The 72,089-nt window shown below is 39.2% G+C and overlaps 2 protein-coding genes across 3 annotated transcripts; both read left to right on the forward strand.

Annotated features, from left to right (window-relative positions):
* Positions 1-13,624: 13,624 nt before the first annotated feature.
* On the forward strand, positions 13,625-37,993 carry LOC308434791 (uncharacterized protein). 2 transcript variants are annotated; one of them, XM_080935198.1, is made up of 6 exons: positions 13,625-13,738; positions 16,428-16,554; positions 18,386-18,478; positions 23,395-23,487; positions 33,768-33,862; positions 34,384-37,993. In XM_080935198.1, exons 1-6 carry the CDS (start codon positions 13,718-13,720, stop codon positions 35,962-35,964), a joined length of 2,010 nt encoding a protein of 669 aa, XP_080791324.1. In that variant the 5' UTR covers positions 13,625-13,717; the 3' UTR covers positions 35,965-37,993. The 2 variants fall into 2 exon arrangements, with proteins under 2 accessions (XP_080791324.1, XP_080791325.1); XM_080935199.1 differs by lacking the exon at positions 23,395-23,487.
* Positions 37,994-69,169: 31,176 nt separating this feature from the next.
* On the forward strand, positions 69,170-70,108 carry LOC308435254 (olfactory receptor 1073; the record flags this gene model as incomplete). Its single annotated transcript, XM_080935934.1, has 1 exon — positions 69,170-70,108. The coding sequence occupies one exon, from the start codon at positions 69,170-69,172 to the stop codon at positions 70,106-70,108; it is 939 nt and encodes a 312-aa protein (XP_080792060.1).
* Between the last annotated feature and the right edge of the window lie 1,981 nt (positions 70,109-72,089).

Below are 72,089 nucleotides of genomic sequence, written 5' to 3' on the forward strand. Positions count from 1 at the left end.
TATCTATCTATCTATCTACCTATCTTTGTATCTATCTATCTCTGTATCTATCTATGTATCTATGTTTGTATGTATGTATGTATGTATTGATCTATCTCTGTATCTATCTATAGATCTATGTTTGTATGTATGTACGTATCTATTTATCATGTATGTATGTATGTATGTATGTATGTATGTATGTATGTATGTATGTATGTATCTATCTATCTATCTATCTATCTATCTATCTATCTATCTATCTATCTATTTATCTAACAGCTTAGCCGATCATGAGTCAGCAAGTGAGTCAGCAAGCAGAGCAGCAGAGCCCCAGCAGGGTTTCTGCTTAAGTTCCTGCCCTGACTTCTTTCTCTTAGTTGCGATTTGAAAATATTTATTTAAGCTAAGTAAACTCTTTCCTCCCCTAAGTTGCTTTTGGTCAGAGTGTTTTATCACAGCCAAAGAAAAACAAGGAGAACAGTTGGTCTTACCTCACGGGATTACTGACTGAGTGGGTTGAAACCAGTGTGCAGTACAAATGAAGGAATAATGTCTATCTCAGTAACAATGCTTGTGTTTTATTAGCTTTGTTTGTTCTTTTCATAACCTAAGACTAGAAGTGATCTATCATCCCCAGCCGTATGCATCAACTTACTTATAAGGCCTTTTGAAGCACAGTCTTAACTTTTTTTTTTTAAACCACTTTATTTTACAAAACAAAGATAAATGTACAGATTTTAAACATTTTTTGCTTAAAATTATACATTTTTGTCAGTACTGTTTTTTCAGACATTGAAATAATTTTTACATAAAACCATGTGAATATATTTTTTTCATCAGAACTTGATTTTTTTCAAGGGCTTGACAGTATGCATTAAAAACCTAATAGTTACAATAAGCGTAAAGTACATGCAAAACAAAACGGAACATGGAAATAGTCAAAGTCTTCTTGTTTTGTAAATATATGTATATATTTTTTGTTTTCTTTATTTCTTGGACTTTATACAGTCTGTGAGTTGTTTCTGGGGGAGTGCAAGCCTCTGGGGTTAGCATCCCACTATCAGTGACTGCATATTATGTCTGTTCTTTTGTGACTGGGTTATCTCACTCAGGATGATATTCTCTAGATGCAGCCATTTTCTTAAGAATTTGGTTAAGTCATTGTTTCTGGTGGCTGAGTAGTATTTCATTGTGTATATGTACCACAATTTTTGTATCCATTCATCTTCTGAAAGACATCTGGGTTCCTTCCAGCTTCTGGCTATTATAAATAGAGCGGCTACGAACATTGTGGTGCAAATATCTTTGTTGTATATTGAAGTGTCTCTGGGGTATATGCCCAGAAGTGGAATAGCTGGGTCTTCAGGTAGTACTATATCCAATTTTCTGAGGTATCGCCAGACAGATTTCCAGAGTGGTTGTATTAGCTTGCAACCCCACCAACAGTGGAGAAGTGTTCCTCTTTCTCCACAGCCTCGCCAGCATCTGCTGTCATCTGAGTTTTGGATCTTGTCCAATCTGACTGGTGTGAGGTGGTATCTCAGGGTTGTTTTGATTTGCATTTCTCTGATGGCTAAGGATGTGGAGCACTTCCTCAGATGTTTCTCGGCCATTCGGTGTTCCTCAACTGAAAACGTTTTGTTTAGCTCTGTACCCCATTTTTTAATAGGGTTATTTGATTCTCTGGTGTCTAGCTTTTTGAGTTCCTTGTACACCTTGGATATTAGGCCTCTATCTGATGTGGTGTTGGTAAAGATCTTTTCCCATTCTGTTGGTTGCCATTTTGTTTTCTTGATGATGACTTTAGCCTTACAGAAACTTTGCAATCTCATTAAGTCCCATTTGTTAATCTTTGATCTTAGAGCTTGAGCCATTGGTGTTTTGTTCAGGAAATTTTCTCCTGTACCTATGTGTTCTAAGGTTTTCCCTACTTTCTCATCTAATAGTTTCAGTGTATCTGGTTTAATGTGGAGATCTTTGATCCACTTACACTTGAGCTTTGTACAAAGATAAGAACGGGTCTATTTTCATTCTTTTGCATGCTGAGTGCCAGTTGGACCAGCACCATTTGTTGAATAGGCTGTCCTTTTTCCATTGAATGTTTACTGCTCCTTTGTCAAAAATCAGGTGACCATATACATGAGGGCTCATTTCTGAATCTTCTATTCTATTCCATTGATCCACATGCCTATTTCTGTACCAGTACCATGCAGTTTTCAGCACAATTGCCTTGTAATATAGCTTGAGGTCAGGGATAGTGATTCCCGCAGATGTTTTTTTGTTGTTGAGGATGGATTTCGCTATTCTAGGTCTTTTGTTATTCCATATGAAATTGCACATTGATCTTTCCAATTCCATGAAGAACTGGGTTGGAATTTTGATGGGGATTGCATTGAATCTGTAGATTGCTTTTGGTAGGATGGCCATTTTTAAGATGTTGATTTTTCCAATCCATGAGCATGGGAGATCTTTCCATTTTCTGAGATCCTCCTCAATTTCTTTCTTTAGAGGTTTGAAGTTCTTGTCATACAGGTCCTTCACTTGCTTAGTTAGAGTCACACCAAGGTATTTCATAGTTTTTGTAACGATTGTGAAGGGTACGTTTTCCCTAATTTCTTTCTCCACATGTTTGTCCTTTGAGTACAGGAAGGCTACTGCTTTGTTTGAGTTAATTTTGTATCCATCCACTTTGCTAAACTTGTTTATCAGCTGTAGGAGTTCTCTGGTGGAATTTTTGGGGTCACTCAAGTACACTATCATGTCATCAGCAAAGAGTGATGTTTTTATCTGTTCCTTTCCGATTTGTATCCCCTTGATCTCCTTTTGCTGTCTAATTGCTCCAGCCAGGACTTCCAGTACTATGTTGAATAGGTAGGGGGAGAGTGGGCAGCCTTGTCGAGTCCCTGATTTTAGTGGGATTGCTTCAAGTTTCTCACCATTAAGTTTGATGTTGGTGGCTGGTTTGCTGTATATTGCTTTTATTATGTTTAAGTATGGTCCATAGATTCCTGTTCTTTCCAGGACTTTTAACATGAAGGGGTGTTGGATTTTGTCGAATGCTTTCTCAGCGTCTAGTGAGATGACCATGTGATTTTGATCTTTTAGCTTGTTTATATGGTGGATTACATTGATGGATTTCCTTATGTTAAACCATCCTTGCATCCCAGGGATGAAGCCTACTTGGTCATGATGAATGATTGTTTTGATGTGTTCTTGGATTTGGTTTGCAAGGATTTGGTTGAGTATTTTTGCATCAATGTTCATAAGTAAGATTGGTCTGAAGTTCTCTATTCTTGTAGGGTCTTTGTGTGGTTTAGGTACGAGGGTTATTGTAGCCTCAAAAAATGAGTTGGGTAATATTCCATCTGATTCTATCTTTTGGAATAGTTTGGCGAGTATTGGTGTTATATCCTCAATAAAAGTCTGATAAAATTCTGCACTGAACCCGTCTGGACCTGGGCTTTTTTTGGTTGGGAGGCTTTTGATGACTTCTTCTATTTCTTTAGGTGTTATAGGGTTATTTAGATGGTTTACTTGGTCTTGGTTTAACTTTGGGACCTTGTATCTGTCTAGGAATTCATCCATTTCCTCCAGATTTTCCAATTTTGCAGAGTATAAGTTTTTGTAGTAGGATCTGATGATTTCTTGAATTTCCTCAGTTTCAGTTGTTATGTCCCCACTTTCCTTTCTGATTTTGTTATATTGGATACTCTCTCTTTGCCCTCTAGTTAGTCTGGCTAGGGGTTTATCAATCTTGTTGATTTTCTCAAAGAACCAACTCTTGGTTTTGTTGATTTTTTCAATGGTTCTTTTTGTTTCTATTTGGTCTATTTCTGCCCTAATTTTGATTATTTCTTGCTGTCTACTCTTTGGGTATATCTGCTTCCTTTTGTTCTAGGGCTTTTAGCTGTGCTGTCAGGTTGCTGATGTGAGCTCTCTCCAGTTTCTTTTTGGAAGCACTTAGGGCAATGAGTTTTCCTCTCAGTACTGCTTTCATTGCATCCCATAGGTTTGGGTTTGTTGTGTTATCATTTTCGTTGAATTCTAGAAAGTCCTTAATTTCTTTCTTTATTTCTTCTTTGACCCTGCTATCCTTTAACAGAGCATTGTTTAGTTTCCATGTGTATGTGGGCTTTTTGTTGTCTTTGTTGTTGTTAAAGACCAGCCGTAGCCCATGGTGATCTGGAGGATGCATGGGAGTATTTCAATCTTCTTATATCGATGGAGGCTCGTTCGGTGTCTAATTATGTGGTCAATTTTCGAGAAGGTGCCATGGGGTGGGGAGAAGAAGGTGTATTCTTTTACTTTGGGATAGTATGTTCTGTATATATCTATTAATTCTAGTTGGTTCAAAGTCTCTGCTAGATTTGCAGTGTCCTTGTTCAGTTTCTGTTTCCCTGATCTGTCCATTGGTGAGAGTGGGGTATTAAAGTCTCCCACTATTATTGTGTGGGGTGAAATGTATTTTTTGAGCTTTAGTAGGGTTTCTTTTATGAATGTGGGTGATTTTTTTTTTTTGGAGCATATAAGTTGAGGATTGAGAGTTCCTCCTGACACATTTCCCTGGTAATGAGTAAAAAGTGTCCTTCCTTATCTTTTTTGATAACTTTTGGTTGGAAATTTACTTTATTCGATATTAGAATAGCCACTCCAGCTTGCTTCTTGGAGCTGTTTTCTTGGAAGTTTTTTTCCCACCCTTTTACTCTGAGATAGTGTCTGTCTTTGTCTCTGAGATGAGTTTCCTGTATGCAGCAAAAGGGTGGATTTTGTTTATGTATCCAGTCTGATAGTCTATGTTTCTTTATTGGGGAGTTGAGACCATTTATGTTAATAGATATCAAGGAATAGTTGTTTCTGTTTCGTGCCATTATTGCTTTTTTGGGTTGAGTTGTGTCTGTGTTTTTTTCTTCTTTTAGTTTTCTTGTTTAGGAGTTTTCTTGTTCTTACTAGGCTGTATTTTCCCTCATTGTATTGGGTTTTCCACCTATAATTCGTTGTAGTGCTGGGTTTGTGGTCAGATATTGTGTGAATTTTGATTTGTCTTGAAATATCTTCGTCTTTCCATCGATGGTGATTGATAGTTTTGCTGGGTATAGCAGCTTGGGCTGGCACTTGTGCTCTCTTAAGGAGTGCATGATGTCTGTCCAGACTCTTCTAGCTTTCATAGTCTCTGATGAGAAATCGGGTGTGAGTCTGATTGGTCTGCCTTTATATGTTACCTGACCTTTTTCCCTTACTGCTTTTAGTATTCTTTCTTTACTTTGGGCGCTTGATGTTTTTACTATAATGTGTCGGGAGGTATTTCTTTTCTGGTCCAACCTATTTGGAGTTCTGAAGGCTTTTTTTATGCTCGTGGTCATCTCATTCTTGAGGGTAGGGAAGTTTTCTTCTATGATTTTGTTGAAGATATTTACTGTGCCCCTTAGTTGATACTCTTCTCTCTCTTCTATTCCTATTATCCTTAGGTTCTGTCTTCTCATTGTGTCTTGGATTTCCTGGACATTTTGGGTTAGGAGCTTTTTGTTTTTTGCATCTTCTATGGCTGTTTTGTCTATGTTTGCAATGTTGTCTTCTGCCCCCGAGATTCTCTCTTTGATCTCTTGTAACCTATTGGAAATGCTTGCTTCTGTGACTCCTGATTTCTTTTTTTGGTGTTCTGACTCTAGAGTTATCTCTTTTAGTGTTTTCTTTATTGTGTCAATCTCTGTTTTAATTTCCCTCTTCCATTCCTTTATTTCTTTGGTTCTGTTTTCCTCTCGTTCTTTGAGTTCTTTGAGTGTTTTTCTTGTTTCTTCTTTAAAAGCTTCTGAATCTTTTTGCTTTTCCTCTCTTTCTTGTTTAAGTAACTCTATCAGCGTCTTGAGGCATGATTTCAGGTCTGTGTCTTCTTTTTCTGTAGTGTTTGGAGTTCCGATGTTTGCTGTTATGGGAGAGCTGGGCTCTGGTGTTGCTAGATTGTTTTGGTTCCCTTGGGATATACTCTTTCTCTTTCCTCTTGCCATTTTGTTGTCAGTGATATGTTCTTACCTTTCCCTTGTATCTGGTCTGTGACCCTGGTTCTCCACTGGTTGAGGTGTCAGATGGGTCGAGCCCTGTTTTATGCCTCAGAGTCGTAGGGTGTGAGCAGATGTTCCAACGTTTTGTTTCTGTTTGATGGATCAGGCACGGCAGGGCAGGGCAAGGCAGGGGGTGCACTTTCCTTGTGTACTCCACAGAGATCTTTCTGCTGCCCTGCAGCCCAGGTCTCCCACCCACCAGTTGCTCAGCCTTTATGAGCCGCTGATCCGGATGGCAGGTAGGCCAGGCTCCGCTCTGCGTCCGGAAGTCGCCTCCGGGTGGGAAACAGAAGTTCTAATTTTCTGCTCCCAATTGCAGTTGCTCAGCCTCTATGAGCCACCGATCTGGGTGGCAGGTAGGCCAGGCTCTGCTCTGCATCTGGCAGTTGCCTCCGGGCGGAAACAGAAGTTCTAATTTTCTGTTCCCAATCACAGTTGCTCAGCCTCTATGAGCCACCGATCTGGGTGGCAGGTAGGCCAGGCTCTGCTCTGCATCTGGCAGTTGCCTCCGGGCTGAAACAGAAGTTCTAATTTTCTGTTCCCAATCGCAGTTGCTCAGCCTCTATGAGCCGCCGTTCAGCCTGGCAGGTAGGCCAGGCTCTGCTCTGCGTCCAGAAGTCCCAGTCTTAACTTATACCTAGGCAGGCCTCAGACTTATGGCAATTCTGCCACAGTCTCCAACATACTGGGTTACAGTCATGCGTTACTATGGCCCTGTAAACCGCTCGTCTGAACCACGGCTCTTATTATCAGGCTAGCGTTCATTGTCTAGTAAGAACTAGAACTTAGTCACTCACAGATCAAGTTATTGGCTCAAAAAGAGCCAGTGTATTATACAAACAGAGATGCAGATGAGAAGGACCTTGCTCAAAATCAGGAAGCAACTTGGTTTGTGGCTGTCTTTCGAATTTTCATTCCGTCCTGGTTCTAAGTTGAGGCTGCCTAGCAAGAGTGAATTCCAAAGAGCTTTCTGGACCAATGTCTGCAGATCCAGTTCCTCCAGCACTGGAGCCTTGGCAGTGTGCAAATTCCTGTCATCACGCAGATAGAGTCTGTCAGTACAAGCACATCTGGGACAGGAACTGGCTGTCTTTCTTCTGGGGTTAGAACTGCACATTGGAGCTGAAGTATGCTATTGTAACATCACTGATCCTTTGCAGTCCTGGGAAACTGATACTTTGTTCCCCTCCCCTAACTTCCTTGGTCAGATAGTGGGAACTAAGCAGGAATGTGGGGTATTGCATTTCTTCTCAGTAGGAACTGGGGGAGGGGGAGTTCTCAGGAGACATGGGTCCTAGAAATGGAAGGCTCTCAAACTGTTTGGCTTGAGCCAAGCTTGGTAGCAAACCTGGAATGCCAGGAATGTTAAAGCCAAAAGGCAGTAAGATCTTGAGTTTGAGGCTGTTTGAACATGACTTTAAGTGGCAACTTCTGCCTGTGAGATCATAGGTAACTGGTTTGTCCTGTCTCCCTGAGCTGTAGTTTCTGCACTTGGAAGATGGTAAAGAATGTTTGTCTCATAACATAGTGGTGATTTTCAAAATTAGACAGCATCTGTCCCCAGACTGAGCACAGTGTAAGCACTGAGTACAAAGCTGGTCACAGTGGCACTTCTCCAAAATCACAGTATCATGAAGCAGAGACAAATAAGCAACACAAGGAGACCCTCCCTCCCTCCCCCACCCCCCCTCATACACACACACACACACTCACACAAACTTTGTGTAAAGTTCACTTGTGGCACGCTTACCTAGCAAGGATCAGGCCCTGTATTCACCCCACATCCCAACAAAATAAAAGGCAAGTAAGCAAATGATGTCTACAAAAAAACCAAAGACAACTGAGATGGTTCTGAGGATAGGAGTGTTTCTCTAAGTACAGGGACCTGAGTTTGTATCCCCAGCACCAGTTCAATAGCCAGGGATGGCAGTGTATACCCGCAATACCAGAATTCAGTCAGAGAACCAAAAATGTTTTATTAGGTGGATGGTGTTTTTAATTAAAATCTTTATTTTTTTTAGAAATATGGGTGTTTAAATTTTATTTTGTGTTGTGTTGGTGGATTCACCTGTAGAGTTCAGAAAATAGATCATAGCGGCCACTTCTATCTTGTGAGTCCTAGGGATTGAACTCAAGTCATCAGGCTTGCTGTCAGAAGCTATCTTGCCTGTCTGGAAGATGTTATTTAAATGAATATATATTGGAGCAATGACGTGGTTGCTACATAAAGCATTGTTCAACTCTACCTTTAGGAAAGGTATCGTGGCCTAGTTGGTAGGCATGCACATTGATAACTGCCCCCAGTAGTGGCTAGACACAGAATGGACATCTAGGGATAGGAGGCTGTGGCTGTTTTCATCCCCATGAGTCTTATCTGGAGAATGTTTCTCTGAGCCATTGGTCTTCTGTCCAATGGGGTCCCCTGTTTTTTCTCAGATGCTGTATTGAGTCTCATAGCATGTAAGTGCTTGATTTCCAGAGATGAAAACCTTCTAACCTGCTTAGAAGTCTCAGCTCTGCCTCTTACATCTCTATCTCATTCATCTAAGTTTCACCCATTGGGCTGTCATCATACAATGACTGAGAATTAAAATATAAAAGCACCCTGTTTGTGCTGATGATATAGAATATGTTGCTGCCACATAATCCCATTGCCATGGAAATGTCTACCATCATATCTTCCTCTACTATATTTGTCTATATTTCAAACCATGAATCAAAATAAAAGACCTTATACCTTTAAAAACAAAAACAAAATAAAACAAAATATAAAAGCAGGGATTTAATGGGTCAGTACTCAAGTTTCAGAACCATTCAGCATCTTCACCCTCCTCTCTAAAGATGTAGGCTCTGGTGTCAGATAGATGTGGGAGTACCCTCTACTCTGCCCTGTGATGCAAGAGTCTCTGAAAGCAACTCTTCTTTCCTAAGAAAGGCTGGGTTGGGTGTGGGAAGCTCTGAGAAGTCTGGCATTTTCCTTCCTTGGGACACTCAGTAGGCAGCTGGTATCACGATACGATACCCCTGGAGTGATAGATGAGCAAGGAAAGCAAGTCTGGCCCTCAGGTTCCCACCTGTGCTGGAAGTCCCAAACTATGAACTCTGGTGAGCTTCCATAAGTTCAGAGCTGATGAAAGGGGACGCTTGACCATCCCGTCAGCTAGGAAGGAGGAGAAAGGAACAATGGAGAAGGTTCCGGCCAGGCAAGATGATACATAGCTTTTATCCCAACACATCGACGTTCAAGACAAGATGGTTGCCATGAGTTCCAGGCTATATCAGCTCAAAAACAAAAAACAAAACAACAATAAAAATACAAATACACAACAGGATTTACTCTTAGAAAATAACATAAAAGTCTGTGGTGAAGAGACAGGGACAGCTCCACACTGTCACACTTCCTGAAGAATTCCTCTAACGTTCTAGAGATGTCAGTTTATAATAGAATGTACAGCTTTGGCAGATAAAAGAACTTCAATTCTAGTCAGTATATAGGGCAGAGATTATGTAGTTTAATAATGTTATTTTAACATAGGCCTGACCTCAGGAGACAGACAGATATGGGCATATGTGAATGGGCATATCAAAGAAGAATCACAAAGAATAAGACATACCCACCTGTGGGTACAAGTACCTTAAAGGAGGACATTCAACTGTCCTAATCTTATCTATGTGGACAATTTTGGTGGCTCTCAAGTTACATTTGAAAAGTTGCTAGGAAACCTTCCTCCTCTTCCTCCTCTTCCTTCTCTTCCTCCTTTTTCTCCTCCTCTCCCCATCCTCCTCTTCTTTCTCCTTCTCTTCTTCTCCTCTACACTTTTTCCTTCTCTCCTCCTTCTGCTCCTCTTCTTCCTCTTTTTCTTAACATGTGACTTTATAGAGTATGTCTCAAGATCCCTTGTGTAGAATTATAATCAGATGAGGTAAGTCCTTGCTGTGAATATAGTATAGATCCCTGAGCTAAGCCAGTTTGGGAACTCTCTTCTAAGCACCCCTGGGGAAAGTGTACATTTCATATACCATATAGGAGAAGGAAGCAGAGAGTTGTAAACATCAGGAAAGTTCAAGTATTCATCATCTTACTGAAGAGAAGACATAGTGAGTATACAAAGAATCCCAACTCTCTCATGTGCTAGGCTTATAAGGACTCGGGGTCTCCAAGAACTGTCACTCCTCAGTCCAGTATGGGGAACAGGCTGGTCTAGAGTCACTTAGCAGAAAAGAGACTGAACTGAAGGGATGAGAAGCATATTGCAAAACGAGGCAGCCCAGAACTGAGAGGGGACAGAGTGCCATCAGCTTCTGACTAGGGGCTTGGTCTGGGAGCCCAGGGGATACAGCAGGTTCCAAGATGCTGTACCCCTAGTCAGTGCCTCTGACTCTGTCCCAGGCACAATTCCTGTTTGAGGGCTGTCACATTGTCCTCCACAGGACTGTGTGTGTCACAACCAGATATATACAGTTACAAAGATCCTAGATTAGAAAGTGGGAAAAACTCAAAATGCTAAATGTGAGAACACACATGTGTGGTTCTCTGTTCCCTTATAGATGTTACAGTGTTTAAAATAAAAAGGTACCTAGCCCCGGCCAGGCTGGAACATCAGGCTCTGATGTCCTCCATGGATGATCATAAGGCCTTTACCTCTTTTGGACTTTTATGGTTTACAAACGCTGGCATTTAAAGATGACTTCATCCTGTCGTCACAGTCTGTCTTCCTTTTGTCTTGAGACAAGTTTGACCACAACAGCCTTACCCTGGTTACAAAGATGACCTGTGACCCAGAGAAACCTGTGTGACATATAAAGCTCTCAGGTATGTGTTTTCATTTTCCCTTTACCCTACCTGCTCCTGTGCTTCTCTTCTTCATACTTCCTTCTTTCCTTCCCTTCTCTCCTTTTCTCTTCCTCATCGCCACTATCTCCTTCTTACCACCTCCCTTATATTTATCCCTTGGTCACCTCCTCCCTCCCCCCCACTTCGGGAACTGTGCACAGGGTTCTGCCACTGATATATGCTCCCAGCCAGAACCCCAAGGAAATTTATTGTTGGTAATTTCTAAAATAATTTTAGAAATATACATCAGCAAACAGATTCCCCTTTTAAAGGTGTAAAAAATGCAGCAGGAGCTGCAGAAATGGCTCAGTGGTTAAGAATACTTCCTCCCATGTAGAATACCAGAGTTCAGCTCTCAGCACCCATAACCACAGAAGATCCAAAAATCTTTTCTGGTATTCTCAGGCACACATGTGCGTACAAACAGACACAAAATGGTAGCAAAAGAAATATTTTTTATGTAAAATGAAACTATGAATGGAACCTGCTTGTTGAAACTCTGTGCAGACAGCTTCTACGGTTCTCATTAATCCTGCACAAGACTGGGGTGGCTCTAATGAGTTCTTGTGTTTGCAGTGATAGCGACAGTTGATTTTAGCACATTGACATCACTGAAATCAGGGGAACACACTTCCATCATTAGCCTTGATTTCACTGTCTTCCTGTGTCCTCATTCTAGACCCTAGGCAAACACTAATCCAATTTTCCTGTGCATAGACATTTCTTTTCTGAAGTTCCTAGAAAACAGATCCTAGACTGTTTGGGGTCTAGTTTCAGTTTACATCCAAAAAGAGCAGGGTATTCTCTGGGGGTGTCTGTGTTGTAACAGGGATCAATATTTCATTATCTTTCATAATGGCATGCCACACATTTTGCCTAGTTGCCAATTAATTCATGGGTTTAGTATCCTCCTTTGGGTATTGCGAATTAAAATTCAGAATCTGTCTTAATCAAAAGAGGAGGAAGCTCGTATTAACCAGCTTGAGTCACTTGGACTGTATGGATTCCAAGTCTGGAAAGGATCTTGAGGGACCATCCTAGAGAAAATATCAAATACTTCTCTTCCTCAGCAGTGCAGTAGAAAAAGCCTTCTAGTCTCAGATATGGCGTATGTCTGGTGTTGCACTGTCTTCAGAATTTAGGATAGTGCTGGAAATACTGTGAGTTCAAGTTCAGTCTTGGCTGTGATATGGACCTTTAGCTCAGCCTAAGCTGTTTATAGTGAGAGCCCACAAAAAGAAAGGAAAGAGTAAATAAAGTGCAAGGACTTAAGTTTTTTCCTTATAGTTAACTTTTATCCCTACAGATTTTAATATGTTGGGTCAATTATTAACATTATAACACCGCAGGGGTCCCCTATATATGTCAATATTTGCTCTTATTTGGTAAATGGCATGTTCTTTTCTTCTTACTTTTTAAGCAAAATGTTCACTCCTTAAATATACCCACTATGCTAGGATGCCTGGCACAGTTCCATGCAAACATAGCAGACATTTGTAAAATTGTTTTTAATCAGTGACTGAGTTTAGCAAATGACAGTAATTGTTTAGTGGGCAAAAGTGAAAGGCCACAGATCGTCACACGTTTTCATACTCAGTCTAAGGAAACACTTGCAACTAGCTTGCTCAGTGGTTTGGAACAGCCTCACACAATATCCACCTGGAGAGTTCCAAACAATGTCTGGGAGCGCGTGCGTGCGGTGCGGTGGTGTGTGTGTGTGTGTGTGTGTGTGTGTTCCAGGGGGTCACAATGTGTAGCCAACATTTAGGTGCACGCGTCCCAGCATCTTGGGTGAGTTAGCTGTTCGCGATATCCATGTGTGTGCTACGTGACTTTGCCCACCACACACGCCATTCTCGGGTATCCAAAACTGCTTTGTCCAGCTGAAATCTAATTCTGCAAAGCAAAATGCATTCTCATTGGTTGGCACATCTCTCTTATTGTCATTTGCCTTTCTCTAAGATTTTTTTTACAGCAGTTTGGAATTTGGTCATAAAGAGCACGCAAACATAAGGGAATGGGAATAATTTGCGTGCACGTGGGGACTCATTGTACACGTTCAATTTTTTCTCCTATAAAGAGAAATAAACTATACCGTTGTTTTTACAGTCAATTTAACCAGTTTAGATTTTTTTTTTTAAAGCTGATACTTCTCAGAATACATGTTTGTCTAAGGAGAGAAATGGGAGAGAATAGAATAGGGAATGACGAGAACAAACTGTAGCGACACCCTTCAGAAGAGGTCATGATGCATACTAACCTAAATAATTAACGGATTTTTCAGTTCTGCCTACCATGTTGCTTGTATCGGACATTGCTGCCTTACAGGAATGCTTCTCATTTTAGAGCTAAGAGTTCGGAAAACACAGTATGTAACTGTCACGATATGAATAAGATAAATGCACATATATTCAGCCGTAAGTCCGTAAATCCTTTCGCTCTAGCTCTAGTGAGATTGTTCAGTACTGGGCTCAGTTCTCTCACGAGGTGGGGGTTGGGGACAGTCCTGCCTGACAACGTCTGTGAGCAAGAACTTGCTATTTATTTATTTATTTATTCATTTATTTATTTTTATTTTTGCTTGATGCACGCACGAATTGGTTCTGTTTGCTGTCACTCGTAGCCAAGCCCGATGTGCTATCCAATCGGATGCACTCGGCTGAGAATTGCCCAATCAGACACAGAGACCGAGCATGGAGGGCGGGCCTTCGCGGCTCCGCTGTGGCCTTTGTCTGTCCCCGGCCATCTTAGATCTGTAGCCTCTTCTGGTTCAGGGGAATTGGAGACTACTGCGGCCCCTGTCTCCCGTGACAGTCGCAGTGGGGAGGCCCGCGGAGGACGCGGGATGTCGGCAAAGCCTGCCATGGTGAGTGCGGGCTTCCTGCTGCAGGGAAGCTGTCTCTGCACCCTCCGCCGCGGTCCTCGGCCGTCCCTCCTGCGCCTGCGCCGATGTCAGGTCCTTGGGGGCTGGGCTGGAGGGTGGGGGTTGTTACAGTCCACAGCTTGCACGCGAGGACTTTGAGGAAGGTGGGTTTCTCTTTCAAGAGAGGAGCTGGGTCCGTGGAGTCTGCAGTCCCTTATGTGTAGAGGAATAGCAGCCCAGCTCGGAGACCAGTAGGCAAAGGAGAGAGCCCCCTTCAGGGACACCCCACTGCTTTGACCGCAGTTGCCTAAAAGAAACAAAATCAATTTACTACAGTGTCATCTTGTTGCTTTCTCAGTAAAGGTTCCCTGCAACTTGACGTCACTTAGCCCCAACGTTCAGTGCTTAAGTAAAAACTTGAAAATTAAGGTAAATGGTGCGTGAGTTGATTTAGCTAATTCTCTTGTCTGTAGAAAACACTAGTCTCACCTCAAAAGGATTAGAGAGAGTTTATTCTGGGACAGATATGAGTCACCCTGTTCAGTAACATGTATTTAAGTTGTCCTAAATGACATGTTCCAACATGGATGTTGTTACTTGAACTTTTATAGTGAAGAACAAAATCAAGACATTCATCAAAGACACTTGTGAACACATCAGGTTAGGTAGGTTACAGCCATGCGGAGGAAGCTGCTGCAGATGTGAGATACTGTCTGACGACAGCCTTAGCTTTGGGCTTGGCGGAAGGTGGTGGTCTGCTCCGTGGATGCATTCCCAAGTTTTTAGCTGATAGTCGACCTTAGGCCACATCGAGAGGATGAATACTACTGAATGGATATCAAGGGAACCCACGATCACAGAGAATTCTAACTGCATTTGCAGTGTTCCAGCTCCACAGAATCATGAAGCTTTGATCAGCCAAGAAACCTTAAAAGGTCTTTAGAACGCATTTGGAATTATTTTCGGAGAAAAGGGGAGACTTTAAGTTTCTACTCCCTAAGAATTCCCTGGCAAGGAAGATGGTTCTGATAGCAAAGGCATCAAGTGTGGCGGTGTGAATAGCATTCCGGGAACGCACATGGGTGGGAAGAACTCATTCCAACAAGCTGAGGAATGACGGTAGGAAACTAGCCGCAGTCTGTCTTAAGTAAGCCATCATGCTTCTATAGGAGCGGACAACCGTGGTAAAACCACCGTGTTAGTCTCTAGTCAGAACTACGGTGTTGCTGTTGGAGCGGCAGGAAGAGATGGCATACGCAGTGCCACGTGCCTGTGCGAGCAGAAGGAAGGTGACAGAGGAGGGGCCACATGTCGCTTAAGTGACTGTGGCCAGAAACACCTGGATATGTTTGCTTTGCATTTGATTTTGATTTATTTTGAATTATAAGTCATTGGGTATTATTGTTGCCCATTAATTTCCGACTCGTGTATTCAGTGACTCTATGAGGCAAAGGATGTGTTCGGTATTCTGTGTTTTCTGGGAATTGGACCCGTGGCCTTGCTCCAGCCAGACCTGGTACAAACCACTGCACTGCACCGCCAGCCATGGCATCTTTTTTTCCCATGCTTGGCTGTTCCTCACAGATTCACGTCACCTTTATGGGACTGAGTTTCTCTGTGGTTTTTCTCTTGCTATTAACACAAACCTTGCACACACGTGTATTCTATGTATCGAAACACTTTTCGGAAGCGTCTCTCAACTGCAAAGATACCGAAAGGTTTTGTGGACTTGGCAGCCAAGCTGATCGTGTACCTCGAGAAAATTTAAGACAACTACTTCACCTGCTGTTCTGCTGTGTGCTCTCAGAGCCTGTTGAAGTTTAATGTGCCTTTAGGAGAGCAATGTAAGCAATCTTACTATGTCTTGGAATTCCCACTTCATACCTAAAAGAAAAGCGTGGCTTTAATCTGTGCCCCTGACGCAGAGTATTATATGTATATGCTGTGTTAGTTATTTGCTGAACTTACCCAAGCGGTTGAAAGCAACAAATATTCACCAAAAATGTTGGAAGTAACATGTGGATGGGGTTTGATAACATTTGATAATATTTGCAATTCTGGGTCAGTAGGGAGGAGTAAATTAACTTCTTCCCTTGCAAAACTATGTTAGATTTCTTTTTATTTTTAAAGATTTATTTATTTTATGTATGTAAGTACACTGTAGCTATCTTCAGACACACCAGAAGAGAGCATCAGATCTCATTACAGATGGTTGTGAGCCACCATGTGGTTGCCAGAATTTGAACTTAGGACCTCTGAAAGAACAGTCAGTGCTCATAACCACTGAGCCATCTTTCCAGCCCTTAAAATTTTCTGTAAGAATCCCTCTTTCCTTTTCCACAAAGACACGGCGAAGCTCTTTGTTGGGGACAGAAGGAAAATACAGAGTAAAAAAATGAAAAGTTTAAATTGCGGTCTCTCATGGTCAGTTTAATACAAGAGGGAACCGTATTTTCATTCCTTAATGTGTTATCAATGCGCTGTAGACTTTGTTTTATCGTCTTACTGTGAATCCACATTAACAAAGAGGGATGATACTTGTGTTGACAGTGCTTTCTTTGATGATAAAGAATTCACACCAAGCTGTAGCTTATGTAAGGCATTTGCAAGTCACTCCGACACGGAAAAGAATAAATCCAGTTTTATTCCCAGGTCTGAGGACTTGGGTTGGTAAGAAGTGATGTTGTTCCAGGGGTCGCTGTCATTTGAGGACATTGCTGTGTACTTCACCTGGGAGGAGTGGCAGGGCCTGGACACGGCTCAGAAGTTGCTCTACAGGGATGTGATGTTGGAGAACTACAGTAGCCTGATGTCCTTGGGTAAGTGACTCCCTGTGGTTCTCAGGAGCAGTTGTTGTCTGTTGATAAGCAGTGGGACTTTCAACCTGAATGCTACACTGTAACTTTTAGCTGATGTATGATAATGGCATGTGCTTCTGGTGTACAGTGTGGCTTTGCAACACACTTACACAAAGCAGATGATATTGTGCAATCAGATGATCAGATAATCAGAACAATGGCCAGAGGCTGGTAAGTCCTCACTTCATCGCATTCTACTTGTTTATAATGGGAGAGTTTAAAATCATTCAGCTATTTTGAAATATTCAATTAGTTGTTGCCCATTATATATTTACTTTATATTAGAGAACCATGTTATTAATTTCTACCCACATCTACCCCAGTAAATATTCGTCCTGTCCTCCCAATCCCCGTACCTTTCCCACACCGTAACAGCCACTGTTTATTCCCCATTATTTCTTTGAAACAGCCTTTAACTTTTGAGTGTTAGAAAATATAGCATTTTTATTTTTCAAACATTGTTCACTTTTGTGTTGTGGCTTTCCTAGGGAGATGCAAAAGACCTGTTCACGACAAATACAAAGGGATCAGTGACCAAAGAAGTATCCTATAACTTCCAGCTTTTCAAAGAAATGAGTTTAGGGGTGATAAAGGACGCAGCCGGGGCCAGACATTGGTAATGCACACCTTAAACCCAATCAGAGGCAGGTGGATCACTGCCAGTTCAAGGCCAGCCTGGTCTACTGTAAAAGTTAGGCATTTTCCTCCCACTTCTTATTCCCAGAAATAAGACTCAGACTCAAAACATATTTACAAGTACCTTGGCCGTATAGCTGAGCTCTTCTCTGACCAGCTCATAACTTAAAATAACCAATGTATTCTAATCTGCATTCTGCCACATGGCTGGTTACCTGTGCTCAGGTGCCACGCATCTGCCTCATCACATCTTCCAGGGTGCACATCCTGTGCCTGGCACTACCCCAGAATCCTTTCTGCCCTCTGGATGTTTCACCTTCTATTTTTTTGCCTAAGCCATATATAATAATAATATATTTATTATCGACAGGTACCACATCCACACAGACATAAGATATTCGCTTTAAAGCCGTCATCTGCAGAGCAAGTTCTAGGACAGTCAATGCTACACAGAGGAACCCTGTCCCCGCCCTCCCCCACCCCCCCCAAAAAAAAGGCTTGATGGTTTGTTGAAAACTCTGTTGTCAGTGTGAGAACCTGAGTTCATTCTTTACACCATGTGTGTTGGTTATTTCTGTTGTTATTGTCATTAAAATGCCCCAGCCAAACAGCTTAAGGAAGGGAGTAATTGGTTTTGGCTCACAGTTCCAGCGTACAGTCCTGTGGCACAGAAGTCATGACCCCAGGAGCCTGAGGCCTGCCTGGCGACACGGTCTCCTCGATAATGGCACCCACACGCCCACCGGAGTGATGAATGCTCCTTATACGCTAGCTTCCTTGTGCAGGGACCACGTCAAGTTTTCCTCCATTGCACCTTCTCCCCAGCCTCAGCGTTCTCCTGCTAACCGTGTTTCTAGCTCTTTCTTTTTCATCACTTCCTGCTCTTTTCTGACTTATTCTTAAACAATCATGCATTGTTTTTCCAGTTTCGTGTGTTTGCCTTCACACTCTCCGTGTGTGTGCGTATGTGCATACTCGTGCTGTTCGGGGTTCTGTATCGTGTAGGTTAATGCCACACAAGGGTAATAGTGAAGCCTGTGAAGGAGGTGATCGTGGGCACCTTCTAACAAAAGTAGTTCCTCCCATGGAAGGGGATCTGTCATCAGGGGAGCTGACTGCGCATTGGCAGAAACCGTTCAAGATTTCTCATTTACAGGCTGCTGCGTGATCAAACCTGAGTTGATCCTCATGCTGGAACGTGAATTTGGGCCATGGAGGGTAGCAGATACCTCAGTCTGGAACCTTCCAGGTCAGTCAGTGCATAATGGATGGTGGGAATGTCATCAGATGCCTGTCATGGTGAGCTGGTTTTGCCAAGTTTTATCCAGAGCCAGACGTAAATGTCGTTGGCTTTAGGGATCAGACAGGGCCTGAATACACTTCATTACTTAAACTGTCTCCCTGTTTTGTTGCTCAAGTATATTTTACAGAGACTTAGTCTCTTGATTTTATATTGTTTTCCCTGACATTTTTTCATGTTTCAGCATGTTCTTAGGGAGTTGAAGAGAAGTATCTAATTGCTCTGTCTTACTTACAGTTTCTATTGCTGTGATAAAACACATGTGCAAAAACAAATTCTAAGGGAAAGTATTTAATTGAGTTTATGGTTTTAAAGGGTTACAGTACCTACGATAAGTAGGTGGAGGAGAGGCACACAGAGAATGACAGTCGTCTTTGAAACACAAGTGACACACTTATTCTGACAAGGCCACGCCTCCCAGTCCTTCCAAAACAGTTGTACCAACTTTAGACCAAACATTCAGAAATGAGCATATGTAGACCATTCCTAGTCACCAAATGTGCAGTGCCTTGCTAGCCTGAAGAAAGTTCCATTCATTCCATTTGATAAAGAAGTGAGCTTTTTAATGTCCCTTGGATTACAAAGGTGGCTTTGAGACAGTTCTGTCACCCCAGATCTCAACCCTAGTTAGTTCTTACCTCTTTCTGTCACATGCAGTTGAACAGAGAAGGTCCTCACTGAAATCTCAGAGAGCTGCTCCACTGGGAAACTCATGGTAGCATGGGGTAGGGAGGGTACATGGGCGCCATCTCCAAGCTACTGACAATTATGGCTGTTGAGGAAGTTCAGTCAGTTTTCTTTAGGGCTGTGTCTCCTAATAGGTTGACCATGCTGTACTGATGGCCCCACAGACACCCGTGGGCATATAGGCAGCACACATTACAGGCACTGGGTTAGAGGGGAGGTGGAGAGGAGAGGAAATGAAATTAGAGCTGAGTCGGGTGGATGGAGAGAAGTTAGGGGGAGAGGTAGGGATGAATATCGCTATAATGAATTGTATGAAATTCTCAAAGAATGAATGCAAATATATATAAATAATAAAAAATCTCATTTGAAGGCTTTATGTCAACTTTATGAGGAAATGTAAAAGCCAAATTACTGTTACTGTGGACCTAGATATCTGTGATACATTTTTCTTTATTGTCATGACTGAAGGCCATGGTGTCCTGCAAGCCACCACAGCTATTTTGTTCTGAGATGGTGATGCATATTTCAAACACGGGAATTAGCTGTGTTACTCTTAATGTGATGCCTGTGGCTCCTGCCCATGTCACTGGAAGTAACGTTTTATTTTAATAGATGGATATTCAAGTGTTGGTCCTTTTCTTCGCCTGTCCCCGTGTCAATGGACACCTGAACTGAGCATGTGGTTAACTGCTGCAGTAAGGAGGAGGGAAACTTTCTTGGCATAAGACTGATTTTATTTCCTCTTTTCTCTGCATGGCCAGCCGTGGGATCATGGTATAATGTGCTGGTTCTGCTCATAGCTTTTGGAGCAGAGTCATCATGTCTCATAGTAGGTTGTGAGACTTCAGTACTTGTCACTTTGTGTCACAGATATGGACATAGACACTGTAACTGCTGTGCAGGGGAATCTGCCTTGTCGTGTTGATGGGCACCTCCCTCATGGTTGGGGGAGCACACATGTTCATTTGTTATACTGCATGTTGGAGATGGATCTCATTTAGGCTGTTTTCCCAGATTGCATCAGGCCACTTTTCTGCTGTTGGCTGTTTCTGAATTTACACACATTCTGAATTTCATGTTGCTCTTCTTTTCTCATTCCTAACGCTGAGTCTTCATCCTGTTGATTCCTTGCTTTTCTGTAGAGTCAATTTTCTGTTTCATGAAATTCCATTTGTTCTTTTGTTTTTGTTTGTTGTTGACTGTGTTTTGGCATATTTAAAAATATTCTGTCTTCATTGTCCCAAATGTCCCTGTGCGGTTTCTGTAAAGTGAACATTTTGTAACTAAGATGATTCACAAATGGCCACTGCAATCAGTTTATGTGCCTTTCTACATTTCTATTTTTGATGAGAATTTTTAAACTCACGTTCATCAGAAATATTAGTAGTTGTGTACTTTGTTGTGTCCATGTCTGGATTAAAAATCATTCCAATACTAGTTTATGAAGCAGATAAGAACTTGGCTATTCCTGCGTCCCCACCCCTCCCATGCCCATGTGTGTGTGTGGGGGGGGCTGCTTTCCTACTCTGTTTTCTGAGAATTTCAATGTATTTTGATCATATCAGCATTGTGCTGCTCCAAGCTCTCGTTTATATCCCCTTCTGAACTTAGTGTCCCCTTTCCATAGCCCACCAAATCCAGTCATTCCCATGCCTATGCGAATGTGTAGGGCACAGACTAGAGCATAGAAACCCCACCAGGGGCTACTTCACTGGGGAACACAGGCTTCTGCTGTTGAAGCTCCTCAGATAAGAATGGGAATTTATTTATTTATTTATTTATTTATTTATTTATTTACTTATAATTTTATTTAAAAAAGAGATACATGTACAGATTTTTAAAAGCATTTGGCATAGCACTATATGAATATTTTTGTCAGTACTTAATTCTTTTAGAGGTTTGATAGCATGCATTGAAATTCTACTAGTTACCATAAGCATAAAGTACATGTAGAACAGAATGTAACATGGAAACAGAGTTTTCTTGGTGTGTATAGATTACACATAATGATCTTTGAATACCAAAAATTGCTACATGGCTATATTCCTAGCTCTTGGATTATTAGTGATTTAAGGTCCAGGTGTACCACACTTTGAGAGGGTGCTTATTTTTTTTTTCCTAAGGACTGAGGCTTTCGCTTTTGGCCTTTGTTTTTCTTGAGCTTCATATGACCTGTGAGTTGTTTCTGGGGTATTCAGAGCTTTCTGGGGCTAGTATCTAATTATCAGTAAGTGCATATTATGTCTGTTCTTTTGTGACTAGGTTACTCTCACTCAGGGTGATATTCTCTAGATGTATCCATTTTCTTAGGAATTTCATAAAGTCATTGTTTCTGATAGCTGAGTAGTACTCCACTGTAAATATACCACAATTTTTGTATCCATTCATCTATTGAAGGACATCTGGGTTCTTTCTAGCTTCTGGCTATTATAAATAGGCTGTTATGAACATGGTGGAGCATGTGTCCTTATTGTATGTTGGAGCATATCTGGGGTATATGCCCAGAAGTGGAATACCTGAGTCTTTAGGTAGGACTATGTCCAATTTTCTGAGGAACCACCAGACTGATTTCCAGAGTGGTTGTCGAGTTTACAACCCCACCAGCAGTGGAGGAGTGTTCCTCTTTCTCCTCATATCCACTAGAATCTGCTGTCATCTGAGTTTTTTGATCTTAGCCATTCTGACTGGTGTGAGGTGGAATCTCAGGGTTGTTTTGATTTGCATCTCCCTGATGGCTAATGATGTCGAGCACTTCCTTAGATGCTTCTCAGCCATTCGATATTCCTCAATTGAGAACTTTTGGTTTAGCTCTGTACCCCATTTTTTAATAGGGTTGTTTGATTCTCAGGTGTCTAGCTTCTTGAGTTCTTTGTATACCTTGGATAATAGGCCTCTATCTGATGTGGGGTTGGTAAAGATCTTTTCCCAATCTGTTGGATGCTGTTTGTTTTCTTGACAGTGTCCTTAGCCTTACGAAAACTTTGCAATCTCATTAAATCCCATTTGTCCATCCTTGGTCTTAGACCACAAGCCATTGGTGTTCTGTTCAGGAAATTTTCTCCTGTGCCTATGTGTTCTAAGGTTTTCCCTACTTTCTCTTCTAATAGTTTCAGTGTACCTGATTGAATGTGGAGATCTTTGATCCACTTGCACTTGAGCTTTGTACAAGGAGATAAGAAAGGGTCTATTTTCATTCTTCTGAGGAATGGGGATTTATGAGACCCTCCCCATTCATGCTGGAGCTTTTGCTTCTCTGACCCTGTGTAAATCTGTGTAGATAATCCCAGCTGCTATGAAGTCATGAGTCTACTTAGTGCTGTTAGAAAATGCCTGTATGAAGGACTATCTCCCTGGCGTAGGAGCCTCTTCTCTAAAGGAGAGAGACTCTCCCTCTTCTAGCAGGCATTCATTGCCAGTCACCACTCAGCAATGGAACTTTGTGACCACCTCCCCCATTTAAGATGGGACTTTGGCTTGACATTGGCCCACTGCTGTGCATGCTGACAGGATCTCTGTGAGTTCTTTTTTTTTTTTTTTTTTTTCTTCTTTGGTTTCTTAACCAAACAAAATTCATACATCAGTGCTTATGAAGCAAAGCATTCATTATTTTTTATTTGAATGGATATTTAATTGCATGTATTTTTGTGAATAGGGCATGTTTTTGCTATCCTCCAACCCAGTTTTTCCATGTTTCCGGCTCATCTTAAAATAGCCACATTTTTTTTTTTTTTCTCTCTGTACCTGGTTCATTTTCTAAGAGGTCTTTATGTGTTTTACTTCAGTAGTTGAGCTACTTCCCTTGCAAATTTTCTGGGTGGTTGTTTTGATTTTTTTTATTTGTGTTTGTTATTTTTGGTTTTGCTTTTTTTTTTGTTGTTTTGATGACTTCATTTTACTCAGTGGCCTTAAATATGTGTTTTTAAAAATTTTATTGTGTTATCTTTTATTTTTCTATTCTGTTTACTTAAGTTTAAGAAAGTCATTATTTTATGCTCTCGTGCAGCTTAATGTGATTTGAAAATAATATTCCATTCAGTAAAGAATGTGAATAGAAATCTTGTCTCCAAAGAACTTCAAAACCACCCATCTTAGCAGAGTTCCTGAGGTAGACCTGCTGTCTGTTATCACCGGGCCTGACTTGGCACATTTGGATGAACTACCTCATTTCCTTTTCCCAGGGCACTATATGACCAGACCAGAACTGAACAGGAAGTTACAGCATGGATTTGAGCTGTGGCGTGGCTCAGATGCCTCACTCGGGAGCCTCCCAGGTCAGTTAGTACACATTGTCCTGGGGAGGGCAGAGAGGGAGAGCTCAGCACTTATTGGTTATGCGGATAGGTCTCCTGGCACCAACTTTCACCAGACCTAGCTCAGCAGAGAGCTGGTCTCATGGATAAATGCTACACAATGTCCTAAATAATTTTCTATGACTTTCCTATCAGATTTTAAAGGAAGTACTAATTCTAGTACTCCAAGCTATTCAACATAATAGAAAATGAAGGAACATTTCTAAATTCCTTTCACAGAGCCACTGTTACATTCACACCAGAAGACCCAACCAAAAAAGTCAATCATAAACTAATGTCTCTTATAAAGATAGATATGAACATTCTCAAAAGTCAAACCAAAGTGAAGAATACACATCAAAAAGATTATGTGGCATAATCAAGTCAGCTTCACCCCAGAGATTCAGGACTGGGTCAGCATTATAAATCAATAAACATAATTCACATAAACAGACTAAAGGGCTGCAAGCACATAATTATTTCATTAGATGCAGAAAAGGCCTTCAACAAAACGCAAATCTCTTCATGGTAAAGTCCTGGAGAGACTGTGGATACAAGGGACTTACCTCAGCATAGTAATGGAAATTTACACCATGTCTGTGTAACCTGTATCAACCTAAATAGAGGAACTTAAACATTTCTCCTAAAATCAGGAACAAGGCGTGGCTGTCCACTCCCTGCAGCTGGTCAGTGTGTCACCTGATGAGTTAGCTAGAGTAATAGGGTACAGAGAGAAGGAAGTCGGTGGCTTTATTTGTAGATGACATGATCTTATCCATCATCTATCTGTTCTATACTGAGGAATGCTTTTTTAAGATGATTTTTCCAATACACATATAGGTCTTTTGAGACTTTTTTTTTGGTTAGCTACTTTACCTAAGTGATTATTTGGTTTTCATTTTAAACCGTAGTAGGGTTTCTTTGTTGGTTAGGTCTGCTGTCACACTCTTTTCCCATTTTCTCTTTGTTTGCTCTGTAGATAGTTCACTTTGTTTTATGGAGGAACCAATATACTGACAAACAGTTTCTCTAAAGAATTTCCACCCATTGAGAGAAAACTGAAGGATGGTAATGATGTATTCTGGTGAGATAAGAACTACAAAGAACGTTTACCTGGTGGAAAGGAAGAAACAGATGCTTTTGTTTCTTATGTTTTGTCTTGTTTCTAATACCAGAGAAGATACTAATGTCACCTAAAATGTTAAGGTATTATTCATTGCTTTTAGCTGAATTTTAAGATGACAATTTTTTAAATTGGAAATAGTTTTTTTCCTCACATAATATATTCTGTTACTGTCTCCCCTCCTTGACTCCCCCCAGGTTCTCACCACTTCCTCTCCCATCCAGACCTGCTCCTTTTCTGTCTCTCATGAGAAAACAAACAGGCTTCTAAGGCATAATTAAAATCAGATAAAACAAAAACTGACACCTTGGAGTTGGACAAGTCAAAGACACAGAAGGAAAACACAAGAGAAGGCACAAGAACCGGAGACCCACTCATTCACGCACTCCAGTGGAACAGTAAATATTAGAAAATGGGCTAATTGTTTCAGGCACCATGCCATGCTACCCAGCCCCTCTCTCCCCACCCCACCCCTGATACTCTCTGTCCCCAGCAGTGGCAGCCCTATTAGCTAGTTTCTGTCCCCGGCGGCCTCTCTGCTGCAGACCCTGCTCACATTCCCAGTAACACAGTAAAATGAATACTCTTGAGGCTTGTAATTTATCAATCAGACTTATATCAGTAAATTCCCACTCCGCAAATGTCCACACAATAAACTTACTTCCACAAGCTTTGTGCCACCCTTGCCTTGTAGATCAAAGGATTTGTGGCTAACTTAGAGTTAACTATTCCCTTTGGCGATGTAGTTAGTATACAGACTACCTTGCTGAACCAAAGGCACTAAACAAAGGGATAAAGTCTTTATAGGTACCAACTAAACTTCTCCATGTTTGAGTGGTTTCATAGGTATTGTCTTTAGAAATAGGGCCTTGCTTTCAGTTTGTGAAGAGCAACCTGTAGTCTTGACAACAGCCTGGGTAGTTTGGGCATTTCCTAATCAGATGTGACCCAATCTTAGTACCCGGGGCTTCATTTTGTCACAAGAGGTGACCATTTGGGACTCTATTTTTCCTGATTATTTAGGGAATTTCCTCAAGATCACCTTTATATATGCACCTATTTTAGAAGCTTCTACTATATTAGCTTTCCACACTATCAAGTGGCTGTTAACTTTAGTTGGCACTCCTGTATTCCATCCCTCCTCCCTTTCACCCCTTCCTGTTCCCACTTAGTCACCCCATTTCTATCCCCCCATCTATTCATAACTATCAGTTCTGTTTCTCTTTCCTAAGAAGATGGATCTGACTCCCTTAATCTCTTACATTATACCTCATCTGGTCCTATAGATTGCAGTTTGGTTATTGATTTAACAGCTAATATCTACATAGAAGTGAAAGCATACCACATTTGTCTTTCTAGATCTGGGATAACTTCAGATATAGTTCATCTATTTACCTGCAAATTTTGTGATGTGTTTTAAAAATAGCTAAGTGATTCTCCATTGTATAAATGTACCACATTTGATTTATCCATTCTTCTGTTGAAGGACATCTAGATTGTTTACAGTTTTTGGTTATTATGAATAGAGTAGCAATGAATGTGGTTGATTAGGTTTCTCAGTGAGAGGATAAAGTGTCTTTTGGGTGTCTGCCCAAGAGTGATGTAGCTGATTCTTATGGTGGACGAATTCCCATCTTCCTGTGACCCACTGTGCTGTTATCTATTGTACCTGTACAAGTTTCACTCTCATTAGTAATGGAGAAGTGTTTCCCTTGCTCCACATCCTCACCAGCACGAGCTATCACTTGTGTGATATCTTAGCCATTGTGACAGGTGTGAGATAAATTCTCAAAGTAGTTTTGATTTTCATTTGCCTGAAAACTAAGGATATCTAGTAGTTATCTACGTGTTTCCCAGCCATTTGAGTCTCTCCTATTGAGAGTTCTTAGTTTAGATCTGTACCGTTTTTCTAATTCAGTTATTTAGTTCCTTGATCTCTAGTTTTTTTTTTTTTTTTAAGATTTTTACACATTTTGGCTACTAGCCCTTTATCTCATATGTAGTTGGCGAAAATCTTTTTCCATTTTGTAGGCTACCACTTTTCCCAAATGACAGTGTCTTTTGTCATGCCAAAGGTTCTCACTTCCATGAGATCCCATTAGCTATTGATCTTACAGCCTCTTTAGAAACTCTTCTTGTGTCAGTGGGTTCGAGGCTCTTCCCCACTTTCTCTTATATCAGGGTCAGTGTATCTGGTCTTATGTTGAAGTCTTTGATCTACAGGGTAATAAGTATTGATTTATTTGGATTCTTGTACATGTAGCCATCCAGTTTGACGAGTACCATTTGTTGAAGATATTTACTTTTTTCTCTTTTGTATTTCTGGCCTCTTTATTAAAAAGCAGGTATCAATAGATACAGGAATTTCTAGCTGAGTCTTCAATTTGATTCCACTGATCAATGTTTCTGTTTATGCGCAAATTAAATGCAGGTTTTATTACCATATATCTGTAGTGAATCTTGAAAGTGACAATGGTGATACCTCCTGCATTTCTCTTATTATTCAAGATTGTTTTATATCCTTGTTTTTTCTTTTTCTTTTTTAATGTGTGTCTCCATAAGAAGCTGAAAATTGTCCCTTCAACATCTATGAAGAATTGTGTTGGGATTTTCAGGGGAATTGCATTGAATTTATAGATTTATTTTAATACTGTGGCCATTTTTACTACACTAAAAAAATACTGTTTTTATTTTATGTAGAGGGTGGACAACCTTGTCTTATTTCTGATTTTAGTGGAATTGCTTTCATTTTCTCTTTTCATTTGAAGTTGGCCAGATGTTTGCTGCTGTAAACTCTTATGTGAAATTATGTCCTTTGTATCGTTAATCTCTTCCAGGACCTTATCATGATGGGTTGTTTACATTTTGTCAAAGGCTTTTTCTGCCTCTTTTGCTTTTTATCTTTCAGTCTATATATGTTGTAAATTACATTGATTGATTTATATATGTTGATTCCTGTATCTCTGGGATGAAGCCTACTTGATCAGTGTAGATGAACTTTTTGATGTGTTTTTGGATTTATATTTTTTAAGTATTTTATTGAGAATTTTTTATTTATGTTTATAAGAGAAATTCATCTTTTGGGGGACTTTGTGTGATTTCGGTGGCAGGATAACTGGCTCTGTAAAAGAAGAGGGGAAACTGAGTTCCTCCTGTTTCAATGTTGTGAAATAATTTGAGGACTGTTGACATTAAGTCTTTGAAAGTTTTGTAGAATTCTGTGTTAAAACTCAGACCCCAGGCTTTTGAGTCTTTTGTTTTTGTTTATTTGTTTGGCTTTGTTTTTTTTTCTTCCCATTGGCAGACTTTTAATAACTCTTTCGATTTCATTAGGGGTTATAGATCTGTTTAAATTGCTTATCTGATCTTGATTTAACTTTGGAAAGTGATATATATTAAGAAAAATTTCAATTTCTTTTTTATTTTACATTTTGGTAGAGTACTGGTTTTTAAAATACATCCTTATGATTCTTGGATTTTCTTGGTGTCTGTTGTTATGTTCTTATGATTTTTACCAATTTATTATTTTTGTTTCATTGAATCTTTGTATTGTTTTCTTTTCTCTTTGTTTTTATTTTATTGATTTCTGTTCTGAGTGTGATTGTTTTTTCTCTTGTTCTAGAGTTTTTTTTTGGTCTGCTCTTAAGTTACCAGTAGAAGAGCTCCTCAATTTTTTTCTTAAATATAGTTTTTAGGGTATGAACTTGTCTCTTAGAATCACCTTCATTATGTTCTATAAGTTTTGGTAAGTTGTGTTTTCATTTTCATTCAATTCTAGAAGATCTTTGGTTTTTGTCTTGACCCACATTTTATTAAGCAGTGAGTTGTTCAATTTCCACGAGTTTGTAAACTTCCTGTTTCTTTCTGTTGTTGTTGATATCTTGTTAGAGTCCATAGTAGTCAGAATGCAGGGTGTTTTCAGTTTTCTATTATCTCTTGAGACTTGCTTTGTGTCAGAGTATTTGTCTAATTTTGTAGAAAGTTCTGTGAGGTTCTAAGAAGAAGGGTTGTGTGTGTGTGTGTGTGTGTGTGTGTGTGTGTGTGTGTGTGTGTGATGTACGTACATGTATGTATGTTTTCTTCTTTTGACTTTGCTGATCTGAAACTATTTATTCCCTGTGTTTTCTTGTATGTAGTTTATCTCTTCTAATCAGACTTTCTCTACTAGCACCTTCTGTGAGGCTGGATTTGCAGATAGTTACCGTTTAAATTTGGCTTTATCATAAAATGTTTTATCTTCTCCATCTGTGGTGATGGAAAGTTTTGCTGAGTATAGTGGTCTGTGCTGGCATCTGTGGTCCCTCAGAGTCTGTAACACATCTGCCCAGGCCCTGTGGCTTTTACAGTCCCCATGGGAAAGTCAGGTGTAGTTCTAATAGTTTCGATATGCTGCTTCCTATATATGCAATTTCCATTGTTTTCCTTCGCAGCTTTAATATTCTTTCTTTGTTCTGTATGTTTATTGCTTTGATTATTATTTGCCAAGGGCACTTCTTTTCTGGTCCAGTTCTGCTTCTTGCACTTGGTCAGCATCCCCTTCATTAGGTTGGGGAAATAGCTTTTGTAATTTAGTTGTAAATATTCTCTGTGTCTTTGACCTGTGATTCTTCTCCCTCTCTTCTGATTGTTCTTAAATGTGGTCTTGTTTATAGTGCCCCAAAATTGCCTAGATGTTTTGTACCTGAAGTTTTTGTTGTTGTTGTTGTTGTTTGTTTTGTTTTGTTGTTTAATAGATTTAACACTTTCTTTTTTTTTGATTTAACACTTTCTTTACTAGCATATCCATTCTTTCTGTCATTTATTCAATGCCTGAAATTCTCTTCCATCTTTTACATTCTGTTAATGATGCTTGATTCTGAGATTCCTGTTCAAGACGCTAAATTTTTCATTTCTAGGGCTCCCTCAGTTTTGATTTCTTCTACTGATTCTGTTTCCATTTTCAAGTTTTAAATAGTTTTGTTTATCTCCTTCTACTTTTTTTTTTTTTTTTTGTTCTTCAGTTATGTTGGAATAGTCAGGGTCTGCCTGAGTGAGCTTGCTGGGCTACAGTGGAGACATGTCGTCCTGGTTGTTATTGCTTGTGTCCTGTAGACATCTGCCATCTTGTATTTGGAAGATTGTTATTCTAATTACTGATGTATGACTTTGTCTTTCTTAGGCAGGAGTTTTATTTCTTGGTTTCTGTTTGCTTTTCAGGGTTGTAGGAGAGTGTTGGCTGTGTGTTGCCTGGTAGGAAGTTCTGCTGGGATCCTCATGGTTGTGGCCACCTGGGTTTTAGGGAAAGTGTGTTTCTAGGTATTGGGAGCTGAAACTTAGGAATGAGGATGGGTTTGTGAGGAAAAGAGGGGTTCACAGGAGGGAGAAAAGCAGGGTGTCATACCAGGATTGGCTTAGTCTTATGGGAATGTGGGCAGAGATTAAAAAGAGGTCACATCAAAAGGTCTGCTATAGACCTGGGGATGAACCCAGGGGATTGAACCTGGAAGAACCTGGCGAGAAGTGAAGATCTGTATTTAGCCTAGTTGCTCTCCTGGTTCCTGGCCTTTGAGTTCCCAGGTAGTACCTGCTGGAGTTGCGGGCTGAGATATAGCAACAAGTTGAGGGAGAAAGATTAGGAGGAGAAGGTATGTGTGATCCACTGGAAATGGGAGCAGGGTTACAAAGTAGCAGCCTCTGGTGGTCTGCTGAAAAGCTGGGGATAAGACTCGGTTTGGATTTGGAAGATTTGAGGGACAAGTTAAAATCTGCAGTTAGTCTACCTGTTCCTCTGGCCATAGATGAGAGTCTTTAGAAATTTGTAGATGATACATTATTTAATATAAATCAAATATGTGGTAGTGATCACTAATTAGAATACAAATATGAATACAGCCTAAAAGTCTTTGTCTTAGTTAGGGCTTTACTGCTGTGAACAGACACCATGACCAAGGCAAGTTTTATAAGGACAACATTGAATTGGGACTGGCTTACAGGTTTAAAAGTGCAGTCCATTATCATCAAGGTGAGAGAGGCAGCATCCACGCAGGCATGGTGCAAGAGGAGCTGAGAGTTCTACATCGTCATCCAAAGGAAGCCAGGAACAGACTGAGTATCTTCAGGCAGCTAGGAGGAAGGTCTCCAAGCCCACCCCCAGAGTGACACCCCAGTCCCTGGGCCAAGAATATGCAAACCATCATTTTATTCTTTTTATTCTTGAGAACTTGAGAACCTCATATGCATCATATTCAATGATCTGCTCCATTTTCTCTTTCAGATCTCCTTGTGATCCCACAACAGTCCTTCTTCCACCAACTTGATATTATCTTTTCTTCCTTCCTTTTTCTTTTGATAACCCACCAAGTCCAATTAGTGGATATGGGACCATCTATTTCTGCATGAAAAGCCTACCAGGGCCACATCCTCAAAAAAGAATGATGCCTTCTCAGCAGCTATCCCGCTGTCAGTAGCTTCTCAGTTAGGGGTGATACCTGCAGCCCATCTGTCTCATGTCTGTCTAGTTTTCTCTTGCTTGGCCTGGTGCTCATTCCACACAAGTGAACAGAGCTGCTGGAGCACGGGATTGGGAAGGCCATGCTGTATGTAAAAGACAGTGTCAGCATACTCTTATACGTCCTATGACTTAGCTTTTTTCTGCTTCCTTTTCTCCATTGTTCTTTGAGCCTTGGTGGTGCTGTGGTTAATATAGGTGTACTGCTTGCAGATGAACACTCAGGCTCTTGTTCTCATTCTCAGCCCCCTGACCAGTTATCTATCTCTCTGCTGACTGCCATCTACTGAGAAAGAAGCTTTGCTGGTCAAAGTTGAGAGCATTCCAGCTCTGTGGCCTAAACAGAAATATTTAGAAGGCGGCTTGACTATGATACTGGTTAGCACAATAACAGCAGCTTCTACCTAAGGGTCCTTGTCCAGCCGTGGGCTTTTGACGAGCCTTATAGTACCAGGGACTAAACAGGTTGAATGTAGTCATTAGGGCATTTGCCTGTGGAATTTCTACAAGAGTGAGATAGGAACATCTGAGAGCTTTCAGGATAAGGTGGCAGATTAGAAAGAAGATTTCTCCATGGTGTTATGGGAATGGGGAGAACACAACCCAGGAGAAAGGACAGAGTATATTCATGGGAGAGACACTTAAGTGGGCTGAGGACGATGTAGGAGGACAGTTATAAAGGAGAAAGGCAAAGCAGAAAGTAGAAAACATTCTTAACCTGAGCTCCGTGAGTTGTAAGTGTAAGGTAAGCCCCACTGTTAGGTAAGTACAAAGAGCTCTTCTGCCAACAGAGCAGCAGCTGTGGACAGGCCGGCACAGCTGTATCTAAGAAGAATGGCAGCAGTCATAGGCCAGCACAGCTGCCTGATGAGGACCCGCCATCATTCAGTCTTCTCAGTCCTCTGCTTTGGTCTTGTACCATCGGCTCAGCTGTGCTGCTTCTGTCACCGTCCGATATGGCTGTGCCAACAGGACATACCTTTTTTCCTCAGCATGTCACATACAGTGTTCTGGTATGTCTGATACTGACTCTGCTGAGCAGGCTAGGATTGAAGAAGGTAATTGCTTGCATTTGCCTAATATTTTGGCGTGCCTTCTAGTCTTCGGTCCTGAAAATAAGGTGCAGTCAGCAAACAGGGAAACCGAGAACACACTGACGTTGTGAGAAAGGGCCGAGTGAGGAAGTTATGGAAACTGCAGGTTCAGATGCTGGATCACTGAGAATCGTAAGCAACGGCGAACTTATGATATGAAAGATTTAGTGGTTTCATTATGTGTGAGAAGTGAGCCCCAGGCATTGCTTGTTGTTTACAGAATAGGAAACTGAGCCCACCCTGAGCTGTTTGTTTGGCTTCCAGACCCTCCTTCCAGCAACATATGCTTGAACTCCATAATTAAATATGTCCTGATTATATATGGTCTAACAGATCTAGATTTTCAGTCATCTTTTTGTAGTATGATTTACTGCTGGTTGGTTCTGAGAGCATCAAGATCACCCATGTCCCACTTTCCTCTGGCCTCCCATAATGCAGTGCTCTTTGCCTTAGACTTCCATTGTTTCACGTTGGGGTGGGGGGGGGGTTGGGAAATGATCTTGCTTGTTCCATAAACCAGAGCTTATTGATGTCAGAAGGAACTTCTCTTATGCAAGCAGTGAGGTTTTTTTAACTGGATACAGCCCATCTTAGCTGTTAGCCAGCATATAGCACTGTGGGCGAGCTGAGAATAAAGAAAAGCATTAAACTTAACTTTTTCCCTAAGTATCCCAACAGTAGAGGAAACAGATAAAACATTTCTCTGATTTTTTGTTTTATTTCCTTCTCAACACATTTTTACTATATTGTTAGTGTTTTTACTCTAGAAATAAACAGAGCTATTTTAACTCCTGAAGAAGATGATGCAAGTGAAAAGAATCATAGTTTTAGAAAGCCCATGTAAAATTCAGAAAATGAAAGCCATGCACAGAACAAATAGACCTAATGAAGAATTTGAATAAAGCTACTTTCTTATTTTTTCAGGCAGAAAATGTTTGCAAGTAGATATTTAGCTGTGTCTCAGAACAAAGTAAATAAATTGAATTATGTATGCATAGCAATCCCTTCCCTAATCATTATTCTTGCTTATAAGAATTTAGCTATGCTTGCATCCTTAAAAAAAAAAAAAAAAAAAAAAAAAAAAAAAAGCTTGTATTGACAGCCATTAGTTCACACGCCAAAGAGGTTCAGTGTAGAATAGCACTATCAGTACAGATAACACATTAAAGAAATGGGACAAAGGACAAATAACAGGTCAAAATTGATGTGGAAATCTACACCCAAGGAGTAGATGGTTACTTTCTTTACTTCTTTGAACCAAACATAGCAAAGGCTCAAAGAAAACTGTTTAAATCCTTGAATGCTTGTTGTTACATTATTGTTGCATAAACTCATTGAAGACTGTGTATATATTTACTTATGAAATACATGCATATTTATAAATACACATATTTTAAAGTATTCATTTGTGATATAGTAATTTATATATCAAAAGTGAATATTTTAAAATTTATAGCTTAAAGATACAACTTATATATTTAAATTACCTAAAAATAGTTTGTATAACTCAGTAGTCATTGTTGTTTGTTTCTTTGTTTTTTTTTTAATATCATTTTAGATGTCCATAATGTAAGTGTCCTGGGAAATCAAGAGACACACTTGTGGCAAGCTGAAGTCACTGGTGGCATTACATCATATGAACAGATGGTTGAAGTAGGTAAAAGTTTGTATATGCTACACCACATTTAAGATCTAAACATTAAAGAGTGTTCTACTTATTCAGGGACTTATTCAGATGCAGGGTGGAAAAGAAGTTAATTTTAATCTAACTGAGACTTGTAGAGCATCTCAGTCTCCATTGTAAGAACCAAACTTTGCTGTTCATAATTACTATTTGTGGACATTGACACTTTTCCATTAATAACTAATTTTATTGATTACATACAAAGTTTGATATGTGGAAGACCTCTGATTAATGTTTGGTAAATACTGAGATCCTTTGGATAATGTAGCATTCACTGCTTTCATGGCTTAAGTAAAAAGGGAAACATTTGGTAGTAAGACTAAACTCAGTAAAGGCTACAAAATATACAAAGAGCGATACTCCAGATGTGGGTTATGAGAGTATTTTCATTACGTAATTAGACCTTCGAAATATTGGGAAGCAGATACTGTTGATATTGGTGAATAGTCTCATGCTTTATAAAGAATGTAACAAAATCTTCTATCTCAAGGCAGAACTACAGATTCAAGAGAAAATTCATCAAGGAGCCAAAACATATGAGTATAAAGAATGTGTGGAAACATTTTATCCGAATTCACAGCACACCAGGAATCAGACATCCCAGTCATATGAGAACCCCTATGGATGGGAAGAATGTAGAAAAGCTTTCTATTATCAATCAACCCTCACTCAACATCAACGATTTCATATAGGTGAGAAACTCTATGACTCTCCACAATGCTGGGAAATTTTTCCCTGGAAGTCCCAACTCAGTGTGCATGAGACATTTCATGCAGGTGAGAGACGCTATGAGTGTGAAGAATGCAGGAAGTCTTTCCATCGGAAGGCAAATCTTATTCGACATCAGAGAAGAACACATAGCAGAGAGAAGCCTTATGAATGTATAGAATGTGGGAAAACTTTCTACTGCAAGTCAGATGTAACTCGACATCAGAGAAGAACTCACAGTAGAGAAAAACCCTATGAATGTGTAGAGTGCAGTAAGACTTTCTACTGTAAATCATACCTCATTCGACATCAGAGTAGAACTCATAGTAGAGAGAAGCCCTACGAATGTACAGAATGTACTAAAACTTTTTACTGTAAGTCAGATCTTACTCGACATCAAACAACTCACAGTGGGGAAAAGCCTTTTGAATGTAATGAATGCTCTAAAACATTCTACTATAAATCAGACCTTGCCAACCACCAGAAAACTCATACAGATGATAATCCCTATGAATGTAAAGAATGTAGAAAAACTTTCTGCTCCAAGTCAAGCCTCAATCAGCATCATAGGATTCATACAGGTGAGAAGCCCTATGAATGTAATGAATGTAAGAAAAGTTTCAATTCTAAGTCAAACCTCACTGAGCATCAGAGAAGAACTCATACCAGAGAGAAGCCCTATGAATGTAATGAATGTTGGAAATCCTTCTACTGTAGGTCCGAACTTACAAATCATCAGAGGACTCATACAGTGGAGAGATACTATGAATGTAAAGAGTGTAGGAAAAATTTCTACTGTAAGTCAAACCTCAATCAGCATCAAAGGACTCACACAGGAGAGAAACCATATGAATGTAAAGACTGCAACAAAGCTTTCTATTGTAAGTCAAACCTCAATCAACATCAAAGAACTCACACAGGTGAAAAACCGTTTGCATGTAAAGACTGTAGTAAGGCTTTCTATTGTAAATCAAGCCTTGTTAAACATCAAAAAATTCATTCAGGTGAGAAGCCATATGAATGTGAAGAATGTAGGAAAACTTTCTTCCAGAAGTCAGACCTCACACGACATCAGAGAACACATACAGGTGAAAAACCCTTTGAGTGTAAAGACTGTAACAAAACTTTCTATTGTAAGTCAAACCTCAATCAACATCGGAGAACTCACACACAAGAAAAACCTTATGAATGTGAAGTATGTAGGGAAACATTCTATTCTAAGTCAGATCTTACTGAACATCAAAGAACTCATACAGATGAAAAACCTTATGTGATGTTTAATATTGACTGCCAACTTGACAAGATCTGGAATCATCTGGGAGACAGGCCTGTAGGCATGCCTGTGAAAGATTATCTAGATTAAATTAACCTTTGGAGATGTCTGTGATTATCTTTATTTGGTTAACTGAAATGGGAAGACCTACCATAAATATGTGTGGCACTATTCCCTGGGTTGGGATTATGTACTACATGAGAAGGGGTGGCACCATTCTGCAGACTGGAGTTCTGGACTATATGAAAAGAAGAAAGGTAGATTAAGCATGAGCATTTACTGTTTTCTGCTTTCTGTTTGGATGCCACTTGGAAAAATGCCTCAAGCCCCTGCCACCAGAATCTCTACACGTAGGATTATATTTCATGTGTGAAGTACTGTGAGCCACAGCAAAAAATAATGAATACAGGGAATTGGTTCTGAGGAGTGAGGCCACAGCTCTGATAAACTTGACTATATGATTCTTAGGCCATTAGTAAAGGCTTTCATGAGGAATATAGAAGATTTGGAACTTTGGGCTAATAAAACTTTTGAATGCTATACTACAGAGCTAAATGGGCCACTGTGGAAGTTTGCTGGTACAGACTGTGGAGGCCTCACAGGGCTTTAGAAAGGAACAAACGTTGTCAAGAACTGGGCTAGAGACCATTTGTGTGATCCTTTGTCAAGAATCTGGCTTCATTCTACCTGCTGAGAACTTGAATAATGATGAATTTAAAGGAAAAGTAGTCATTTATTGGGTGAAAAAAATTTCCCAAAAGGTATACATTTGGGCTGTGGCACAGCTCCTGGTAACTTCACTTATAAAAGTTCACAATAAAAAAGATCTGCACAGAAGATAAATACAAAAATGATGAAAACTTAGTCTATCAAGGATTAGGAAGCTAAAGCAAGGCAACGGCTGGATGAAAGGCAGGTATGAAAGAAAAGGCTCAAATTGTTAAAAGAGAAACACACCCTGCTCTGCCCCCAGAACAATAGGAAATGTGCCTACATTATCCCACTGCCCCTATAAAAGGCTTCAGTTTGTGAAAATGCAGACTTATTTGAAAGAGTAGAACCTGGATTGAGAACTCAGATGAAGGTATTCCCTGCTTCCTGAAGACAACTACCTAGGAAAGTGTTCCTGTAGGGTCAGCAGATGGTAGGTGATAGCTTTGATCCAAGAAGACATTTTTTATTTAACTAGCAACAGCTCTTGGAAGCTTTGTGGATATACTAATTTCATAGGCATGAAAGATGCAACATTGAGGGGGTCAGGTAGATTTGCTCCAAAGTTTCAGACAGCAGCTGAGGCTAGGCATTGTATATCAAAACTCTGTTCTCGTCAGGAAGGCTCTGAATTCCCACTGCATGGGCCTGTGAAGATAAACTATAATTTTCCATGGAGACTCCAGTATGTAAATGTTGCCAGGAGCATGGGGTCATCTACCAAGGAAAGCTACAGGCATGGAGTGTGGCCATTTGGGCAGCAGAGATGGAAAGATGGGGCTTCTCATGTACTTTGGATTCCAGGTGATTCTATTACAAGTCTCAGATGCTGTGGACATGTTGCAGTAAGATATATTGTTTTCCCTACTGGGTTTCAGCCCTAGTTTCTTCTGGGAATAGGAATGTTTGTGCTTTTATGTATTGGAACCATGTAACTTGCTTTTTGATAGTAAGGGGTCTCACGGAGTATTTCAGATGAAACTTGGACTTTGGATATTAAGTGTTGGAATTCTTGAAGACTAGGGATTTTTAGTATTATATCTGACCCACTTTACATTATGAAATGACCATCAGCTTATGGGGACAAGAGAGGAAAAGTTATGGTTTAACAGTGATAATCATGTCACGATGGCCAGGAGTACAGTTATGGTGGCTAGTATTGTCAGCTTGACGGGATCTGGAATCACTTGGTAGATGAACATCTGGGAATATCTCGGAGATATTTTCTTAAGTTGATTGGTATGGAAAAACTGAGTTGAAATGTTTGTATCCCTATTCTGTGGGCTGGGGTCTTAGACTGATATAAAGAAGAAAGACGGCTAAGAATGAAATTCACTGTTCTCTGTTCTTGAGTGTGGATGCTATGGACCAGCTCTCTCAAGCTCCTGCCACTGTACTTTCCCTGTCCAGATGTATTCTACCTTTAAACCATGAGCCCAAATAAATCCATCCTTAATTTGCTGTGTCAGGGTATTTTATAAAAGTCACAAAAAAGTAAATAGCATACCCTATGAATGTTGAAACATGTAGGAATGGATTTAGAGAGTTGGCTCAGCCAGTAAAAGAATTGATTGCTATTTGAGAGGATCTTATTTGTTTCCCAGTTTCAACGTGGGTCACAACTGTAAATCTGGTTCCAGAATTCTCCATGTGCAGTATACCTGTGCAGTTTGCATACATATATGTTGGCCAAACATTTACACATATAAAATGTTTTTTAAAGCATGTTGGAATATCATGCAAGTCAAACCTCACTTAACATTCCAGAAGTCACATACATGAAAAATCATTTTATTTTCTTTAGACAGGAATAATTCTGGGTTGAAATTTTGGAGTTGGGTAATACAGGGACATAGAGCAGAACAGAGACTGAAGAAAAGGCCATCTACAGACTGCCCCCAGGCTTTGCTGGCAGACCTGACGCCAAGGAGCTCTTCCACCTAGACCAGCAAGTAACCTGAGGTACAGACCTAGTGAGGTTGTGCAATGAGTGCCCAGAGCACAAAGAGTGCTTGGAGGTGGTGCCCGTGACTGTGTCAGAGAGAATCATGATCTGCCTGGGGAAGGCAGTTCTGGAATATCAGCTCCATGGGTGCTTTTACACCTGGACCAGAGGTAAACTTGACAACAAAGGCCCAGGGAGGGCACACTGTGAGTTCTCAGTGAGCAGAGAGTGCTGTACTCGCTGGAAAAGGGTCCATTTTGGCCTGGAAAAAGCCAGATCCCCACCACTAGTATTCAGGACCAGTGGGCAAAAAGGTTCAAGCTCCCAGAGCAGCCTCACAAGAGCTCCCCACCTGAGCCCACAAAGACAACTGAGTACCTGACACCAGAACTCACTGCTCACCCACAAAAAGCCAAACACTCAGAAGGAATTTTCTTCCTGAGCCCACAGGCTCTCAGATCCACAGAAAGACAGGTGCCAGTCACTGAAAACAAGACCACATATAATCACAGAAAACAAGATGGCAAGAGGAAAACAAAAGAACTTAAGCAATGGAAACCAAGACAACCTAGTGACATCAGAACCCAGCTCTCCCACCACAGCAAGCAGTGGATTGCCAAACACTTCATAAAAAGAAGACTCAGACCTGAAATCATACCTCAAGATGATGATGGAGATCTTTGAGAAGAGTGTGAATAACTCCCTTAAACAAGTATGGAGGACAACCATAAACAAATAGAAGCTTATAAAGAGGAAACATGAAAAATCACTCAACTAAAAAAAAAACTGCATGAAAACACAACCAAAAAGATGAAGGAATTGAAAATGGAAATAGAAACAATAAAGAAAACACAAAAAGAGACAACCCTGGAGATGGAAAACCTAAAAAAGAAATCCAGAGTCTCAGATGCAAGCATCTCCAACAGACTACAAGAGATGAAAGAGAGAATCTCAGGAACTGAGGACAACATTGAAAACATAGACAAAACATTCAGAGAAGATGCAAAAACCAAAAAGCTCCTAACCCAAAATGTCCAGGAGATCCAGGATACAATGAGAAGGCCAAACCTAATGATAATAGGAATAGAAGAGGGCAAAGAATATCAACTAAGAGGCACAGTAAATGTCTTCAACAAAATTGTAGAATAAAACTTCCCTACCCTTAAGAATGAGATGACCATGAGCATAAAAGAAGCCTACAAATCTCCAAATAGATAGGACCAGAAAAGAAATTCTTCCCAACACATAATAGTCAAAATGCCAAGTGTTCAAAACAAAGAAAGAATACTAAAAGCAGTAAGAGGAAAAGGTCATGTAATATATAAAGGGACACCAATTAGAATTGCAGCCGACTTCTCAACAGAGACTATGAAAGCTAAAAGATCCTGCACAGACATTATACAGACCCCGAGAGTACACAAATGTCAGCCTATGCTACTATACCCAGAAAAACTCTCAATCATAATAGATGGAGAGAGAGACCAAGATATTCCAGGAAAAAACTAAATTTACACAATATCTGACCACAAATTCAGCTCTACAAAGAATGATGGATGGAAAACCCAACACAAAAAGGGAAACTACATTCTAGAAAAAGCAAGAAAATAAGCAAGAAAACCAAAAGAAGACACACAGAGACAATTCTACCTTTAACAGCAAAAATAGCAGGAAATAGCAACCACTATTCCTTAATATCTGATAACATAAATGGACTCATTCACCAGTAAAGAGACGTAGACTGTCAGACTGGATACATAAACAAAACCCTGCATTTTACTGCATATAAGAAACTCAGAGACAAAGACAGACACTATCTTAGAGTAAGAGGCTGGGAAAAAAACTTTTCATTACAAGGAAAATTTATCAGGATGAATTCTCAAATTTTAACATATATGTTTCAAATACAAGAGTGCCCATATTCCTAAAAAAAAAAAAAAAATCCCTGTTAAAGCTCAAAATAGACATTGCCCAACAAACAATGGTAGTGAGAGACTTCAACACCCCAATCTCATCAATGGACACATCATGGAAGCAGAAACTGAATGAGGACACAGTGAAAAATTCAGAGGTCATAAACCAATTAGACTTAATAAACATCTAAAGAACATTTCACCCTAAAACAAAAGAATACACCTTCTCAGTACCTCATGGCACCTTCTACAAAATTGACCATATAGTTGCTTACAAAACAAGACTCAATAGATATAAGATTGAAAAACTCCCATACATCCTATCAGATCATTATGGATTGAGGCTGGTCTTTAATAACAACAAAAACAACAAAAAGCCCACATACACATGGAAGCTGAACAATGCTCTACTGAACAATAGCATGGTGAAAGAAGGAATAAGAAATTAAGGATTTTCTAGAATTTAATGAAAATGAAGGCACAACATACCCAAACCTATGGGATGGAATGAAAGCAGTACTGAGAGAAAAACTCCTAGCTCTGAGTACCTCCAAAAAGAAACTAGAGAGAGCATACACTAGCAATTTGACAGAACAGTTGAAAGCTCTAGAACAAAAGGAAGCAGATATACCCAAGAGGAGTAGATGGCAAAAAATCATCAAACTCAGAGCAGAAATTAGTCAAATAAAAACAGAAAGAACCATTCAAAGAATCAATAAAACCAAGAGCTGGTTCTTTGAGAATATTAACAAGATTGATAAACTGTTAGCCAGACTAACCAGAGGGCAAAGAGAGAATATCCAAATTAACAAAATCAGAAATGAAAGTGGAGACATAACAACTGAAACTGAGGAATATCAAGAAATCATCAGATTCTACTATAAAAGCCTATACTCAACAACACTGGAAAATCTGAAGGAAATGTATGAATTTCTAGAGAGATACTAGATAGCAAAGTTAAACCAGGACCAGGTCAACTATCTAAATAGTCCCATAACACGTAAAGAAATAGAAGCAGTCATCAAAAGCCTCCCAACCAAAAAAAATCCTGGGACCAGATGGGTTCAGTGTAGAATTCTATCAGACATTTATTTATGACCTAATACCAATACACTCTAAAGTATTCTACAAAATAGAGTCAGATGGAACACTACCCAACTCATTCTTCAAAACCTCAATAACCCTCATTCCTAAACTACACAAAGACCCTACAAGGAGAGAGTACTTCAGACCAATCTCTCTTATGAACATTGATGTAAAAATTCTCAACAAAATTATTGCGAACCGAATCCAAGAACACATCAAAACCATCATTCACCACGATCAAGTAGGCTTCATCCCTCAGATGCAAAGATGGCTCAATATTCATAAATGCATCACTGTAATCCATCATATAAACAAACTGAAAAAACAAAAACACATGGTCATCTCACTAGATGCTCAGAAAGCATTTGACAAAATTCAACACCCCTTGATGTTAAAAGAACAGGTATCCAAGGCCCATACCTAAACATAATAAAAGCAATATACAGCAAATCAGTAGCCAACATCAAACTTAACAGTGGGAAACTTGAAGCAATCCCACTAAAATCAGGGAGTAGACAAGGCTGCCCACTGTCCCCCTACCTATTCAACATAGTACTGGATGTCCTGGCCAGAGCAATTACACAGAAAAAAAAAAAAAAAAAAAAAAAAAAAAAAAAAAAAAAAAAAAAAAAAAAAAAAAAAAAGTAAAAATATCACTATTGGCTGATGACATGACAGTATACTTAAGAGACCCCAAAAATTCCACCACAGAATTTTTACAGCTGATAAACAACTTCAGCATTTGCCTGGATAATATAAAATTAACTCAAACAAATCAGTAGCTTTCCTCTACTCAAAGCACAACTATGCTGAGAAAGAAATTACGGAAAGATACCCTTCACAATAGTCACAAACAATGTGAAATACCTTGGTGTGACTCTTACTAAGTAAGTGAAGGACTTTTATGACAAGAACTTCAAATCTCTGAAGAAGTAAATTGAAGAAGATCTCAGAAGATGGAAAGATCTCCCATGCTTATGGATTGGAAGAATTAACATTGTAAAAATGGCCATCTTACCAAAAGCAATCTACAGATTCAGTGCAATCCCCATCAAAATTCTAACTCAATTCTTCATAGAGTTGGAAAGAGTAATATGCAAATTCATCTGGAATAACAAAAAACCTAGAATATTGAAATCTATCCTCAATGACAAGAAAACATCTGCGGGAATCATCATCCATGACCTCAACCTATATTATAAGACAATTGTGTTAAAAACCATATGGTACTGGAACAGAGATAGGCAGGTTGATCAATGGAACAGAATGGAAGATCCAGAAATGAACCTTCACACATATGTTCTCCTGATGTTTGATAAAATAGCTGAAAACATTCAATGGAAAAATGACAGCCTCTTCAACAAATGGTGTTGGTTCAACTGGCATTCAGCATGCAGAAGAATGAAAATAGACCCTTTCTTATCTCCTTGTAAAGGCTGAAGTGCAAGTGGATCAAAGATCTCCACATTAAACCAGGTACACTGAAACTATTAGAAAAGAAAGTAGGGAAAACCTTAGAACATAGAGGAACAGGGAAAATTTCCTGAACAGAACACCAATGGCTTGTGCTGTAATACCAAGGATCAAGAAATGGCACTTAATGAAATTGCAAAGTTTCTGTAAGGCTAAGGACACTGTTAAGAAAACAAAACGGTAGCCAACAGATTGAGAAAAGATCTTTACCAACCCCACATCTGAGAGAGGTCTAATATCCAATATATACAAAGAACTCAAGAAGTTAGACTCCAGAGAATCAAACAATCCTATTAAAAAATGGGGTACAGAGCTAAACAAAAAATTCTCAATTGAGGAATATCAAATAGCTGAGAAGCATCTAAGGAAGTGCTCGACATCATTAGCCATCAGGGAGATGCAAATCAAAACAACCCTGAGATTCCACCTCACACCAGTCAGAATGACTAAGATCAAAAATTCAGATGACAGCAGATGCTATTGAGGATGCGGAGAAAGAACACTCCTCCACTGTTGGTTTTGTTGTAAATTGGTACAACCACTCTGGAAATCAGTCTGGCGCTTTCTCTGAAAATTGTACATAGTCCTACCTAAAGACTCAGTTATTCCACTTCTGGGCATTTACCCCAGAGAGGCTCCAACATACAGTAAGGACACGTGCACCACAATGTTCATAGCAGCCCTATTTATATTAGCCAGAAGCTGGAAAAAACCCAATATTTTTCAGTAGATGAATGGATACAAAAATTGTGGTATATTTACATAATGGAGTACTCCTCAGCTATTTGAAACAATGTCTTTATGAAATTCCCAGGAAAATGGATGCATGTACACAATATCATCCTGGTGTGGCAACCCAGTCACAAAAGAACAGACATAATATGCAGTCACTAATAATTGGTTACTAGCCCCAGAAAGCCCCAAAATCAACTCACAGGCCCTATGAAGCTCAAGAAAACCAAGACCAAAAAGTGAAAGCCTCAGTTCTTCTTAAGAAAAAAAAAAAAAAGTGAATAGCACCCTCTCAGAGTGTGGTACACCTAGACCTTAAATCATTAATAATCCAAGAGCTAAAAATATAGCCTTGTGGCAATTTTTGGTATTCAAAAATCATTATGTTTAATCTATATACATCAAGAAAACTCTGTTTCCATGTTATGTTATGTTCTACATGTACTTCATACTTTCAGTAACTATTAAGATTTCAGTGTATACTATCAAACTTCTAAAAGAATTAAGTGCTGACAAAATATATTCACATAGTGTTATGCCAAAATGCCTTTAAAAATCTGTACAAGTATCTCTCTTTTTAAAAAAATAATGTTTCAAGAGAAAAAAAGACAGACAGACAGACAGAGAGAGAGAGAGAGAGAGAGAGAGAGAGAGAGAGAGAGAGAGAGAGTGCCCCACCTGAGCATCCATTCCACATACAGATATCAAACCCAGACACTATTGCTGATGCCAAGAAGTGATTGCTGACAGGAGCCCGATGATAGCTGTTTCCTGAGAGGCTCTGCCAGATCCTGACCAATAGAGATGCGGATGCTTGAAGCTACCCATCAAACTGATCACAGGGACCCTAATGGAGGAGGTCAAGGAAGGACTTAAGGTGCCAAAGGGGCCTTATCTGCCATCAGATGGAGGGGATGCCCATGGTCCTGTGAAGGCTTGATGCCCCAGTGTAGAGGAATGCTTGGGCACTGAGGCAGGAGTGGGTGGGTGAGTGGGTGAGCATCCTCATAGAGGTAGGGTAAGAGGGATGGGATAAAGGATTTTCAGAGGGGAAACCAGGAAAGGGGATACCATTTGAAATGTAAATAAATAAAATATTCAATTTTTGAAAGAATAGAATGTTTTTAAAGAATGTGGGAATCTTTCTACCAAAATTCACATTTCACTAAGTATCAGAGAATTCATAGATGGGAAACAAAACAACTTTACTGTAGGTACCCAATCTTTACTTGACATCAGAGAACATGTGGGTGAGAAACTTGAATGTAAAGTGAGCACAGTGTGGCTGGGAGACATCAACTCTACCCGTGGCCCCAGAAGGACTGTATGCCCTCGAGGCTTTAATCTCATTACCTTGGTGAACACAGCCTGACTAGAATGCTCTAGCTAGTTTCATTTCCCTAACGAGCACATTGAACCTGGGGATCTCCCTCCCTGCCTGTCACTTTGCTGATCATAGTGCATTTGGTTGGATCCATTCTTTGTTACCCAGGTGACAGTTGCACGTCTTGGGGAGTAAAGCTTGTTCGTTGCTGCCGGGAGGCTTCAGGTCTAGGAACACGTTGTACTTGGGAGACTTAAACCTTTCTCATTTCCCAGGTGTGGACTATATCTTCGAGAATTTTCCAACCTCACGTTATCTTAGTAAGCACGATATACATAGGAGTTTCATCCTATCTTGTGCCCCTGTGAGGGATATATGCGTGGGAAACTCCAGGTCAGTCAAGTTAAGCATGCTTTGTAAGCACCCTGTCAACTGCCTCATTGTGACAACACATCTAAGAAGCTCCATCCACTTGCTAACTTGGTGACTAAAACATTCCGGAGTGGAAGTTGCCCCATTCATCACCTCAAGAACAGGAGACCTGGGAGCATCCAGTCCCATGCATTTTGTATGTTATTTCTGAAGCTTCCAAACCCACCAGGCCCACCTTTCATCTCTTCGAGTACAGTACACACTCAAAAACCACTTGTCAGCCTGTGATCCTGGTAAGCATAGGTTGCCCAGGAGGATCTATTGCTTGGTTCATTTCTTAGGCAGAGGCTTTAGAGTCTAGGGTGCTCCAGCCCTATCAATCACTTTAATGAACTCAGCCTTCTCAGGAGGCACAAGCTTTACTTGTTACCCTGATGAGCATAGCACCCCCAGGAGTATCCAGACCAACCCATCTTGATGAGGATTGAGTTTCTCAGAGTCTCTGGCTTCATTATTTACTGGGGAACATACCATGAACATGATGCTTGAATCCTGTTACCTCAATGGAAACAGAATGCCTATGAAGAGTGTAAACACTCGGAATAAGGAATAGGGAGTTGACATAAAGAAAAATTTAACCAATGACCTAAACCTGTATATTGAAGTCCCAATATAAAAGTACAATTTCTATGAAAAGAAAAATTCCTAAAAATTATAAATTTTCCAATAATGACATCTAATGAAAGTAAATAAAGAACTTAATGTTCATATAACTCTAATAATTTAAAAAAAATAAGACCAAGAGAATTCTTAACTGGTTGAAATAAGATTGGCACACTGCATGTAAAAACAGAATTTAATAAAAAATAAATACTGGGGAGACATTAGCTGAAATACTGAAAATTAAAAATATAAAATCTCTCAAGAGCTTCAACACTAAACACATTACGGGGAGACAGACTGTCTCAAAGATAAATAAAGAAATTAAAGATATTTGGATGAAAATGCTGTATTTTTTCCACTGAAAGGTTTTAGTTCCTTTGTCAAAGATCAAATGACCACAGGTGTGGTTGTTGATTGTTGGGTTTTCAGTTCTATTCCTTTGATCTTCCTGCCTGTCGCTGTACCAATACCATACAGTTTTTCTCATGATTACTCTGTAAAACAGCTTGAGAATCATGATTCCCTCAGAAGTTATTTTATTGTTGAGAATATTTTTCACTACCCTGGGTTTCTTCTTATTCAAAATAAATTTACAAATTGCTCTTCCAAGCTCTAGGAAGAATTGAGTTGGAATTTTGATGGTATTGCATTGAATCTGTAGATTGCTTTTGGCAAAATGACCACTTTTACTATATTAATCCTGTCCATCCATGAGCATGGGAGATCTTTCCATCTTCTGAGATCTTCTTTGGTTTCTTTCTTCAGAGACTTGAAGTTCATCTCATAAAGATCTTTCACTTGCATGGTCAGAATCACACCAGGGATCAACTGTCAGTCAGCATGTAGCAGAATGCAAATCGGTACATTCTTATCACATTTTACAAAGCTCAGGTCCAAGTAGATCAAGGACCATCACATAAAATCTGATACAATGAAATTAATAGAAGAGAAAGTGGGGAAGACAGCCATACCACCCCTGGGCATATACCCAAAAGAAGCTCCAACATCTAACAAAGACACATGCTCAGCTTTGTTTATAGCAACCTTATTTATAATAGCCAGAAGCTAAAAAGACCTCAACAGAGGAATGGATACAGAAATTGTGGTACATTTACACAATAGAGCACTACTCAGCAATTAAAAACAATGACCTCATGAAATTTCTAGGCAAATGGATGAAAGTTGAAGCTATCATCCTGAGAGAGATAGCCCATCTAGAAAAGAACACTCAGGGTATGTACTCACTGATAAGCGGATACTAGCCCAAAAAGCCTGGAATACCCAAGAAACCATTTACAGAACTTATGAAGCCCAAAGGGAAGGAAGGCCAGAATGTGGATGCCTCAGTCCTTCTTAGAAGGAAGAATACAAATGTTTATGGAAGGAAATAATGGGACAAGTAGAGGAGCAGGAATTGGTGAAAAGATCATCCAAAAACTGTCTCACCTGGGCATCCACCCCATATGAAGCCAATAAACCTACACACTATTGCTGATGAAAAGTAGTGCTTACTGACAAGATCCTGATATGGATGCCTTCTCAGAGCCTATGCCAAAGCCATACTGATACAGAGGTGGATGCTTTCATCTAACCATGAGACTGAACATGAAGTCCCCAATGAAGGAGCGAGAGAAAGGACTGAAGTAGCCAAGAGGGTCTGCAAACCCATGGGAAGAACAAAATGATCAACTAACCAAACCTACCACAGCTCCCAGGAACTTAAACACCAATCAATGAGTTTGCATGAAGAGACACATGGCCCCAGGTACATGTGCAGCAGAGGATAGCATTTTTGACACCAATGGGAAGAGAAGTCTTTGGTCCAGTGAAGGCTCATTTACCAAGTGTTGGGGAAAGCCAAGGTGTTGAGATGGGAGAGGGTGGTTGGGAAAGGGAACACCTTCAAGGAGGTAATAGAAGAGGGAGGGGGAATGGGATTATGGGAAAGGGATAACATCTAAAATGTAAATGCAGAGAATATCTAATAAAAAAAGTTGGGGAAAAAAACGGGGAAGAACCTAAAACACAGAGGCATGCAGGAAATTTTCCTGAACAGAACACCAATGGCTTATGCTCTAAGATCAAGAATTGACAAATGGGATCTTATAAATTTGCAAAGCTTCTGTAAGGCAAAGGACATTGTGAGTAAGACAAAATGGCAACCAATAGATTTGCAAAAGATCTTTACCCATCCTACATTCAAAGGGGGATAATATCCAATACATGCAAAGAACTCAAGAAATTAGACTCCAGAGAACCAAATAGCCCTATTTAAAAAGTTGGGTGCAGAGCTAAACAGATAATTTTCAGCTGAAGAATTGAATGGCAGAGAAATACCTAAAGAAATGTTCAACATCCTTAGTTATCAGGAAAATGCAAATCTAAACAACCCTGAAATTGATTCCACTTTACAGCAGTCAGAATGGCTAAGATCAAAATCTCAGGTGACAGCAAATATTGGTGAGGATGTAAAGAAAGAGGAACACTCCTCCATTGTTGGTGGGATTGCAAGCTGGTACAACCTTTCTGGAAATTGTTCTGGTGGTTTCTCAGAAAATTGAACATAGTGCTACCTGAGGACCTAGCTATATTATTTCTGAGCATGTACCCAAAAGACACTCCAACATATAATGAGGACACATGCTTCACTATGTTCATAGCAGGCTCATTTATAATAGCTAGAAGCTGGAAAGAAGCCAGATGCCCTTCTATAGAGGAATGAATACAGAAAATGTCATACATTTACATAATGAAATAATACACAGCTACTAAAAATAATGACTTCATGAATTTCTTAGGCAAATGAATGGGATTAGAAAATACCATCCTGGGTGAGGTAACCCAGCCACAAAATAACACCCATGGTATGCACTCACTGACAAGTAGATATTAGCCCAAATGCTCAGAATACCCTAAATACAATCCACAGACTACATAAAGCTCAAGAAGTTGAAAGACCAAAGAAAGAATACTTTGTTCCTTCTTAGAAGTGGGAACAAAATAGTCACAGGAGGAAGTACAGAGACATAGTGTAGAGCATAGAACGAAGGAAAGGCTATCCAGTGGCAGCCCCACCCAGGAATTCTTCCCATATACAGTCACCAAACCCAGTCACTATTGCCGATGCCAAGAAGTGCTTGCTGACAGGAGCCTGATATGGATGTCTCCTGAAAGGCTCTGCCAGAACCTGAGAAATAGAGTCAGATGCTCTCAATCAACCATTGGACTGAAAACAGGGCCCCCAATGGAGGAGTTGGAAGGAGGACTAAAGGAGTTGAGGCGGTTTTCAGGCCCAATGGGAAAAACAACAATGTCTGCCAACCCAATTCTCCAGAGCTCCCAGAGACTGGACCAACAGTACAGTGCATATGTAGGGATCCATGGCTCCAGCCTCATATGTAACAGAGAATGGCCTTGAACATCAAGAAGAGGAGAGGCCCTTGCCCCTGTGAAGGCTCAGTGTTCTAGTGTAGGGAAATGTTTGTGCAGGGAGATGGGAGGTTGAGTGGGGAAACACTCATGTGGAGGCAGGGGGAGGGGGAAAGGGATGGGAGAATTCCAGAATGGAAACCAGAAAAGGGAATAACATTTGAAATGTAAGTAAAAACAAATCCAATAAAAAAGATAAAGATAATTGGATGAGTTTAAGGAAACAGTGTTTTTCAGACACAGCAGGACTGAGGCAAATATGAATTCAGAGAGGCCGAGCATACACAGGACTTGCTTGCACAGGTTTAAGTTAGATGGAGTCCCAACACTGAGATGGGTAATTGTACCCTACACTACTATAGATTGTCCTGAAGTTGTTTGTATTTTAATGTTAATTCCACTTCCGATAGAAGGGCTGCCTAGTTACATACTCAGGAGGTGACTTCATCTGAACCTTCCCACTTTAGTTAGTAAAATAAAGAAAAGCCAGTGACTGGACTAGATAAGGAAAGTAAAGAGAGAGGGTCAGAGAGGAGAGGTCAGAGGATGAGAGAAGAGCGAGTGCCTACAACCTGAAGGTCCATAAAGATGAGCTAGATACAGGTGGGCTTAATTGGCACTAAACAGCTATGAACATTAAGGGTTTTATAGGTATAATGTCTCATATAGAAGGGCAATTTGTATCTTTGCTTATTTGATGTAATTTTGTTGTGTAGAGGGTTTTGTGGTTTGAGAATTGAACACATAAACCTGTATGAAAAGCTATCAGGTTATGGAGTTGTGTTTGTGTTGGGTTTTGGGAAAAAAGAAATGCCCCGAGATGGGGGCAGCAAACAGGCAATGAAAAATGACCAAGAGAAGGAAGCCATGAGGACAAAGTTAGACCGTGGGGGTGGCTCAGACAGAGCAAGGTAAGCACAGATCCAAATCAGGCCTGCAGAGTGGGACCTCGGGACTGATAAAGAGATAAGCCATTTTTATTTTGAAATATTTACTGCAGCACACCACTCTTAACCAAGGAGTTGTTTGTAATTAATACCAACTGGAAAGAAGAAATAAATTTTCTTCAATGGAGTGACACTGTAGGGAAGGGTCCAGTCCCAGGAGTAGTTAGCTAACACAAAACAAACTCAATGGTATTTTGTAGACTTTCTGTTTTGGGAACTTTTTTTCTTTTTTTTTTAATTGCCTGTTTTTATGGTTTTTTTTTTGGAGAGGTGTTGGGGAGGCCTCAAAGAGATATTTGTACTGTAGAGCATAATTCAAACAGATTGGAAAGATTAATATAGTGAAATCGGCCATCGTGCTGAAAGCAATCTACAGATTCAATGCAATCCCCACCAAAGTTCCAACTCAATTCTTCATAGCTAGAAAGTGGAATTTGCAAATTCTTTTGGAATAACAATAAACCAAGAATTAGTGAAAAGTATCCTCAACAATAGAAGAACTTCATGGGAAATCATCATACCTCATCTCAAGCTGTGTTATAGAAAAATAACAATAAAAATGCACGGTATTGGCAGAGACAGGCAGGTAGACCAATGGAATAGAATTGAAGACCCAGAAGTGAATATGCACACCTCTGGTCACTAGATCTTTTACAAAGTAGCTAAAACCATCCACTGGGGGAAAAAGACATCCTTTTCAACAACTGGGGAAGGTTCAACTAAATATCAGCATGTAGAAAAATGAAAATCAATTCATTCTTATCTCTTACAAATCAAGTACAAGTAGATCAAAGAACTCTATATAAAACCAGATACACTGAAACTAATAGAAGAGAAAGTGGGGAAGAGCCTCAAACACAGAAACATAGGGTAAAATTTCCTGAACAGAACACCAATGGCTTATGCTCTAAGACCAAGTTTGGATGAACGGGACCTCATAAAATTGCAAAGCTTCTATAAGGCAAAGGCTACTGTCATATATCTTTTAATCTTCTGAGATCTTCTTCAATTTTCTTCTTCAGAGACATGATGTTATTGTCATACAGATCTTTCACTTGCTTAGTTAAAGTAACACCAATATATTTTATATTATATGTGACTATTATGAAGGGTGTCATTTCCCTAATTTTTTATTTTCCTGTTTATCCTTTGAGTAGAGGAAGGCTACTGATTTGTTTGAGTTAATTTTATATCCAACCACGTGGCTGATGTTGTTTATCAGTTTAGGAATTTTCTAGTGGAATTTTTGGGGTCACATAAGTATACTATCATATCATTTGAAAAAAGTGATATTTTGACTTCTTTCCTAATTTGTAGTTGTCTGACTTTTTTTTTTGTCTGATTGCTCTGGATAGGACTTCAAGTACTATATTGAGTAGGTATGGAGAGAGTGGGCAGCCTCTTCTTGTTCCTCATTTTAGTGAGATTGCTACAAGTTTCTCTCTATTTAGCTTGATGCTGGCTACTGTTTTGCTGCATATTGTTTTTACTGTTTCAATATATGTCTTAAATTTCCTATTTTCCCAAGACTTTTAACATGAAGGGGTGTTGAATTTTGTCAAATGCTTTCTCAGCATCTAATGAGATGATCATGATTTTTTCTTTGAGTTTGTTTATATATATAGTGAATTATGTTGATGGATTTCCATATATTGAACCGTCACTGCATCCCTGAGATTAAGCCTACTTGATCATGATGTATGATTATTTTGATGTGTTCCTGGTTTTCAAGAACTTTATTGAGTATTTTTGCATCTATATTCATGAGGGAAATTTATATGAATTTCCTTTTTTGTAGGGTCTTTATGTGGCTTAGGTATAAGTAATTGTGGCTTCATAGAAGTAATTGGGTAGTGTTCCTTTTGTTTCTATTTTGTTGAATAGTTTGGAGAGTATTGGTATTAGTTTTTCTATGAAGGTTTGATAGAATTCTGGGCTAAACTCATTTGGTCCATGACTTTTTATTTTTGGGAATCTTTTAATGACAGCTTCTATTTTGAGACTGTTTAAATGGTTTATCTGATCAGGATTAATCTTTTGTACTTGGTAAATATTTAGAAAATAGCCCATTTCATTCAAATATTCCAGCTTTTGTAGTGGGATCATTTACTCTTTGAAATTTCTTCAGTTTCTGTTATGTTTCCCTTTTTTCCCCTGGTTTTGTTAATTTGGATACTGTCTCTGTGCCCTCTGGTTCCTCTGGCTAACAGTTTATCTATTTTTTGATCTTCTTAAAGAACCAGCTCCTGCTTTTGTTGATTCTTTGTATACTTCTTTTTGTTTCTACATGGTTAATTTCAGCCTGAGTTTGATAATTTCCTGTCCTCTACTCCTCTTGGGTGTATTTGCTTTTTTTTCTAGAGATTTCAGGTGATCTGTCAAGCTGTTAGTGTATGCTTTCTCCAGTTTCTTTTTGGAGGCATTCAGAGCTATATGTTTTGCTCTTCATGGTGTCCCATAAGTTTTGGTATGTTGTGCCTTCATTCTTATTAAATTCTAAAATGTCCAGTCTTCTTGTATCCATTGCAGCCCATTTTGTGACCAATTATATTGTCAGTTTTGGAGAAGGTCCCATGAGGTTCTGAGAAGGTATCTTCTTTTGCTTTAAGATGAAATGTTCTATTGATATCTGTTAAATCCATTTGATTCATAACTACTGTTAGGTTCACTGTGTCTCTGTTTAGTTATTTCCATGATCTGTCCATTGATGAAAATGGAACATTGAATTCTGTCGCTACCATCTCTGACCAGCAGAAAAGGAGCGATGACACAGCGTTCTTCTCAAAGCAGTTTATTCAGGAACCTTACAGCATGCCAGTGAAAATCTTTTTCTCTCCTTTCTGTTTCTCTTTCTCCTTCTCCGCCCCCAAGCCCAGTCCCTTTATCCTCTCTCAACTCCACCACCTCAGTCCATGTTGCGTGGCTGCAGTTCATAGGTCCGTGTCATCTGGCCTGATCTCACATCATGGGTGTGCCTGCGCAGCTTGCACAGTGGGAGTGGCTAATCTTGGGGGCAGGAGGAAGTCAGGTGCTAGTCACAAGACTAGGCCGGAGTCCCAAGCACCATCTTTGGACTGCCACCACATCTGCTTTCCACAGAATTCTCCTACTATTATAGTGTGTTATGCAATGTATTGTTTGAGATTTAGTAAAGTTTCTTTTGTGAAAATGATTGCCCTTGAATTTGAGCATAGGTGTTCGGAATCGAGAGTTCATCGTGGTAGATTTGTGTGGGTCCAAAGGGTAAAAGTTGGAAATACAAGAGGTTGAGGACAGTCGAAGCCCCAAAGATTGTTATGCAAATAATCATCAACCTGTGGGTGCTTCCTAAACTCCAGATTGCAAATCCACTTTGCCTGGATGCACCACAAATGGGCAGATGTGCAAGGCTCTAGGCACATCCCAAACCCCACTTCCCACAGGAGAGAGTGACAGACTCTAGCCAGATCAGCCACTCCCTAAGTTCCTCCCCTGCACACACATGTGACATTAGAAAAACAACTATAGCCAATCTCAGAGGAAAACAAATGGAAAGTGGGTGGTTGGATCCCAGGTTGTTTAAAAGAAACAGAACAAAGGAGAGAAGCAAGTGAAAATAAAGACACACATTGAAACCTTCTCTTCAGCCATTGCTCTTTTGTGGCCTGGCAGCACCCTGCTGGGATTTGTTCTCACACTTCTTAGCCTGAACTTCAGCAGGTCAGGCAAAGCACACTGCCTTTCTTGGACCACCACTGTGGGGCTACCTTTTCCTGGAGGAGCAGAGAGTGCGCCCCCCTCCACAGTGAAGTACAACAGATTGGCTCTTTCTTATCTTTTTTTGATAACTTTAGGTTTTATTCAAATTTATTTGATGTTAGAATGGATACTCCAGCTTGTTTCTTGGGATTATGTCCTTGGAAATTTTTTCCCCAGCCTTTTACTTTGAGGTAGTGTCTGTTCTCTCTCTCTCTCTCTCTCTCTCTCTCTCTCTCTCTCTCTCTCTCTCTCTCTCTCTCTCTTCTCTCTATCACACACACACACAGCAGTAGGTTTTTTTGTGACAAAATATACATGCTGATCAATAAAATTGAATTGAAAACCACAGGCATAAATATACATAAATATGAACATTTTTTTAATGAAAAGAAAGCCAGAAATGCATATTGGTTAAAAAAGGATAGCATACTCAAAAATTGAGGCTGGTCAAACTATGTGACTACATGTAAGTGTGCTATTAGATCCATATATTTCCTCTTGTACCAAATTCAACTGTAATTGGATAAAATATCTGTGTAAAACCAGATACACTGAACCTAATACAAGTGAAAGTGAGGAATAATCTTGAACTCACTGGCACAGGAAAACACTATATCCAGAACACAACACTGACAGTACAGGCAGTAAACAGGCAGAAAGAACAACATTGAATATAATGACACCTCATGAAACAGAGGTGTGTCTGCATGACAAAGCAAACAATTATTTGGACAGAATGTCAGGCTACAGAATGGAAAATATTTTTATCAACTCCACATCAAATAATGAGCTAATAGCATTATATATATATTAAAAACACCAACCAACAAAAACAAAACTGGACCTCAGGAGGGTATAGATCTAAACAAAGAATTCTCTGAAGGGGAAACCAAATGATTGAAGAACACATAAAGAAATGTTCAACATTCTTAGAAAAAATGCAAATCAAAAGATACATTGTTATTCTATCTTACATATGTCAGAATGACTGAGATCAACGAAACAAGTGACAATTTATGCTGGTGAGTTAATGAACTGGTCCATTAATGCTGGAACTGAAAATCTGTTCCACCAAGTAGAAATTAGTGTAGTGATCTTTCAGGAAGATGGGAATGAGTTTACCTTGAGATTCAGCTCTACCACTCATGGACATATGCCAAAAGGATTCTTCAGCACACTACAGAGATATTTGCTTCATTGTGCTCATCACTGCTGTATTTTATTTATTTATTTATTTATTTATTTATTTATTTATTCATTCATTCATTCATTCATTCATTCATTTATTTATTTATATATTTTTGAAAAACTTTATTTTAAAAAACAAAGATAAATGAACAAATTTTAAGCATTTTTGCATTAAAGTATACAAATACATTTTTGTCAGTGCTTGGTTTTTTTCCCAAAGGTTTGATAGTGTGCATTAAGGTCTTACAAGTTAAAATGAGCATAAAGTACATGTAAAACAGGATGTAACCCAGAATTAATCAAAGTTTTCTTTGTGTGTAAGGATTAAGCATAATTTTTTTTCTTTTCTTTTTTTCTTGAACTTCAAACATTTTGTGACTTGTTTCTGGGGTGTTCAGAGATTTCTGGGGTTAATATCCCATTATCAGTGACTGTATATTATGTCTGTTCTTTTGTGACTGGGTTATCTCACTCAGGATGATATTCTCTAGATGCATCCATTTTCTTACAAATTTCGTTAAGTTATTGTTTCTGATGGCTGAGTAGTACTCCATTGTGTAAAATGTACCACAATTTTTGTATCCATTCATCTTCTGATGGGCATCTGGGTTCTTTCCAGCTTCTGGATGTTATAAATAGAGCTTCTATGAACATTGTGGTACATGTGTCATGTTGTATATTGGAGTATATGCCCAGAAGTGGAATAGCTGGATCTTTAGGAAGTACTAAGTCCAATTATCTGAGGAATCGCCAGACTAATTTACAGAGTGGTTGTATCAGTTTACAACCCCACCAACAGTGGAGAAGTGTTCCTCTTTCTCCACATCCACACCAGCATCTGCTATCATTAGAGTTTTGGATCTTGGCCAATCTGACTAGTGTGAGGTGGAATCTCAGGGTTGTTTTGATTTGCATTTCACTGATTGCTACGGATGTCGAGCACTTCCATAAATGTTTCTCAGGCATTTGATATTTCTCAATTGAGAACTTTTTGTTTAACTCTGTACCCCATTTTTAATAGGGTTGTTTGATTCTCAGGTATCTAGCTTTTTGAGTTCTCTGTATACCTTGGATATTAGGCTTCTATCTGATGTGGGGTTGGTAAAGATCTTTACCCACTCTGTTGGTTTCCATTTTGTTTTCTTGACAGTGTCTTTAACCTTACAGAAACTTTGCATCTCATTAAGTCCCATTTGTCAGTCTTTCACCTTAGAGCATGAGCCATTGGTGTTTTGTTCAGGAAATTTTCTCCTGTGTCTATGAGTTCTAAGGTTTTCCCTACTTTCTCATCTAATAGTTTCAGTGTACCTGGTTTAATGTGGAAATCTTTGATCCACTTACACTTGAGCTTTGTACAAGGAAAGAAGAAAGGGTCTTCTCTCGCCCGTGGGGCACACGACATAGGATGGCCATTTTTAGGATGATGATCTTTCCAATCCATGGGCATGGGAGATCTTTCCATTTTCTGAGATCCTCCTCAATTTCTTTCTTTAGAGGTTTGAAGTTCTTTTCATACAGGTCCTTCACTTGCTTAGTTAGAGTCACACCAAGGTATTTCATAGTTTTTGTGACGATTGTGAAGGATACCTTTCCCCTAATTTCTTTCTCCACATGTTTGTCCTTTGAGTATAGGAAGGCTACTGATTTGTTTGAGTTAATTTTGTATCCAGCCACTTTGTTGAACTTGTTTATCAGCTGTAGGAGTTCTCTGGTGGAATTTTTGGGGTCACTCAAGTACACTATCATGTCATCGGCAAAGAGTGATGTTTTTATCTCTTCCTTTCCGATTTGTATCCCCTTGATCATCTTTTGCTGGCTAATTGCTCCAGCCAGGACTTCCAGTACTATGTTGAATAGGTAGGGGGAGAGTGGGCAGCCTTGTCGAGTCCCTGATTTTAGTGGGATTGCTTCAAGTTTCCCGCCATTAAGTTTGATGTTGGCTGTTGGTTTGCTGTATATTGCTCTTATTATGCTTAAGTATAGACCTTGGATTCCTGTTCTTTCCAGGACTTTTAACATGAAGGAGTGTTGGATTTTGTCAAATGCTTTCTCAGCATCTAGTGAGATGACCATGTGATTTTGATCTTTTAGCTTGTTTATATGGTGGATTACATTGATGGATTTCCTTATGTTAAACCATCCCTGCATCCCAGGGATGAAGCCTACTTGGTCATGATGAATGATCGTTTTGATGTGTTCTTGGATTCGTTTTGCAAGGATTTTGTTGAGTATTTTTGCATCAATGTTCATAAGTGAGATTGGTCTGAAGTTCTCTTTCCTTGTAGGGTCTTTGTGTGGTTTAGGTATGAGGGTTATTGTAGCCTCAAAAAATGAGTTGGGTAATATTCCATCTGATTCTATCTTTTGGAATAGTTTGGAGAGTATTGGTGTTATATCTCCAATAAATGTCTGATAAAATTCTGCACTGAACCCGTCTGGACCTGGACTTTTTTTGGTTGGGAGGCTTTTGATGACTTCTTCTATTTCTTTAGGTGTTATACGGTTATTTAGATGGTTTACTGGGTCCTGGTTTAACTTTGAGATCTTGTATCTATCTAGGAATTCGTCCATTTCCTCCAGATTTTCCAATTTTGTGGAGTATAAGTTTTTGTAGTAGGATCTGATGATTTCTTGAATTTCCTCAGTTTCAGTTGTTATGTTGCCACTTTCCTTTCTGATTTTGTTAATTTGGATACTCTCTCTTTGCCCTCTAGTTAGTCTGGCTAGGGGTTTATCAATCTTGTTGATTTTCTCAAAGAACCACCTCTTGGTTTTGTTGATTTTTTCAATGGTTCTTTTTGTTTCTATTTGGTCTATTTCTGCCCTAATTTTGATTATTTCTTGCCATCTACTCTTTTTGGGTATATTTGCTTCCTTTTGTTCTAAGGCTTTTAGCTGTGCTGTCAGGTTGCTGATGTAGGGTCTCTCCAGTTTCTTTTTGGAAGCACTTAGGGTTATGAGTTTTCCTCTCTCTACTGCTTTCATTGCATCCCATAGCTTTGGGTATGTTGTGTTTTCTTTTGCATTGAATTCTAGAAAATCCTTAATTTCTTTCTTTATTTCTTCTTTGACCCTGCTATCATTTAACAGAGCGTTGTTTAGTTTCCATGTGCATGTGGGTTTTTTGTTGTCTTTGTTGTTGTTAAAGAGCAGTCGTAGACCATGGTGATCTGAGAGGATGCATGGGAGTATTTCAATCTTCTTATATCGATGGAGGCTCATTCTGTGTCCAATTATGTGGTCAATTTTTGAGAAGGTGCCATGGGGTGGTGAGAAGAAGGTGTATTCTTTTACTTTAGGATAATATGTTCTGTATATATCTATTAATTCTAGTTGGTTCAAAGTCTCTGCTAGTTTTGCAGTGTCCTTGTTCAGTTTCTGTTTCCATGATCTGTCCATTGGAGAGAGTGGGGTATTAAAGTCTCCCACTATTATTGTGTGGGGTGAAATGTATTTTTTGAGCTTTAGTAGGGTTTCTTTTATGAATGTGGGTGCCTTTTTATTTGGAGCATATATGTTAAGGATTGAGAGTTCCTCCTGACAGATTTCCCTGGTAATGAGTAAAAAGTGTCCTTCCTTTTCTTTTTTGATAACTTTTGGTTGGAAATTTACTTTATTCGATATTAGTATAGCCACTTCAGCTTTCTTCTTGGTGCTGTTTGCTTGGAAGTTTTTTTTCCACCCTTTTACTCTGAGATAGTGTCTGTGTCTGTCTCTCAGATGAGTTTCCTGTATGCAGCAAAGGCTGGATTTTGTTTATGTATCCAGTCTGATAGTTTATGTCTCTTTATTTGGGACTTGAGACCATTTATGTTAATAGATATCAAGGAATAGTTGTTTCTGTTTCCTGCCATTTTTGCTTTTTTGGGTTGAGTTGTGTCTGTGTTTTTTTCTTCTTTTAGTTTTCTTGTTTAGGAGTTTTCTTGTTTTTACTAGGCTGTATTTTCCATCATTGTATCGGGTTTTCCACCTATAATTCGTTGTAGTGCTGGGTTTGTGGTCAGATATTGTGTGAATTTTGATTTGTCTTGAAATATCTTCGTCTCTCCATCGATGGTGATTGATAGTTTTGCTGGGTATAGCAGCTTGGGCTGGCACTTGTGCTCTCGATTCTATTTTGTGGAATAGTTTGGAGAGTATTTGTATAATGTTGTCAATAAATGTCTGATAAAATTCTGCACTGAACCCATCTGGATCTGGGCTTTTTTTTGGTTGGGAGGCTCTTGATGACTGTTTCTATTTATTTTGGTGTTATGGGATTATTTAAATGGTTTACATGGTCTCTGTTTAACTTTAGTATCTTGTATCTGTCTTGGAATTCATCCAGATTTTCCAGCTTTGTTGACTATAGGCTTTTGTAGTAGGATCTGATGATTTCATGAATTTTTTAAGTTTCTGTCATTATTTCTCCACCTTCCTTTCTGATTTTGTTAATTTAGACACTCTCTCTTTGCCCTCTAGTGAGTCTGGCTAAGGGTTTATCAATCTTGTTAATTTTCTCAAAGAACCAGCTCTTGGTTTTGTTGATTCTTTCAATGGATTATTTTGTTTCTTTTTGGTCTATTTCTGCCCTACGTTTGATTATTTCTTGTCGTCTACTACTCTTGGGTGTATCTGCTGCTTTTGCTCAAGAACTTTCAACTGTGCTGTCAGGTTTCTAGTGTATTCTCTTCCGAGTTTCATTTTGGAAGCACTTAGAGCTATGAGTTTTCCTCTAGGTACTGCGTTTATTGCATCCCATAGGTTTGGGTATGTTGTGTTTTCATTTTCATTGAATTCTATTATGTCCTTAATTTCTTTCTTTATTTCCTCTTTGACCATTCTATGGTTTAATAGAACATTGTTTAGTTTCCATGTGTATATGGTTTTTTTGTTGTTTTTGTTGTTATTAAAGACCAGCCTTATACCATGGTTGTCTGAAAGGGTTCATGGGAGTATTTCAATCTTCTTATATCAATTGAGGCTTTTTCTTTGTCCAATTATGTGGTCAGTTTTCGAGAAGGTGCCATGGGGTGCTGAGAAGAAGGTATATTCTTTTGTTTTATGATGATATGTTCTATAGATATGCATTAGTTCCAGTTGGTTCATAGTTTCTGGTAGTTTTACAGTGTCCTTGTTCAGTTTCTGTTTCCATGATCTGTCCATTTTTGAAAGTGGGTTATTAAAATCTCCCACTATTATTGTGTGGGGTGAAATGTATTTTTTGAGCTAGTAGGGTATCTTTTATGAAAATGGGTGCTTTTTTATTTGGAGCATATATGTTAAGGATTGAGAGTTCCTCCTGACAGATTTCCCCTGTAATGAGTAAAAAGTGTCCTTCCTTATCTTTTTTGATAATTTTTGGTTGGAAATTTACTTTATTCGATATTAGAATACCCACTCCGTCTTGCTTCTTGGTGCTGTTTGCTTGGAAGTTTTTTTTTCAGCCTTTTTTTTTTTTTTAATGAGATAGTGTCTATCTTTGTCTCTCAATTGAGTTTCCTGTATTCAGCCAAATGCTGGGTTTTGTTTATGTATCCAGTCTGATTGCCTATATCTTTTTATTGGGGAGTTGAGTCTATTTATGTTAATAGATATCAGGGAATAGTGGCTGCTGTTTCCTGCTATTATTGCTTTGGTAGGTTGAATTGTGCCTGTGTGTCTATCTTTTTTTGGTTTTCTTGCTTAGGAGTTTTTTTGTCTTTACTATGATATAGTTCCCCTCATCATTTGGGTTTTCCACCTACATTTTGTTTTAGTGCTAGGTTTGTGGTCAGATATTGTGTAAATTTACTTTTGTCTTTGAATCTCTTCATCTTTCCATCTATGGTGATTGATAGTTTTGCTGGGTATAGCAGCTTGGGCTGGCACCTGTGCTCTCTTAGGGTCTGCATGATGTCTGTCCAGGCTCTTCTAGGTTTCATAATCTCTGTTCAGAAATATGGTGTGATTCTGATTGGTCTGCCTTTATATTTTACATGACCTTTTTCCCTTACTGCTTTTAGTATTCTTTCTTTGCTTTGGGCACTTGGTGTTTTGACTCTTATGTGTCAGGAGGAATTTCTTTTCTGGTCCAACCTATTTGGAGTTCTGTAGACTTGTTTTATGGTCATGGTCATCTCATTCTTAAGTGTAGAAAAGTTTTCTTTCAGATTTTTAAAGATATTTACTGTGCCTTTTAGTTGATATTCTTTGCCCTCTTCTATTCCTATTATCTTTGGGTTTGGTCTTCTCATTGTGTCCTGGATCTCCTGGACATTTTGGGTTAGGAGCATTTTGGTTTTTGCATCTTCTCTGACTGTTTTGTCTATGTTTTCAATATTGTCTTGGCACCTGAGATTCTTTTTTTTTGATGCAAATTTAATTTTTTTTAAACCTTACAATGCTGTGGCATATCGTTTTTCCATTGTGTGACAATTTATTGGCTGGCATCTGGATACAGTACTTCTTTTAAAAAATACACAATGGGAACCAACAAAAGGAAGAGAAACTAGTTGTTTAGTGATACACAAGGGGAAAAAAGAAAAGGAAAAAGATGGCAAGCAATTCAAGTTTCTTAGTATCTAACTTTAAAGTCGTTCAAGCTCCAAGCAACGGTTCTGTTCTACAGGGTACAAGGTCACTATTCCACACCCCGCCCCTGCTGGGAACCACTTACAGTGATTAACAACCTGTGTGTTCAAGCTGAGGGGTTTTGCTTGACAAGTTGATTTTTTAAAAAGCTAAATTTCCAAATAAGAACCTAAACAAGTTCTCAACGCATAGTAAATGGGCTTTTGAAAAACATTACAAATCACTTCTTTGCCATTGCTTGGCTTCAAAGTCATTAAGGGTACCAAGTTAACTTGCACATCTCGGCTTATGCTTGTTAGACATAAGGACAAAAATTACATTTTAAAACCTGTAATTCATTTGCATTTCAAAATGAGACTGGTATTTGAATAAAATAACCACTTTTTTTACAGAAAAGATCAAAATTGTAGAACATCTGAAATTCAGAGGCATTTCTGGAGAAACAATGTTGAGACTGGCACACTAATTCCAGCCAATACTACCATGTGTCCAGTTTAGTTTGATTCAAATGAGTACAATTAGATCACTTCTTCACCATGGCCAAAACCCCCACAAACATCAGAATTGTATTTTATTCAGTCTCACACTTTTCTGATGAAGCCCCCAACAGCTGTCTCAGGTTGCACTCTTGAACCAACTCATTGTAAAATAAAATCAAGGCTAATTTTGAGCTACTAAACTGCTATTTCAAGAGCTCCCAACAGCATTTCTGCAAAGGGCAACAGAAAAGGGAGAGCCACATCCTCACTGCAATACAGAGCTGCTGTTTCAAGACCAAGTAAGGCCCAGTTTGAAGTTGATATCCTTATTTCAACAGGGCTGTCAATGCCAGTAAACCTGTGAAACTGTGAGCCAGACTCTTCTGGGTAAAGAGAGAAGGCAAGGCATTAAACCCCTAAATTCAAACTGTCATCTTTTACCCAAAAAGTGAAATCAACCAAAGATGACTTGTGAAAATGGTCAAGATAATTTCCTTAAAAAACAAAACAAAACAAAACAAAACAAAAAAACCCAGTGGCTCATGTATAGATAACTCACAACACCCACTAGGGGAAGATGATGTCAAAATATTGTTAGAACATCTAAATTACATATTATTCTTACATATAGCAGCTCAAATATTTTATCAGACTTGCCCATGGTAAATAAAACATAGTAAAACCTTTTTTTAATCGATGAGTTTCAAGAGCCCACTGATAACGAATCCAGTTTTCCAATGGTTAAATGTCATTTAAAATGTAGTAAAATGAGTGAGAATACATTTAAAAAATTAAACCTCAATTTTTTAATGAAAAAGTCTAATGTTCTTTATTACTACCCATTACAAATTTTTACTGAATAAAGATGAATTTCATTATTTGTAATTCTTTAGCTGGCATTTCATCAACCCTCAAAATAAAATGTCATCCCTAAATCCAAGTGACGCAGATCATGCAGCTCACAGAATGGCTGTGCTAATCAGTGAGGAGCGTTTCATCCAGAACAACTCTACATTTCTGTAGGGTATGTACCATTCATTTAAATTCCGAGTGACAGTAAAGTGCTGAGTGATTACCTGAATCTTTTGAATTCTCATTTATCTTCTCCTAAGTCATAGGAGCCCTTTCTGCGGCATTAACAATAGGAAAGGGGGGCTGGGAGGTTTCATGGAGGGGAAGAGAACATAAGGAGGCGCTTTCATTAAGGGGACAGAAATCACTGTGCAATGTCGTTTAATAGAGTGACAAATAATTGAGATCAAAGTAATTCATGCACGTTCTTTAAAAGATATACATAAACCTGAAGAAAGAGAACACTGTTATTGACCTTTGATCCTATGGCAGTAAACTGCATACTAAAATACCTTAATTATCTTAGATGCCTAGATCTGGCTTGGCAAGCATCATGCCACTGACATGCTCTAGCCTTTTGTAACTACAAGTGGTCTGCAGTTGGATGACTGACAGCTCAGTGTGAGTCATTAGGCTGTGTGATGAAGTCTGAGGTTAAACTGAAGCAGATTCTCTACACCTAGTCACACCATCAGCACAAGCAGGACAATGCTGGAGCAGTATGAAAGGCGGGCCACTCTACAAAGCTCTTCCTTTACTGCATGATCTCCTAAGATGACAGACCTAAATTTCAACTGGGTTAATGAGTTATAACAGATCTGTTTCCCAAATTTAGCATACAAATTTTCTGTGGATGGAAGGAAGAAACCTCAGATGAGAAGTAAAGCAAAAACAAAACATAAAACTGTAAAAAGCTTGAGCTCAAACAGCTCACCGGCAGCTCTAGAGAGCAGCATGCTCCAAGAGTGCTTTTGTGAACTGTGTAACTTGAGAAAACAGTGTTTGAGTAGAAGTTGACCAACTGCTGCATAGAGAATATGCCAACACACAACAGTCTCAGTTTAAGCCAGTGCATAGAGAAGATAAAGCACTTATGGTAACTGCAAATGGTAAACAAGTCCATAAGGTTTATGACTTAGCATGGACCCAAAAGTTCAGGGAACACTGTAGCAGAAATGGTTTGGGAGAAAGGTGTAATCAGCAAAAATTGAAGACAGAAGTGGGAGCTAGGGGAAGATGACTTTCAATTGTATAAAATTCACAAACTAGTAAAATATAAAGACATCACTGAAAACAGTTAACTCTGTCCCAAACACCCAACAGCAAACAAAATCAGAATGGCCTTTGGCAGACAATTTTAGAAATTTGAATATGACATTACATTTCTCAATAATTCACAACAATATATTATACAGTATAAGTATATTTATATTAAATACTGGGAAACCAATCCTGCAAGTTTGATGCTTACAATGCTTTAGCCAATGAGAGCACAATGATATCAAGCTAAATGAATGCTGGTGTTATCACAACAGTGCTCATTTATAAAACAACTGTTCCCAACTCGTGCTTTAATAGTGCTGAAGCAAAACCGAATTATCATCTATGAAGTGAAACAAAGGTCTCTAGCTTTTCTGGGATGTTCCCTTTGTAATAGATTCTATGATTCACGATGACACGAGCAGCAAGACACTGCAACGTGGTATGATATGTGGGCTGGATCAAATTTCTAGCTATCTCCTTCTCGTCCAGCAAGTCACTAGCAGTCTGTTTGTGTAAGTTTGTGGCATCAAAATGTGCACCTGATTTAATAAGGAGATTCATGATGTCTGGATGGTTGTTCAGAGCAGCGATATGTAGGGGACTGTTGTCATCAGAGTCTCTGACATTCACATCAGCACCACATTCTATCAGTATCGCAGTAACTTGCAGAGATGGGAACTTACAAAGCACCTGAGATTCTATCTTACATCTCTTGTAGTATGTTGGAAATGCTTGCATCTGTGACTCCTGATTTCTTTTTCAGGATTTCTACCTCTAGGGTTATCTCTTTTAGTGTTTTATTTATTGTGTCTATTTCCGTTTTAAATTCTTTTTTACATTCCTTCATCTCTTTGGTTCTGTTTTCTTCTAGTTCTTTGAGTTATTTGAGTGTTTTCCCTGTTTCTTCTTTAAAAACTTCTAATTCTTTATGCTTTTCCACCCGTTCTTGTTTAAGGATCTCTATCATCATCTTGAGGTAGGATTTCTGGTCTGAGTCTTCTTTTTCTGGTGTGTTTGGCATTCTTCTCTTTGATGTGATGGGAGAGCTGGGTTCTAGTGTTGCCTGGTTGTCTTGGTTTCCCTGGGGTGCATTCTTTTGTTTTCCTCTTGCCTTCTTGTTGTCAGTGATTTGTTCTTGCCTTTCCCTTGTACCTGACCTGTGTCCCTGGATCTCTGCTGTTCCTGGTGGCAGATGGACCGAGCGCCTGTTGTGCACCCAAAAGCTGCCAGCTGGGAACAGAGGACTCAATGTTGGGTTCCTGGGTCCCTGAATCAAGCTATGCAGAGGCGCACTTTCTGTGAGTTCCGCACAGATCTCTCTGTCCCCTGGCTCCACTGCTGTATTTATAATAGTCAGAAATTGGAAACAATCTAGATGTCCATCAGTGGATTTATGGATGAAGGAAATGTGGCAATTTATATAACAGAATATTATTCAATGGTCTTATAAAACTAAAATCTTTAGATAAATGGATGGAACTAGAAATAAACAGCATGAGTGAGGTAACCAAGACCCAGAAAGATATCTATAGTTTATATTTGCTTATATATGGATATTAGCTGCTAAGTCTAAGGTTCTCAGTCTCAGTCTATAAAACCATAGAGGTTAAGTGTAGCATAAGGAATTATTCGGGATGGATAGATTTCCCTATAGAGAGAGAATAGAGTACTTAGCAATGGATGGATGAAGGATAGGACTGGAACTCTCATATAAGAGAGGTAGAAAAGAGGCAGCAAGGGAGGTGATATATGGAGGAACATCTAAAACTAAGCGCCATTTGAGGCCCATATATGAAAATCTGATGCAGTAGGAACTTATTAAAATATCTTAAACAGGAAGCGAATCTAAATAAATTCTCCAAATAATAGGGGAACAGGAGAGACGGAGACCAAACTGGACATCTCCAAAGTTGTTTAGTAATAAAATTACATTTTTGGATGTTTTGCTGTACTTGTAGAACAGTTCCTTGCTCAGCCATCATCTGAAAACCTTTATCTTGCAGCAGATAGAAAAAAGTATGAAGAACCAATGCTAGAGTCATTGTAGAGAGAGTAAGAGACCTGCATATTCTCATAGTTTAATAATGATGTTTCTTTCCCTTGGTGAAGACTAAATAACAACCTCTTAGCCTATGGGGATGTGTATCATCCACACTTCAAGTCTTGAGAATTTCAGATAACCTACCAAATCTAAGAAGTTCAACCTGAAAAAAATTGAAGACAAAGTGAAGTTTGGGAAAATGTGCTAAGGGAGTTAAATTTCAGAAAGGCGGATTTGAGAAGTTGTAATAAAGGCTGGAGTCACCTGGTTTCTCAGGAGGTCTCCTGGGAATATAACATGAGGAGGAAATGTTCATTTCTGCTAAGACCAGTGTTCCAGAGGGAACTCAATTAGTTGCATAGAGGGTGGAATTGCATGTAATGAGCACAGAGGAAACAGTAACAGCATTACTCATTTTCCTCATAGAAGACAATTCTCAGATGGACAGGTTAAACTATTTTCACTTGCAATCTACCTGTGTTTAAAGACCAATACTTTGTTCATTCTCAATTTTTTGAAGCCTAGTTTTAGAAAGCCATCTAAGAAAGAATCAAGACCTCTGTATAAGGACCTTTACAGAGAACCATCCACCTCAGTCTGAGACCTAGTAAGTACATCAGGAATGATGTATGGAGAATGGAAAATGACAAAATGTACATGATGATCCCTAAATTCTAGCCAGCCTAGTGTGGGGCTAAGAGTTGGCAACTGATTTTATCTTGCTTTGTCTTGCTTACTTCAATAACTGCTTGAAAACTTACACAGTGAACTAAGAAACAAGTATCTTTTAGATCTGTAATGCATGGGTAACTTTTTATTATTTGATGTAAGTGGGGCAAATAATTACATAGGAATGAATGGAGATGTAGTAGAAAGTATCTCCCATATAATTACGATAGACTACATGGAAGGAAGGTGTTTGCAGTTGTGCAGGAACAACTGTGACCACTAGGCATAGATGTGTGTGCAGTGAAATGAAGGTTTTGAAATGTTTTTTAAAAACATGCTTCATAGTTTAACCTGTTCCCACATTGAGTACAAACACCAGACTATTGATTTATTGTTCACAAATATTACCTTTAAACACAGACATCTGTGAGACATACATTGTCCAGTGTCTTCTGTCACACCAGGAATTCACATGTAACATTCTTTGTGACAGATTAGAGGATCAATGCAAGGACTTCATGCTTTAATTCTTGCCTTTCCACTGTCACTAGATACATCTGAGGATTCATTGGCATCCTTACCTACATTTGTAAAGTTCCAACTGTTTGCACAAATCCTCTCTTTGTACAGAGACCAAATATTTTTAGTCTTTTGACAAATAATTGAGAGGTGGAAATTTGCTTTCTGTTTGTTTGTTCTCTTACTGCTTGATGAATCCTGACTAGGCTGACTACATTTTTGGTTTGTTTGTTTTTGTGTTTTGGTATGCATATTTATGTATGGGTTGAAGGCAAAAACATGGCATGGCATGTTCTAAATCTGGGGCAATGCGCTCTCTTGGCAATTCACATCAACACTGACTGCCCCGCAGCTTCTTATCCTGGGGAGCTCTTCTATGCTATTGGTAATAACAGCTTTTTAGTAGCTTTATTTTCTGTCATTTTTCGTTAAAACTAGTTTTTCCCTTTGAGGTTGGTCTAATCTCCTTTTATAGCAATTGTTGCTTGGCATTTTATACTCCACAGTCGTTTCTTTTGGGCAGACCGAGCACAGCTGCATTGATAAAACACAAGAAAGAACTGCTGAGAGCAGGAGGGGTCCCCCATAGGGCCTGTTCACAACATATTCTTTTGCATTCATTAAAGTTCATATTTTCTTCAGAAGTGTTTTCCTGCAGTACACCACTATTAGCATAATCTGCTCACAGACTCACAATTTTCTTGCCTTAGCTTCCTTTGCACTAAGCACATGCAGCCGATCTGATTCCCATGCCCATATTTTTATAGGTCTACAAGTTTTTATTGTATTTACAGATGTTCTATTTTTGTACAGTGGTGCCAAACTTATTATAAGGTGCAAGTGAGAACATTGTGTGATGCTGAGATGTTAAGATTTCCCAGGTACAGGGGATTCTTCGAGTTTGTGCTACCTCTTTTGCTTCTGCTATAAGTAGCTCTACTGGAGTGTGAAGACTTGTATTTGTAATGTGAGATAAGAGGACATATACTGCAGACTCTTGCAATCCAATCATTGTGACCTATGCTGCAGACACAGCACCATGACATACATACACACACACACACACACACACACACACACACACACACACACACACACACACATACACACACATATGCCTCACAAATAACATATTGCCATGACTATAGATAAATAAGTACACTAGAACATTACAAACATTACTTTAAATATATTAGATCTGTGTTTTATTACAGAAGAGGTTTATTCTGTAATCATCTCTGAATTCTTCAGCCACTGTGATCCTTTTCTTCCTGATTTTTAATCCTTAGAAACTGTATTGTTTACCTAAATTTATTCCACTGTGTTTGTTCCATTTGATATTATTGTGCATGCCAAGAGACAGTCATGTTATTTCTGTCTTTTCCAGGAGTCACTTTTGTACATGAAACAACAAAATGATACTCAAAATGTACAGTTTGTCCTCCTGGGACTTTCAGATAACACAGAACTGCAGCCCCTCATATATTGGCTCTTCTTTTCCATGTACCTTGTGACTGTTTGGGGGAATCTTCTCATCATCCTGGCCACAATCTCAGACTTCCACCTGCATACAGCCATGTACTTTTTCCTTTGCAACCTGTCCTTTGTGGACATCTGCCTAACCTCTACTACTATCCCAAAAATGCTGGTAAATGTTCATGTACACCACAAGACCATAACTTATGAAGGCTGCATCATGCAAATTTATTTTTTTACGTTATTTGTAGCACTGGATAACTTCCTCCTAGCTGCAATGGCTTATGACCGCTTCGTGGCCATCTGTTACCCCCTGCGCTACACAAGCATCATGACACCCCAGCTCTGTATGTCACTGATTCTGCTGTCTTGGGTCACTAGTTCCCTGAATTCCTCATTACAAAGCTTTCTGGTGCTGCAGCTTTCCTTCTGTACCGATGTGGAAATTCCACATTTTTTCTGTGAACTTAGCATGTTGGTTCACCTTGCCTGCTCGGACACCCTTTTAAGTGACGTGGTAATGAATGTTTTAGCTGCAGTGCTGGGTGGTGGTTGTCTTACTGGCATCCTTTACTCTTACTCCAAGATAGTGACCTCCATTCGTGCAATCTCCTCCGCTCAGGGGAAGTACAAAGCATTCTCCACCTGTGCCTCTCACCTCTCAGTTGTCTCTTTATTTTATTGTACTCTCCTGGGAGTGTACCTCAGCTCTGCCGTGACCCAAAACTCACACTCCACTGCAATAGCCTCATTAATGTACACTGTGGTCACCCCAATGTTGAACCCTTTCATCTACAGTCTGAGGAACAATGATATCAAGAGGGCTCTGAAGAAAAACTTCGTGAAAGAGAAACTAAAAAAGTGATTACTGTCTGGGGTTCTAAGTTCTCAAGTGAAAAATGTTAAAGAATAAACATTCTGAAATTTCCAATTCTCTGTCTCTTGAATGTGCAAACCAACCCCATTCCCAAATCTGAGAGATGGTTTTTTTGAAAAATGGATGAGAGAGTGTAAAAGCCTATGGCTATAGATGACTACAAAAGAACATTATCTCCTGGGCTCAGCAAGACATCTGTGTACATGAGTTCACATACCCGAAATCTATGTAGATCCAAGCTAGACAAAGCCAGACCATAGAGAGGAGAAGTGCACACAGTCCTACCCCTAAGTGGTGTAATTATTTTTAGCTATTGGGAAAAGGAAAGGCAGGTTTTTTTTTTTTTTTTTTTTTTTTTTTTTTTTTTTTTTTTTGTAAGAATGGAGAAATTTATAAGTCGATTACTCCAGAGGAGGTCCATACATACAAGAGCATTTGAGCAGCACGAACTAGTCTCAAAGAATTAAAAAAAAAAATAGACACAAATGTGGGTGGATAGGGAATGGAGAGGTTGGTCTGTGAAGAGTTAAAGAAAGGCACTTATATGACCAAAGCACACATGAAACTGTCAAAGAATTAATAGAAAAAATCCAATATTTGGGGGTGATATATTTTTAAAATCTACATTTTTGTTGTAGGACATGAATTTCTTTTTAAATATGTTTTTAATTTTAAGTTAGCAAACAGGACATTATATATTGTGGTATTTCAAGTAACGTGTGTTTTAGTAGATTTCCCTTTCTTACCTCACCCAGCCACTGTTACCTCTAACAGCCTGTGTAACCTCCCTCAATCTCTTCCTCTCTCATGTTGCACATGTCCTTTAATATATCCCCATCTTTGCACACAATCTGCTTATGAATAATCACATTGATATGATGAGATATCAAGTTGCTTTTCTTTTGATATTAGTAAAACATGGTTTTATACTGTGCTTCTCCTCTATGCTCTTCCCATTGTGGGGGAGGGGTAGACTCTCATCTGTCCGTGAAGGCTCTTTGCATAGGAGTAGATGACAAATGTTGTTCAGAACCTTACTGCCTTCCTATACTGCCTTCCTACATCTTTCTCTGATTCTGCATCTCCTAACAGATGTTTTTTATTTTGTATCCCATAAAGAAATCTCCAACCACAACACCCACCATAGTGACTGAGAGGAACATAATATTAAATGCATGTCTATGAGAAAGACAAATTTTAATAAATTGATTGGTTTGGACTCAGAATTGTAGTGGATCATATATACAATAATATAAACATGAACATACATTTTACTACTAGGAAAAGTTTTTTTCTTGTACAAAAACATAATAACTGAAATATAAAAGAATTCTGCCAAATGTAAAGTTACTATTATTTGAATGCTCAATGATACATTCAAAAGGTATTTATTTGTGTATGTGTCAGTTTATGGGCGTATTTCCATGCATGGGCCACAAAACCCAGAAGATGGTTTCAGATCTGGAGCTGGAGTTATGGAAAGATGTGGTTTCCTATATTCAGTACTGGAGGCAAAACTCAGCTCACCTGGAGTATGTAACATGTAACAGCTCAGCTGGAGTATGTAACATGTAACAGCTCATCTGGAGTATGTAGCATGTAACAGCTCAGCTGGAGTATGTAACATGTAACAGCTCAGCTGGAGTATGTAACATGTAACAGCTCAACTGGAGTATGTAACATGTAATAGCTCAGCTGGAGTATGTAACATGTAACAGCTCAGCTGGAGTATGTAACATGTAATAGCTCAGCTGGAGTGTGTAACATGTAACAGCTCAGCTGGAGTATGTAACATGTAACTTCAACATCTGAGCAATCTCTCAGCTCATCACATGTATTACTGTTATATTAATACTTTATTTTGCTCCCAAACTTCCATTTACTCCAGAAATTTGATTGCTCATAAGTTCTAAGTAAAATTTCCCCTCTATTCTGAATTTCACAGTTGTCAATAGAATGAAAAATACTG

The sequence above is a fragment of the Micromys minutus genome (genome assembly GCF_963924665.1).
Source record: "Micromys minutus genome assembly, chromosome: 22".
NCBI classification, from domain to species: domain Eukaryota; kingdom Metazoa; phylum Chordata; class Mammalia; order Rodentia; family Muridae; genus Micromys; species Micromys minutus.

What these genes read in the sequence shown, in the direction of transcription:
- LOC308434791 (XM_080935198.1), top strand. Translation starts at nt 13,718, where the DNA reads ATGTCGGCAAAGCCTGCCATG. An exon ending in CTCAGTCTGGAACCTTCCAG is followed by an intron (nt 18,479 to 23,394) that starts GTCAGTCAGTGC and finishes TCCTTTTCCCAG; the next exon opens with GGCACTATATGACCAGACCA. An exon ending in CTCACTCGGGAGCCTCCCAG is followed by an intron (nt 23,488 to 33,767) that starts GTCAGTTAGTAC and finishes ATATCATTTTAG; the next exon opens with ATGTCCATAATGTAAGTGTC.